Source organism: Mustela nivalis (genome assembly GCF_964662115.1).
Source record: "Mustela nivalis genome assembly, contig: HAP1_SCAFFOLD_1085, whole genome shotgun sequence".
NCBI classification, from domain to species: Eukaryota; Metazoa; Chordata; class Mammalia; order Carnivora; family Mustelidae; genus Mustela; species Mustela nivalis.
The window spans coordinates 54,171-125,563 of NW_028135579.1; the positions used below are offsets into that span (position 1 = coordinate 54,171).

Consider the following 71,393-nt stretch of genomic DNA (forward strand, 5'->3'; position numbering starts at 1 on the left):
CCCTCCTCATTCCACCTTCCATCCTCCTTCTGCCTTACAGCTAGCTCCCTCCGTCTCGGCCGGGCCTGCATCCTGCCCTGCGTCCTGGCCCTCTGGCCAGGGGGCCCGACCCGCCTCTGCTGCACTAACAAGCAAGCCCCATTCCAGAGCCTGTGGTACCATCACTGTCACCCGAGGCAACCACAGTACGGCCACTCTCCCACCACAGGGCCCAGCATTCAGGGAGGGGAAGTCCCGTCTGAGATACTGCGTTTTCACGGTAGAAAGAGAAGCCAAGCCAGGAGTGGAAAAACTCAGTGCCTCCGGGATGGTGCCATAGCTGGTCCCCAAGTGTCTGATGCCCCTCCCTCCATAAGACGGAGTTAAGGGCCCCACTCTAGATGAGTGGGACTGCGGGCCCGCTGCAGCCAGCAAATGTCTGCCCGGGTTTCCTGGGATCCCTAGGGTGTGGCTGCAGGGTCCCCAGGCAGCGTGCTGGCCTCCACCTGTGCCCACAGGGCTCTATCTCCACCGTCTGGGTGACCTGGACATCCACCACGGGAGGATGGGGTGCAGGGCATTGCCTGAACCCTACACCAGCAACGGGCGCAGAAATGTGTGCAGAGAGGCGGGACAGCAGGCCTGCGGCGAGGTTGGGAAATACGGCTCACCCCCCAGTAGACTGCCGCCTGGGAGTGGAAGACCGGGATCTAGGTGATGCCCGTGTCCCCAGCAGAGGGGGGCTCCCCAACGACCCCTTCAGTCTCCCCTCACAGCACCCCTTCCCCTGCCTCTCACCTCAGGACACACAGTCAACCTGCCAGATCAGGTACATAGACTTATCACAAACCCATGTCAAAGGCAGCACACCTTCCCTGTAAAACCTGCTGTGGCTCCCAGTTCCAGTCGCCCAATGCGGCTCCAGCATCTGGGGGCTAGAAACCAAAGGGTCAGGTCATCTCCCGTGAGTGTGGATTGATGGTGCAGGGACACATGCACAGCGGCCCTCTGCTGGCCGGCAGGGGTCGGGAGCTCTCCTACAGGCTGGGCAGACATCCAGCAGGCAGAGCCTGCTGTCTGTCCTCCCCGAGGGCCTCTCTTTGCAGGTGGCCCCTCCCCCCAGCAGCATGGGGGCAGGATTGCAGGGAAGTGGGAGCATGGGATGGACCCTCAGGGGTCAGCCCTGAACAACACAGTGTCACTTCTGGCACATTCTTCACATCCAAAAAGACCGCAGGGCAGTCAAGTGCTACAGGAGGGGATGAGATCTGTCCTCGGTCGGGCAGGAGGAACAGCGTGTGCCTTTGTGGAGGGGGGACTCCCTGGGATCCATGCTGGGATGCTGCATCTCATCACAAGCTGAGAACAGGGTGCTCGGTATCCACACACTACAGAGATGCCTTGGGTCATCTCAGGAGGGTCTACATAGGGTTGACCCCAAAGTCACACACTCCGGAGGTCTGCCCAGGGAGACTTGGGATGGTGAGACGAGGTCCCATAGGCACAGACCATGAGCAGGTGCAGGGAGAACTCCATGGGGAAGGAGGACCCCCACGTCTGGGTGGAAACTGACACCTGGCTGCACTGGCTGGTGCGGGCAGACAGACGGAGCAGAAGGAGGAACAACTGGTGAGTGATGCCTGGTGCCCACAGGAGGGGAGTCTCTAGAAAGAGCCATCAAGGGCCACAAAGAGCTCAAGGGCACTGAGAACAGATGACTCTACAGTGTCCGTGGGTTGGCACTCCCACATCCTCCCAGGGCAACACCTCCCAGGAGAATTTCGGAGCCATGGGGGCTGGAAGCACACTGCGGCGGGTCAAAGAGGGAGCTGGGATTGAGGAAAGAGACTCGGTTCTGTCCCGGGCTGGCCGAGGAGGACCGCTGTGGAGGAACCTGTCCTCACACCCCGTGACTCTTGCCATTCTGGGACGCCAGGAGCTTCATAAGCCTGAGAGCGGCACATCCATGGGCCAAGAAATGTGTGGGCCAAACCTCACAGCCCCTAAGGCCCGCCGCCATGACCCTCGCCCAGGGCACACCTGCCCCGGGCGATGGCCCACAAGCCTCCTGCACTAATCATGCTCCCTAAGGAGGACTCCATGGTCTCAACCGGGGCTGTGACATGCTTGTCTGCACCACAATATCATGCATCCCACAAGGAAGAAGGTACAAGAAGCCAGGCAGCCTATGCTGTCCATCGCTCCCCTTGCCATGACAGCCCAGTACTAGGAACTCCACCCTGCCTCTGCAATGGACAGCTCAGGCTCTAGAAACTTCTGGGAGCCTCCAAGGGGCCACTTCAGCCGACGGGGGAAAGCCACCCCTCATGGTATGGAGCCAGCCAGGGTGCTGGCTGGCTCCATGATCTGCATCACCCTTGCATTGGGGAAGAGGCAAGAAGGCACACGGGTGCAGAGAAGGCCTTCTGGAGGTGAGCACGGGACTGGGAAGCTTACTCCTTCAAACCCTCACTCACGCGCAGGCCTAACGATGGCCCTGCTCTCCCAGGAGGTGAGCCCTCCAGGGGCTCTAGCAGGAAGACCTCCCCACAGGAGGTACACAAGGCCGGCTGTGACCTACAGGTGCTCGGGGAGGGAGAGCACAAGTGAGGCAGGCCTACCTTGGGAGAGACTCCCCTGCAGGAGACTTGCTTAAATTTCCTGTCTCAGAAATGCAGAAGGACCCCAGACAAAGACGCGCAACCTCCTCCATCTGACTCCCGTGCGCAAGGCAGCCTTCTGATGGCCGCGCGTCGGTGCCTTCTGCTCTAGGAGAAGGAATGAAAGCAGCACTGATGGCAAAGATACCCGGGTTTGATGCACACAGTCCTCATCTCACAGCCAGCCACAATCCGGTAACTCGCAGAGATGCTTCTGTCAGTCTATACACCCAGGGGTGCGTACAAGAACCACAGCCGCACTGGGCCTGCCTGGCCCCCGTCACAGGGTCGTGTCACCCTCCCCAACCCCGGCTACCTCCGGAACCCGCCAAGCAGAGCCAGATGCCTGTCCGGTACTTGGCAGGCCATGGGCTCCGCCGCACTTAGCAAGCTGGATCGTGATTCAGCATCAGGCGCCGGCAGCCTCCACCGGAGCGAGGCAGACGCTTAAAAATAGCAGAGCTGTGGCTGCATCCACCAGTGGGGGGCTGCTAGCCCCCAGCCAAGACCAACCTCCCCAGCCCCCCAGAGCAGTGAGCGGGGTTCCCATCAATCCCCCCAAAAATCCAGGGAACCCTGGGCAGGGAGCGGGGTTCCCATCAAGCCCCCCAAGAATGCCAGGGTCCCCTGAGCAATGAGCTCACAGGTCATGAGCTGTGCAGCTGGGATTTGGAGATGGGCTCCAGGCTCTCCCTGAGTCCCACCTCGGCCCAGGGAGCCATTGGTGAATTCCCGGTCTTTAGTCTTCTCTCTGGGCCACAAACACTGATCACAATTACTGCTTCCCAGAAGAGGACTAGAAATCTGCCTTCACAGCACCAATGTGTCTCCCCACCTGTCCCTTTGTCCTCATTCTCATACACCTGCTGGGCTGTTCTACCTGTCAGAACACAGATGTCTTGGGACCAAATTCACCATCTTCCTAATAGGAACTCTTCTCCCCGACTTTCCATTCCACATACGGACGCTCGTCACGAGAACTCCGACTACCGCTCCTCCCTTGCTTCATGGCATCTTTTTGGCTTCCTGTCCCCTCCGCCCCAGCCACCGGTGTCCAACACAGCCAGACCATTTTCCAGAGCAGCTCTTCCCAGCCTCGGGCCCAGGGCTGAGCTGGGCTGCGCACCTCCGCGTGGTTCCACCCGGTGCATGGGCCGGGGTCAGCGGCACCCCTAGTGTCTGCCCTCGGGACGCCAATCCCAGTCACGGCAACCGCTGTGTCTCAGACAGCGTCCAACACCTGAGGACAGATATGCTACAAAGCATGGCTCAAACATGCTGCTCCTTCCAGGGTCCCGCAAGGGCTCGCCGAGGGCTTCCCGAGGAGTTCTTGGGAAGGAAACGGTGTTCAGGGTATTATGCTTCTGGTTCGTCATTTCCTTCCTCTGGGGTTTTGGGCTTAACCGCCCTCAGGCTGGCAAGTCCCTCAAAGGCTCTGGGGCTGAGTGCCCCAGCAGGGAGGCCGTGGGGCCACGGGCCAGGATGGGACCCCAGCCCCACCACCCTAGCCCGCCTGTATCCCAATACTGCAGTTTGAGGTCTGAAAATGGAGATGAACACAGTACCTGAGTCACAGGGTTAAACGAATTAATATGTGGAAAGCACGTAAACCATGCATAAAGCAGCCAACCACTACACGCTGGCCTATGGCCACCATGTCACCATCGTCATGCTCACCATCCTGGCAATGCTTCGTGTCTCTTACCTACATGTCTCCAAAACACACTCGCAGTTCAGGCCAGAGTGAGGCTCCCCCAAGCAGCACCAAGCCTCACACTTTGCCCAGGGACAGCGCTGCCTTTGTCCCCTGCCCTCCACCCGTGTTTCTACTCCTGGACCCCACGGTGCTGCCTGCACTCAACACAGAACTTCCCCATCACTGCGGCAGGAGACAGAATTACCTCCCGTCAAACTGCGTCCCAAACCCCGCGGGATGGAATCCCAGCTCGAGGTCCCAGGGAAAGCCGGTGACGGTGCCTGGTGCACAGTGAGTCCTTGGTGATTCTCATGGGAATGCTCTTCCCAATACTGTGATAACTCTTCGCAGAGGGGTATCCCAAGGCAGAGCTGGACACTTGTGCTAAGGTATTCTCCTAAAAGTACAGGGTGAGGACAGGTTTCAAACTCTCGGTTCTTATGTGCAAGGTCAGAAGCATGGCAAGACCACGGCTCTGCTGGTGTAGTGTGTGCAGAGTTCATTCATTTTCTCCCAGAAATCAGCAATTGCTTCATCACAGTTCAGCCTTGGTATTGGCTTTAATGACTTATCCATGGTCAGGAGAGTGAAACCCCATGGACTGTGCTCGGGACCGTGACTTTCCCAACATGACGGGTTCCCCACGACAACTGCTCCCTGGTCTCAGCGTGAACAGGTCTGGCTCAGGAACCGTGTTCACTGGGAGCTGTCATTTCTTCACTCAGGCCTCGGGACCCATCACCCCGTGTGTTGGGAAACCCTGGTAGCGCCACCAACCACATTCCCCACACCCTCAGAAAGGGACCTGCCACACCAGCTGTGGGCAGCTGACTGCCAATGCCCCACAACCCTTCCTCCGGGGGCTGGAACCTCAGGCCCCAGGGGACAGACCTAGCACAGGGACAGATGAGGACACATGGGGCAGACAGATCCTCCACGGGGTCAAGAACAGCTGCATAGTAAAGTCTGCAAGAAAGTACCAGCTTATCCGAGTACCCCCCAACCATGAATGTGTCCAAGGGAAATTTAAGAGAGGACAGAGTTGCTCGTGAATGCACAAAGTCTAAAACCCAAGATGTGAGGGAAAGCACCTGCCCAAGGCAGGCTGAAGTGGATTCGTGGAGAATGAGATGCACAGGAGGTACGGATGGCTCGCAGCCGCGGAGCTCGCATGCTGGCCCAGACACCGCTGTGAGTGCTTTTCCACATGTGACCTCGTCTAAGCCAGAGAACCCCTGGGAGGTGGCCACCGTTACAGCCCCCACCTATCTGCAGGAAGGCAAGTGACATCACAGGGAAGCCCTCAGGGAGAGGAAATCAGGCTCGCATTCCTGGCTCCACTGCCAGCCTGCTGGGAGACCCCCAGTCCACCTGCTCAGCGATGATTAATCCGCCCTCCGAGGTCCCTGCAGCATGGGTGCGTGTCCAGGGCCCACGCTGGGTAGGCCACGGGTCTGAACGACCAAGACATTTACTATGTTGCTAACAGCCATCATGGGAAACAAAAACAAAAACACGGTTTCTCCTATGCCACGAAGCTATCCGTTTATAACAATAGCAGATAATCACACTTAGAAAGCCCATAATACTTCAGTGTGTCCTAACGACGTGCTGAATTACAGAGATAACTAAGACAGAAGCATCATTTTTGCCATTTATTGGAGTATTTCTCACTCTACGCCCATTTTCACGGGGGGAGAAATAAATATGACTATTTCCCACATGTGACTTTCCAGACAACGCAGGCCTTGGGTCCTGCCTGTTGTTCATCTCTGACTCCCACCCTGGCTGGCCCAGAGCCTCGCACATCAGAACGATTCAGAATATTCTTGCTCAGCAAATGATCGCTGCCTCTTCGAGGCTTACTTATTGTTTTACTATTTAGAGTGAAACGGCTGGACAGCAGTCTTTCTAAATTGCGGCGCGTGCCACAGCCAGGGGAGCGAGCGGTTTAACCGCGGGGCGACTCCAAAGGCTCCTGCCCATCCCGGTGAGCCCGGCCTCTCCACCCAAAGGTCCCCAGCACATTCTGGTCCCAAGCCCAGGCATTTAAGTCCAAAACTTCAAAAACAAGGAAACCCTAAGTATGAGAAACAGTTTCCCAAGCCCCTGGCCACCGTGTCCTCCCTTGCCTGAGCAAGAGCCCTGAGAAGTTGGCCCTGAGCCTGGGATGTTCTGGACTCTTTTCGGGTAACGAATGCATGTGAGGCTCCTCACACCAGTCTGCACACACCCCTGCGAGGAGTGGGGCCACCCACATCTGGAAGCTAGAATGTGGGTGGAGACAGAGGGCTCCCAGGAGGCAGTGAGTAGACGGGTGACTGTGGGGAGCCCGACCTCAGCTGGCCTGGCCACCGCCCACCCCATCGGCCTGGAGGAGGCCCCTGAAGAGCTCAGGCCCAGCCACCACACCCGGACCCACAGGTCGGTCAGAAGCCCTGTGCGCTTCAACTGGGAATGTTGGAAGGAGGAGGGGAGGAACAAAGTAAAGGTCCGACTGGGAGAGGAGAAACCGCCCCGGGAGAGATAGATGCAAAGCGACTTAAAATGCAATCCGAGCCAACTTCCTACTACTGTAGGTATTAACCCATCACTACTCCGCAGGCCCACTCCAGCAGTAATTCAATGTTTACCTGACCTAAGCCAGACGTGGCCTACTTGGTGGCCCGGGGACCCACTTGCAATTGATTGTTTTAGGGGCCAGCAGCTGTAATCAAATACTGGGAGTGTCTAGCAGTTGGCTGATGAGGTTAGAGCAAACATTACGGCCTGTAATTTGGGAAACTGCACATGTGAGCTTCCGGATCATCCCCGGGCCCCACATCAGTGTCTCCAAGTTCTGTGTAGAGCAAACCGCGGGGAACGTTCAGGGAATGACTTAAGAAAACACACGAATTGGAAAACAGCAGATTGTTAACACCCCCCTTCTCTCTCACACACACACACACGCACATTTGCACACATGCCACTCTTCCTTCAGAGCTCAGCTCTGGATCACCTCCTCCTGGAAGCCTTCTCTGCTCTCCCCTGAGCTCTGAGGCCTCACAGTACCCCTTCATCAAAATTCACACTGGTCTGTCTCAGGTACCTGCCAAGGGCTGACTTCTGTCCCCCCTTACCCCCAGACTCATATGTTGAAACCCAAATCCCCCTGAGCGACTGGAGGAGGTGACTGAGCTTAACAGAGGTCATGAGGGTGGAGCCCTGAGCCACTATGGCTGGTGTCCTCGTAAGAAGGGACTCCGGGGAGCTCCCTCTCCCCACTCCCTCTACCCACCACACACGGCAGGAATGGCCACTTGGGGCCCCAGCAAGAAGGCGGCCATCTGCATGGACCTCGCTGGCCCCTGACCTCTGATGTCCAGCCTCCAGAACTGCAAGAACATGAAGTGCTGTCTTTTAAGCCACAGGTCTGTGGACTGCCCACACCTGACGCCAGGTCCTCTCCCCCATGTCTCGTCTGAGCTCCTAAAGCAGGACTTACACACAGTAAGCACTTACTAAGTTCCTTTGGTTAGGAGGAACCATGCAACGGGAGGCAGGCAGAGGCTGGCAAGACCACCTCAGTTCCTCACCCACAGCAGCTCAAAGCCATGCTTGAATCCGGCGGGCTACAGTGAGGAAAATCTCGGGCCCTTCAGGGCTGCATTGGCCGAGGGCAGGACAGGGTTGAAGACTAAACCAGTGTCCTTCTTGCCAGTGACACAGGCATCCAAAGCCAAAGGGAAGGAAGAGTCAGAAGTAAAAATTCTCGATTCAACAGTATCTCTTAATCCCATGGTCTCAGATCTTGGCTGCCAAACCACTAAGGAGCCTATTGACCCGCCGACCAGCCACGAGGCCAGAACAGACTCCGTCCCTCTGTGCTTCCAGAGCTCAGGAGAGCCAGCCCGCCTGGAGCCCACCCTGGAAAAGGAACCTAACATTCCCTGCAGAGGCCCAATGCCAGGGCTGCCCTTGGTCCCAGTGCACAACACTGCTCAGGAGAAACCGTTACAATGTTTCTAGAACACACAGAGTGCAGTTGGGTCAAGAGTCAGTGGGATCCTGGCATGGTAAGTGAAGATGCTAGGCGCAGCAACCACAGACTGGCACTGGACACGGACAAAGCCCTTGGTGACTCCTGGATCCAAACACAACCCCCTGCCCCCCGTGTCCCACTGGCCCAGTGCCTCCAGCAGCTGAGGTGGTGCCTGGGATAAAGGGAGACAGAGGGGGCATGTGGAGGAACCCCTCCCCTGCTGCAGACTCATTGGGGCTGTCCGGAGTTCTGTGGTGCCTTCCCTCTCCTCCCCCCAGGGAAAGAGAGGAAACCTCCCTGGTCATAAGCCCAAGGCAGCCTTCCAGACTGACATGGACTGAGCGAGCCTTGACCACGTCAGCTGCAGCACGTGCACCCCACTGACAGCACACAAGCCTCCCGGGACCACCAAAGGGTAAGCAGGAACGTCTGCTGGACAGAGGCCAGCTCTGGGATGGGTGGCGGTGGATCCCATCAGAGTCTGCAGAGTTCACAGCAAGAACCCAGGGCTGAGGGGCACCTTGGAAGGAAGGACCACCCACCCATGCCAGGGTGCTGCCACCAGAGTCCCCGAGAATCCCCGAAGCGTCCCAGAGAGAGAGGACCAGCTTGGACGCAGCCCACCCCGAGCCCCAGCCCCCGGGGGCTGCCCTCCCTCAGCTCCCCCAGTGGTGGAGAGGGGGCGTCCTTGGCCCCTGTTGCCCACGCAGCTGTCGCACCCCACGGGATACCGGGCTGAATGGGGGCTGGAGATGCAGCTGGACACCAGTGAGAGCAGTGGAAGGTCCGGCGCACACCCACCTTGGACGGCAGTTCCTCAGAATCAGGGAGCACCGCGCAGAGCCGTCAGCATACCGGGCGCACGCATTTCCCGTCTCTCGCGGCCTCGGGGGCGTGGGCTCTGCAGACTCTGGAGCAAGTCCGTCCCGCAGGCCGCAGGACCTAAGCCCAGCTCTGCCGCCTCAGCCACGCCAATGGAGGCGAAGTGCGCAGCCGCCCGTGACACCCACCAACGGGGGGCTCGAAAAAGAGTCACGGGGTGATTCAACGGGCTGAGCTGGAAGGCGTGGGGTGTCCTTAGCCGAGCTCTCTCAGCGCCTTGGCAGCCGGCCTGGGGGAGCAGGCGGCTGGGCGCAGGCCGGCCGGGCGCCTCAGGGACATCCTGCTCCGCAGCTTGCCACGCTCCCTGTGAGCGCCTGCGGACGTTGCCGGCGTATTTCCGGCACTTCCGGCGTCCTGCCCGCACATCCGGTTGCGCCCATCCCATGCACCTGCTGGCCTGGATACTTAAGGCACTTCCGGGCTGGCCCTCTGATGCCCCTAGCGGGTGTGGACACCCCTGCACTTCCAGCAGTGTGGGGAGGAAGGGCTGTTGCTGTGGTCCCGCCTCTTTGTGTCCATAGAAATTTTGTGTTCCATAGAAACACAAAATGTCTGGGACGCCTGAGTGGCTCAGAGGGTTAAGCCTCTGCCTTCAGATCAGGTCATGATCTCAGGGTCCTGGGATCAAGTCCTGCATCAGGCTCTCTGCTCGGAAGCAGGGAGCCTGCTTTCCCCTCTGTCTCTCTGCCTGCCTCTCTGCCTACTTGTCATCCCTCTCTCTCTCTCTGTCAAATAAATAAGTTAAAAAATGTTAAAAAAAAAAAAAAGAAGAAAAGAAACACAAAATGCCTTTGTGTTCCATAGAAGTTTTAGGACTGTTTCGAGCAGCTCTGTGAAAACTGCTGATGGAATTCTGTTAGGGATTGCATTAAATTTTTTAAGAAGATTTTATTTATTTCTTTAACAGAGAAAAATCACAAGTAGGCATAGAGACAGGCAAAGGGCGGGGGAGGGGGGAATCAGGCTCCCCACTGAGAGAGAGCCTGATGCAGGCCTCGAGAACCCTAAGATCCCGACCTGAGTTAAAGGCAGAGGCTTAACACTGAGCCACTCAGGCACCCTAGACATTTAATGGATCTAACTGACTTCCCTATCGAGCAGGTGCTAGGTTCTCGCTTAGTCCAACGTGCCTAATTTAATTAATTATATAACAAAACATCTTTTGAATCAATAAAGTAAATTCAAATGGTTTTCTGATTCTTGACATTCTGACACTTTGTGGTGTGTAAAGCAGTTAAGTTAAAGTCAGTTTTTCTATTTTTTCTGTCTAATAATGGAGTCACCTAACCTTTCATCCATAGAGTGAAAATTCAGGAAATCTGCCATGATCAGGGAAGGTCTTTGGCAGCCACAGTCTCCCACCTTTCCGTCTTTGCCTGGATGAGCAGCCAGCCAGAAGTTGTTTGGGTCTTTTTCATCTTCATAGGGATCTTGATGAGGATGCCCTTCAATTATCCCTGTGAAGGTTTCTAACCTTTGCCAAACTTCAGCACCTCCAACCACACCATGTAGTTATTTCTTATCCCTACAGCTAAATGAAGCCAACCATATCAATTTTATTCTCAGGGCATTTTTACAGCAATGCCAAGTGCTAGCAAACATAGGAGTCAGCTTTTGAGGCAAAAGAGGGGGAAAAGGTGAATGTCTTTCAGGGAAAAACATTTCCTTGTATAGCCTCATTGACACCAGAGACAAGGACAGAGAAACATGCTTCTGTCAACACGAGTTTAATTGGGTGATATTGATCCCGAGAAAAAGAATGCAAAGGACCCTGCAACAAATCACCCAAAAGGAGGCGGATGTTACTTTCCTGAGACATGTACTCTGTCCTCTTTACTTGCTCAAGCAGCTGCATAAACCAGGGAGAAGAGGTTGACACAAAAATCTTATTTGGAATTGACTGAATTTTGGCAGAAAACATGTCCCAAGATAACTATTTCATGATGGTCTTTGGTTGTCTTGGGGAAAATTTAGTTTCGCTGAGAGGGCCCAAGAATATGTTGATGGTGGAGTGCTTCTTCAGAACTTCAAATTGTGAGAAAGGTAGCTCTTCAAACTTCATTGATTTTATTCATGCTAATTTATTAATTAATGCTGATTTTAGTCAGTAACTTGAAATATCATTTTTCCTCACTGGCTATATGATGGTTAGTTTTATGTGTCAGCTTAGTTGGGGTCTAGGACCCACCTATTTATTCAGGCACAATCCAGGAGGTGCTGTGAAGTTGTTTGGTAGATGTGGTTAATAACAACAATAAGTTGACTTGAAATGAAAGAGATTGTTCTCAATAATGGAGATGGGCTTCATCCAATCAGCCAAAGGGACTTAAGAGCAAAAACTTAGGTTTCTCAAAGAGGAAAGAATTCTGTGGGTCATGACCACAGCATCAAACCCCACCTGAGTCTCCAGAATGATGGCCTATCCTATGGATTTTCATGTGCCAACCCCACATCCCATAAGCCAATCCCTTGACTCTTTTCATTTGGAGAATCCTGATACAGTTGCTATCCAGCATGTTTTTTTAAGAAGTTACCACTACTTACACATAAATGGAATGATAAACCATACACACAGATTGGAAGAATTAATATTAAAATGTGGATACTACCCAAAGCCATCTAGAGATTCAGTGCAATCCCTATCAAAATACCAATAGTACTTTTGACAGAACTAGATTGAAGTATCCTGAACTTTGTATGGAACCACAAAATACCCCAAATAGCTAAAGCAATATGACAAAGAAGAACAAAGCTGAAGGCATCACAGTCCCAGAGTTCAAGATAAATTGCAAAGCCATCATAATCAGGGCAGCATGACCTTGACACAGAAACACACACTCTTTTTTTTTTAATTTAATTTAATTCTTTCAGTGTTCCAAGATTCATTGTTTATGCACCACACCCAGTGCTCAATGCAATACATGCCATCCTTAATACCCACCACCAGGCTCACTCAACCCCCAACCTCCTCCCCTCCAAAACCTTTAGTTTGTTTCTCAGAGTCCACAGTCTCTCATGGTTTGCCTCCCTCTCCAATTTCCCCCAAATCCATTCTCCTCCCCTTCTCCCAATGTACTCTCTGTTATTCCTTATGCTCCACAAGTAAGTGAATCCATGATAACTGACTCTCTCTGCTTGACTAATTTATTCAGCATAATCTCCTCCAGTCCCATCCATGTTGATAAAAAGTTGGGTATTCATTCTTTCTGATGGAGGCATAATACTCCATAGTGTATGTGTGTGTGTGTGTGTGTGTGTGTGTGTGTGTGTGTGTGAGAGAAAGAGACAGAAAGGGATGAAGGCAGAATGGACGTTGCACAGGGATGACAACTCCCGAGGCCGCAGTGAGCCAGGCTGGCACACGGGGACGCATGGGGCTCTGGCCAAGTACATTTATACGCACACATCTATTTTTGAAGGATAGACCAACAACCTGGTTCAAGACCTCATGATTTCTGTTGCTTTATCCACTGCCCCCAGCTCAGCTGCAGGGAACACAGGCTCCAGAGGCGTCTACTCTCAGTACAAGCGCACAGACATCAGAAAACACAACCCGTACCTTTGAAGAAGCCGCCAGAGCTTTTCCTTCCAAAGCATAAACTCCGTCACAAAGCGAGGCATCCGTTCTGGGCTTGCTGACATGTGTGTGGGGCTGCCTGATGCCAGTGCCAGAGAGGCCTGATCTCAGAAGATGCCCCGCGGCCCATGGAGGACAGGAGGCCCCACATGGCAGAAAGAGCCGCCATAGCCAAAGAGATGGGGCGTCCGGACACGTCATGTCACCCTTGAGGTGTCCATCCGGGCCTGCGAGAGGAGACACAAGCCTGGCCAGGCTCTGCACCATTATGGGGACATGGGGTGCCAGGGGGGCAGTGAGCGGCTCTTGTCTGCCACACATCCCCTGAGGTGGAGAGCTCCACAGGGTCAGCAGCCAGTCTAGAAAGATGAACCCCTTCCTACGTGTTAGTGCTTCCAAATTGTTTGACTCTGCAAGAAAAGGTTATAAAAACATCACACTGCTTGCCCACGAGGCTGCAAAGTGATCAGAACAAGCTAGTTAGGTGACGTACCCTGACGATAACACGCGCGAGCTCTGACAGGACAGGGACCCATGTCGAGGTCCCAGTGCACCCGTTTCCCAGCTATGTCACTTGCTGAGTTTCTGGAACTTTACAAGCCCAGGCTGGCCCATCTGTGAAGTGCGTCAAAACCAGCGCCTGCCTCACAAGGCGCTAAGTGGCTTGCCACATCAACCCTCTGGCCACATGCTAAGCTCTCAGAACCAATGGCATCACTGGTGCTGCTGAGCACCTCCTCCTGACACGTGGGATTCACCTTCCACGCGAGCACCAGAACACCCTGGACGATCCCGAGTGTGCACAGAAGTGTGGGTACTGGGCTCACATGGCCACGCCCAGGTTCTCACTTATTTACTTAATGTGCATCTGCACAGAATTCCAAGAAGAACGATAACAGTGGCCCTGGAGGGAACACCCAGCATGTGCCACAAGCCTCCCTAAATGTGTGATGTCCATGCTGGATTCTCATGGTGTCAGGAGGAGCGATGACCATCTGCCCCATGTGACAGGTGAGGGAACAGGGCTGACAGAGCTAAGTGATGCACCCCATGGCAAAGCCATCGTGTGGGAACCTACGATGTGAGCCCAAACAGTCAGACGTCAGTCCACGCTCTTGCTAAACATTGCACGCTGCCTCCCGACCCACTTGGGGACCCCATCTCCTGGCTGTTGGTGGGTGTGGAGAAGGCTTGGGGTGGGGACCACAGCCGACGCACTGGTGTGTCCCGGGGAGCCCCAAAACGGGAGGGAACCACTTTCCTGGCACAGCCAACCAGACCCAGGCGCTCAGGGGGCAGATCACCCCTACATTTAAAAGCCCCTGAAGGCTCCATGCTTTCCAGCACCATGCAGTGGATTTCCCTGGGACATCAAGAAAAATCAGACTGTGTGCTAAGAAAGATGGGAAACTGAAGGGGGAACCAGATGACAGAGGGCAAGGGGCAGAGTCCCTGGGGATGACAACGGGTGCCCCGTGACAGCATGACTCCTCCTTTCAAAGACCGCATATGATTCCAGTAAGGCTGAGGAAACAGCAACATCTGATGCATCTGGATAATCTTCCATGAATCCTTGCCTGGTACCCCGAACCATCGTTCAACCTGGCCCCATTTCTATCAAGTCTCGAAACACAAAAATCCTTCAATCGGCGCTGTGCCTCTTGGTTCTGAATCACAGTTTTGGCATCTTTGCCCAGTTAGCAGTTCAAGATCCCACGAGTGCTTCCACCAGATACTTTACAGGGAGAGCAGACATGCGAGGATTATTAAACACATACACATGGTGTACATACATGTGTACATGTGCATGTGTACACACACACATGCACGCAGCCATGCATGCACACACTCGCACACCAAAACCTCAGAGGAAAGGCCACTGTGGCCTTTGTGGCAGCGGTCACTCTGGCCATAGCCCTTGCTGGCGGAGGACGAGGCTACACTCCAGTTCTATGTTCCAACCTTAGCTACCAGCTACTAACACTAGGGTCTGTTTCATTTGCTCCCTGCAGATCCTCCAGACTCCACAGAAACAGCTCTCAAAGCTTCAAAATGAAGCTTATCGGAAGGTAACCGATTGAAAAACATTTAAACAAAACTTGTCAAAATCTTGAAACAGGCATCTTGGACTGATAGAATCGTAATCATGACACCGTCCACCCAATCTAGTTCTGGCTTTCTGAGCAACGAGACACCCCCAGGCCCAGAGGAGCCTCTTTCCTTATGGCCCAGGCTCACCTCTACCTGCCTGCACTTCTGGACATGGGGGACACCGCATCCCTGCAGGTGAGGGTCCCCAGAGTTAACAGGTGAAAGTACTGGGTGCTCAGTTATATTTGAATTGAGAATTTAACAAATGAGTTAAGTCCCATGCAATATTGAGAGTACGCTCAAATTAAGAAATGATTTGTCATTTATCTGAAATTCAGCTTTTACCAGGCATACCGTGTCTTACCTGCCACATGCACTGGAGGCCCAACCCCAGGGACCTGGGACGGGTGGGGGCCGGACTCACGAGGGCATGCCTGCTGCTGTCCCAGGGGCCCCCACTTGCCCTTCCCCCAGCACTGCTTTAGGACGCCCCCCTGGCCTCTTTTGGCTGTCAGCACTCCACACAACCCATGGTCCAGCGGCGTCTTCCCTGCTGCATGCACACCCTTGAAAGAACGTCATGTGGTCGTGTCTTGTTTCCAGGAAAAGCTCCAGGGGCCTCCTAACTGGAGCCTGCTTTTGTTTTCCTCTTCCCCCTCGTAGACCCGTCCTGCACGCTGTGCTCAGAGGCCCACACGCAAATCAGTGTGTGTGCTTCAGTCATAATTTCAAGACCCGCATGAAACTGAGAGCTGAACCAGTATGCCCACCTTCGCTAGCAGGAAACCCCTCAGACCCCGACCTGCTGCTGTCCCTGGATGCCCTGTCCCCTCACTACTGCGAACCACTGCTCAGGGTAATGACACACATTCGAGGAGAACAGGAAGAAAGGAGCCCTCAGCTCCAGGCTTCCCAGCGTGTGCCAGCCACGGCTCAAGCCCAGCCATAAAATGCAAAGGAACAGGGAGAAGCACGGACAACACAATAAAGCAAGGAGAAAATGAATGACGCCATAATACTGTCTGTTTTCATTTCGTGCAGAGAAAATTAATTTTTTAGGACATTTCACTTAACTTGGCAATATTTTACGGTTTAACCTCTGATGCCTGAAGCGCCTCTCTTTCCTGCCCTTCAGCCTCAGACGGGGGAAGCCCGATTTACAACTAGCTGTAGGTCCTGCCTCTTGGGGGATGACCAGCCTCATGGCCCAGCTCAGGGCCGTGTGCACTCAAAGGAAGGGGAGTTGCGCTGACCAGGATTCCCAGCTCATTACCTCCTGCAGGAGCACCCGCTGTAACTGGGAGTCACCCTCCTGAAGAGTGGACACATTACTTTCCAGAGCAAGGAACCGGCGTGGGCTGGTCTACCAGATGAGGCTGTGTAGGCACTCGAGGTGCTTGGCCCCCTCCAACTTGTACCCAGGGCAGCAGTGGTAGGACATGACATCCCCACGGGGAAGGAGGTCTGCAACTCGGAGATGTTCGCGTAGCCATTGGAAGAGGCAAGAGGTCTCAGGCAGCCTGTGGCGAGGAAAAGAGGAGGGACGGTCACACTTGGTCCCCTCTGCACCAACGAGACCCGCAAAACCCTGGCCCCCTGCCCGCCTCCAAGGGCTCTTCAGCCAGACGCCCGTAACCACTTTCCTGTTCGATTCATGTCGCAGAATTTGGCGTTATGCTTGCAAACCACACAGAGAGGCCCAGGGGAAGAGGGAGGAATTGAGGGGGGTACAGCTGGGATCAGGGAGCCCCAGACACACCTCAGAATCATCCGGGAACCTTTAAGCATCACAATCCTGGCTGCGAGCCCTAGGTCTATGCACAGCCAGGGCACCCCAAATTTTTTAAATCTCCCCAGGTGATGCTAACATGCTCCTGGGGGTGAGAAGCACTGAGGTGCTGTGCAGCAAACATACACCCCAACTGTTTCAACAATGGGGACACCTGGGGGGGTCTGAGGAGGTGGCAGCAAAAACACCCTTCCCCTGCTTGGACTGTGAGGCAGGGGCCTGCGGACCCCGTGTGATGCTACGTGAAGATCAATTTGCATTTTAGGTGCACTTGACATGGTTCTCAGCCTTGAGAACTACCCAGAAAAAGGGTGTCTCAGAATACACCCCTCTCGGCCCCCTCCCAAGGAGCTCCTGGTCAGGGTCTGCGCAGAGCCCAAGGACATGCACGGCAGGCATGGGGCTGGGTGTCGCAAGCCCCCACAGCACACCCAGAATTCTCCATGCTGTCTGTGTTCCCACACTTCTGCTTCTGCCAAACGGAAGCTGCTTTTCCGTGTTGAAACCTGTGCCTGGGGAACATTCCCAGGGGCACAGAATCCCGTTCTGTGTGGCCCCCGCTGCGATCCTGGCATTTCCTGTCGGGGTCAGTGGTCTCACTAGAGGAAATAATGACTCTGCAGAGCTGGGGCTCTTCCCGCGGAGAACTAATTGTGTGTGAAGTAAATAACGTATAATGGAAATCCTGACTCTCCCTTCCAGTCGCCGAGCACGGATCACAGCATGCCCATGGCAGCAGGTGTCTGAGCTCTGCTCCCGAGCTGGCTTGCTTTGACATTCTGAGCCTCGAACGGCTTCATGCTCCGCCGACTGCCCTGGTCAGTGAGCTGGTACGTGGGATCGATGTTTCGGCGTGAGACCAGAGAGGCCAGGGCAGCCCTGGCATGCAGAACTTAGGGAAATGCTCCCTTTGGGGCCGACAGTGTCCCGTGCCACAGAGATCCACGGGCCTACTACCACCCAGGCCACATCTGAGACACGTGGCCACATCCTTTCTACACGGCCTGGAAGGATTTACCCGTTGAGCTGAACATGAACTGTGTTCACAGGAAAAGTGAAGTGTCGGGGAGGAGGGGGAGATTGGGACTCAGGAATAAACAGAATCCGTGACTGAGAAAAGTAAGACAAGCACGTCAACATGAACAACTGACCGTATCAGAGTCCCTAAGTGCTGTTCAAATGAGCTGGCACAAGGGACAGTGCCTGCGGCTCCTCCCAAGAAGGAGTGTCATTCCTGGCCACTCCCACAGAGAAGCTGGAGTCCCCTGAATATAAAACAGACAGACCCACAGTGAACAGCAGGTGCGTCTGGACACTGCTCTCCAAAACACAAAGTTCCCAAGGAAAACATGGCCTTGGAACATGCCCGCCTGCTTGCCTGCCCCAAAAGAAGCCAGAAGGGGTTGTAACTGCAGTAGTAAACCAGGGAAAGAGAGACATGCTCCTTGGCTGGGGACAGCCCAACCCAAGCATGGCAGCAGACACCAGGCTTTGACACAATAGCTTGGTGCAACCTGTATTTACACTTCCAGGCAATGGCGAGCCGGCTTGTCAGGCTCTCTCCCCCGGATCTGGGAGTGCAAAGAAAAGCCACAGGACGAGACGTCATGCTAAGGGCCAGTCATGCTCCCTGTGGCGCTCCGAGGTGTCAGGCCATCTAATGCCGCCAGACCCCTCACGCCCATGCCATGTTGGGCAGTCACTGCTTGGGCAGCCAGGCCCCTACCTGCCTCTGCATGGAGATGAGTTCAGGGCACAGAGCAGGGGACATGCCCTGAGGGAGGGTGGTGTGGGTGACGGTGCTATCCGGGGAAGGGCACCTTCCGAGAGCAGCCAGCCGGCTCTGGGCGACGCTCTGAGATGCAAGCGCAGGGTGGTGGACAGAGCAGAGCAGGAGGCCACACCTGAGCCCCTGATGAGGATGCCACCCTCGGGCATTTCTTAAGAAATAATAGGGACCAAAAGAACTCGTAAATAGGTGCACGGAATTTGCAAGACCTAAGAGGGAGAAACCTCTAGAAAGGGCAGGAGAACAGGGGACAGTGGGGGATGCAGGATTCATGAAGGCAGAGGGGGCTGGCGTCCGAGGGAGCGTTCTTGGCCCCGGGAAGGAAAGGGACCAGTCGTTGGTAATGTTCACGTGAATATTCAGCCCAACCTCAGATCACGATAACAACTCTCCACAGCCTCCCGAGAAGTGCCCCCAGAGCACATATATCCCTGGAAATGTCATCTGTGCAGGCTACGTGGCACAGGGAGTTTGAGCAGAGAAGCTCACAAAGGGGTGGCCTGGCCGCCCTTGGTCCTCCCGATCCAGAGCCTCTGTTTCTGCCAAGGGCCATGTAGGACTCTTAAGCCCTCACAGAAGGAAATAATTCATTTCCGACCCCGGGGCAAGCAGAGTAATATCAGAGCCTGCCAGCCATGACCTAGAGCCAAGCGCTAGCATTTGTCTCGACCGGAACACGCCAAAACACCGGCGCAAACAAGCCTCCTCCCCGAAGAATGAATTATGCACTGGCTTTCAAGTCACATGTCAAGAAAATAAAATCAGAATTAATGTGCACGGAAGGACTTATTTTCACAAACAGTGTCCTCCGTGTTGGCCCAGGCAAATGTTAAAAAGGCAAGAGGATTCTTATTTACTGGGTAGTTTGGATAAAATCTGAATTTGATTATTTTTCTGCTCCTCATGCATTATAAAAATGGATAACGTTAAGAAAAAATAGCCTCTGTAAAGATGCGTCTTTAATCTACCCTCACCACCACTGAAATAAGTATAAACATTCTGCTGTTTTCATTAAAAATGCCATAGTTCATCATCGTGCTCACAGCCTGGTGACAAAATGCCTATTTCTTAAAAGACTTTTGGTTCTCGGTGTGAAGGAGAAGTCAACATGCTCAAGAACAAGGGCTCTTCTGGTCTGGGCTCTCACGGTGGGCACGAGGGGCTGGTGGGGACCGCAGGGAGGGTGTGCGGATGCCAAGGCCAGAGCCGGTGGGCCCTGCTTCCCTCCACGTCCCAGTGGAGAGACGCGCACGTGTTCCCAGCCCGCGCCCCTACCTTGACAGAGCGGCAGGTTGTCCCACGTCCCGTCATCACGGCACAGAGAAACCATGTTGTACAGATCAGGGTAGCGGATCTTGAATCCCTCGTGACAGGTGACGATCAGCTTGTCTCCGTGTCTGTATGTCCTGTTATGAATCTCAGCATCGTCGATTTGAGGGATACGGCAAACTGCAAAGGTGTAAAATGGACACGTTATTTTTTTAAATTTCAGCCTGTTGTGCTTCCCAGCTTGGCACAAAGCTCTTCTTTTCGGACCTGGCTTCAGGCTTCCCTGTGATAAAAGGCCCTCGCACAGGGACTGCTAGCCCCTGGTCTGGAGGGGACTGAGGACAAGATGTCCCAATCCAGCCATGAAAGGAGCTTCACCTCCAGCCTGGAACCCTTCACACCTCGCAGTGGAGCCTCAGGCTATTTTGGAACTAAGAGAGGAAGGACAGAGCTGGGGGCTCACAATGACCTGCTAAGTGGTCCCACCCAGCCTACCGCCTCTGCCTTGGGGCAGAAGAAAAAAAAGGCCTTGCAGAACAGTGGGGGACAAGCTGGGGCCACACCGGCCGGCACCTCCCTTCTACCGGATCTGCTCCACGTGGGTAATAACATGGAAGCACATGCAACCACCAACACCACACAGCCCCCCACAGGTAGGTGACCTGCTTCCTGGAAGCAGGTGGGAGCAGAATACAGACTCGGAAAGGGTCTGTAGCCCAGCATCAGGGGCGCAGGAACAGGAAGTCCACACAGAACGTGATTGAGAGATAAAATACAGTGGATAAATTATAACCCTCCACTTCGAACACGGTCTCCTCCCAATTCCGCGTGTGTCCCCACATAACCTTGGGCAGCCATCCCCGGAGGCGTACAGAGGGGTTGCGCTCCAAGCTTCGCAAGTTTTAAAAATGAAGCAAAATCCAAGAACAGCATTTCGACAATCACAGAAACTTTCTCCAAGAGTATCTCAATGCTGTAAGACTTTGTTTCTCAGCCACTCCCGAAAGCCTTCTGAATCAGCCATATGGTTGGAATGGTGGGAGACTTGACCATGAACTATTGGCTCTGAGGCCTGAGCCCAGGAGTCCTGAGGCTGCGGAGGGAAGGGACCCAAGCAGCCCATGGCCGGGAACACAGGTGGGTTTAAAAAGCACATCCCAGGAGTTTTGATGTAGGGTTGGGGCTGGGTTTACAGGGACCAATGAAGAATCTGACAACAGACTCTAGAAAACAGGATGACCTCTTCCCGGGGTCATTCAAAGTCAAAGCTTGGGTGTGGCATCTGCCTTCATCTCCAGATTAGCTGGAGAGCAGGGACTGCACCCCTGCATTCTCCCACATGCCCTTGGCACTCCGGGACTCCACACGTGGCTGGCAAAGAAATGTCAAGGAAGTGCGGCCATGGAGCCCCGGGACAACCCCATCAAACCTCTGTCTGCAAATTTCAGCAGGAAGCGTCCTTGATGGAAAACTGTTGTGGTTCTAGTTCGACCTCTTATTTTTGAGTTTCAAACTGTGGAAAGGGGTTTCCAACCTCTCACGTTTAACCAAAAATTTTTCTACCAGAATAGACAAATTCCCCCAAAGTCAATGCCAAAATGATCCTGACTGGAGTCACAAGGCAAGTGACAACTTGGCACCACTGCTGCCTTCTTAATGGAAACGGGAAATCACGTTTCTCAGTAGTGCTAACGCAGGCATTACTCAGAGCAAATAAAAACACCTTTATCCAGGCGCCCCTCTGTAAAACCCCAGCTGCCAACTAACCCCATGGTGCTGATTTACGCGACAAAGCCACTGTTCCCCTGACTGGCTTCCGACTTCTCCGGGAGCTGACCCAGGTCCTTAGCAGGCAGCCAGCGTCAGTGAGTAAAGCCAGTGGACAGAAGGGACACTGCGGCCCGTGAGTGTGTGGTCACTGGCTGTGCAGAAGCAGCAGTCACTCACACAGAGTGCCCTGAACTCCTGACCAGATGCCTCTGTCCACAGCCAGGAGCTGGGGGCCACCACGGGGCACATGGCCCAAGGATCCCAGGGCACTATGGCCTCCCAAGTTCTGCTCATGATGGAGTCACCATGGGGACTGGCTGCTATGGAACAGAGACTCGCACTGACCAGGGAGCTGGGAGCAGGCACCGGAGCTATGGCCAGGAGGCCAGGAGGGCTGTGGCCCAGATAAAGGACAGAACAAAACAGACCAGCAGTAGCTTCACAGAAGTCGGCCCCCCAAAGCTGAGCTATGATCCTACCCTTGGCGTCTGGCGCCTGAGCCCCCCACCAGAGGAGGGGAGATAGGAAGACGAGCCTGGCCCAGCCAGGCCATCCTTAGCCGGACGTGACTATGCACTTCATGTCTATGGAAACAGAGAAGCCAGGATCTTTAGTGCCCCAAAACAAATACATATAATCTTCATCAGTTCTGAAGTTTCAAACAGAAATAAGAGAAATTTCCTACAGTATGAGTGCATCCCGTCAGCTGGAAGAATGTTTAAAAGCCGCTCCAAAAATGCCGTTACCAAGGATGACAGATAAAGCTCCATCGGTATCTGACTCTGGCAGGAGTGGGGATGTGATCAAACCCGACACAGACAGACACAAACGGGCACTTTGGGGATACAGCTGAGAGGGTGCAAAGCTTCCACTTTGAGACATCCTTTCTCCCCAGACCACTGCATCGCTGCATCTGAGTCCTGCTCGTGTAATAGGGGATTTAATAGAAACAAGTCAAAGAGGGGATATTAAGGTGATATTACACAGTTATACCTAAGAACAAATTATTCAATGACATTAGTTAGCATAGAGCAGAGTCCTAAGGAGCAGAAAAGGCAAAGTTCTAAGATACATACCACGACCAATATTTACTGGCCTTTTTAAATGCCAGTTATATGTGAACATGAACCTGATTCCTTCAAGTGCCAACTCTGACACCCATTCTCCCTAAAAAGTGTTTCCAGGAACATAACTACGTAATCGACCCTGGAGCATTCATATCCACACAGGAAAGGTGCTGGAAGCCTCGCTGTAAAGGATGGTGTTGGGTTTTGTTTACCCCTGCATTTATAACACCCGGTATTCATCCATCCAACCATCCATCTGTCCACTGGTGACTCGCTGAGCACCCAGCTGCAAGCGCTGGGCATGGAGAGTTAGGAATCCTACCCTCGCTGCATGGAGAAGGCCGCTAACAAGTTAGTAAATCTGCGAGGTAGAGACTAACATGCAGTGATTGCCGCTCGCATGAGGAGGAACAGGTGCTGAGGTCACAGGGACCTACCAGGGGCCCCTGGAATCCGGGTGCATGGGACAGGCACCCTGAGGAGATAATGTTTATGATGCAGGGCCACATGGCAAGGTGGCCTTATCGAGCAGATCTGGGAGAAGACAGCTTTAGGCAGAGGGAGAGTAAGTGCAAAAGCCAGGAGAACACGAGTGTCCTTAAAAACACACAGGAGGAGGGGACGCCTGGGTGGCTCAGTGGGTTAAGCCGCTGCCTTCGGCTCAGGTCATGATCTCAGGGTCCTAGGATGGATTACCGCATCGGGCTCTGCTCAGCGGGGAGCCTGCTTCCTTCTCTCTCTCTCTGCCTGCCTCTCCATCTACTTGTGATTTCTCTCTGTCAAATAAATAAATAAAAAATCTTAAAAAAAAAACACACACAGGAGGGGGACACCTGGCTGGCTCAGTCCCAGGGTCCTGGGATCAAGTCCCGCATCGGTCTCCTGGCTCAGTACAGTGTCTAATTCTCCCTCTGCTCCTGCACGCTCTCTCTCTGACATATAAATAATAAATAAAATCTTTTAAACACACACACACACACACACACACACACACACACACACAGGAGGGTCCATGTGTCTGAGACACAGTGAGCAAGGGGAAATGAAGGCCTTCTAAGTTGGGGCATACTTCATTAGGTAGTTAGGACAGGACTGGCAAGAGGTTGTCTTTTAGATAAGCTGTTTCCCAGGATGATAAAACAATAGAAGGCCTTTGTCTCCAGGCAATATTCGCGGAGCCTGCGTGTTTTACTATTGCTGATATGTTCCTGAGCCTGTCTGGGTTTTAAATGCTGAGTATCTTGGGCCAAAGGATTTATCACGGAAGTTGATCTACAAAACCAAATAAACTTTTCATTAACTGAAACCTTATGGAAACCACAGCCTGCATGGGCTGCGCATAGCAGAAAATATTCATTTATTCTAAAATCCTTTTCAAAATTTGTTTTGATTTTTCAAGAGAAAGCTTGTGTAACCTGCAAGGCTGCAAAGTTAAAGAGGAAAAACCACATGCCTGTCTCAATAAATATAGAGAAGCATCTGTATCAAGGGACACAGACTCCTACCTGCAACACAGGGAGCCACCTTCCCTACACAGCATCCACCCGAGGCCCATAGCACCCGTTCTGAATGGTGACGCTGACCATTGTTAATTGAAGGATACTTGACCAACCATGCCCTCTTGCTATTAGGCATAACCACGGTGATTCCATATTTCAGAACTTCCGACAGTGCCGCCAGGGGTGTCCCCGTCTGTCCCCACACACCGTGGTCACAGTACCACAGACAGTACTCCCGGGCGCATGTTCCTTCCTGCGACCCACCTCACAGCTGGAGCTCTCTCAGCCCTGCTCAGCCACCACTCCCATGTTCGTTCCAACGCTTCTCTTACTTGTTCATTTGTTTTGTTGTTGAGATTCCACCTGTCACACACACACCTGTCCTTCTCTGTGTGATATAGTTCACTTTACTTCTTTGTTTTAATTTTGACTCTTTTAGAAAAAGACCTCAAAAATAAAAGCAGAGACCATGCATGCTCTCAGCTTGGGGAAGCCTTTGCCTATGCTCAGTGACAGTCGAGTTCGGTGCTTCGAAGACTTCCATAAACACGGTCTATGCTAATTCCGAAAAACAGTGAGCTGTCAAGGTCAGGAAAGCTCCATACACACACGGTCAGGGGTGGTGGGGAGAGACGGAGCCCTTGCCCGCACCGGCACTGCCTCCCTTGCATCAGCCCAACCTGCCGCGGAGACAGTCAGCCCCCTGCCCGCCGCCAGGTAACCTCTGAGCAGTGTTCTAAACTCACACACACCCACGCAGCATGAAGCACACAGAGCAGACACGGCCACGCTTGCCAGAGGTAGGCAGATAACGCGCCATGACGAGAGACCATAGGGTAACTGCTGGAAACAAATGCCCACTGTGCCGCCCTGTCACCCTATCAAAACCCGCCTGGAACAGACGCGACAGTGACTGAGTGGATCTCCCGAGTACCACACGTTCCTGCCTCCACGGGCAAGTCTGCTTTCTCAGGTGCCGGGGCTGGGAGTGCGCGGCTGGCTAGGGACGCAGCAGTGAGCACCCCTGGTGTGACCTGAGCTGCTCTCCTGCCTCGACAGAAACCAGGACCTGGGTCGTCATTGAGGTTGAGGAGGGACACGGTGACTTGTGACACCGAGCCTCCTTTGCGCCCAACCTGGCCACAATGCTCTCCTGCCAGCATGTGGGGTGGGCCCCTGGGCTGGCGCGGCTGGTCCCCACAGCCCCACGAGCAGCCTCCACGGACGAGGGGGGCACTTTACTTTCTTGTTCACAGAAGGGCTTATCACTGGGGATCCAGCCGAGGGTTTCATTGAGATGTCTCACACACAGCCTCTTTGTAGGGCCCTGGAGCGTGAACCCGTCTTGGCAGTGAAACTGGGTAACAGACCTTTCAAGGAAAAGCCCTTCACCGGGTGTCCTGAAGCCATTCTCAGGGACACCGGAAGGTCATCGAACCCTACATTGACAGAGAGAAGAAAAGGAGCCTCTAAATATGTGCTTCCGAGGTTGGGGCCCTAGGATGAAGCAAGGATCCACTCACTAATCCTGAGACGTGCACGCCCCAAAAGCTCCCCCATGCTCCAGATGTCCAGATCTTTCCGCACAATGCCTGAGACCTGGATTCCTCTGCGGTCCCTCCCCACCCCCCTTTACTAGTTTTCCACTCATGTCTCTCCTTGTTCCCCTTCACTCTCTAAACAGCAATATTTTAAATGGGAAATGGTTTATCCATAGCAATCAATAGCTGCTTTTCCACCAATTATCACTTATTTATATATGAACAGTAGTTCAGCTGGGAAACATAGGAGTCTGCCCTTTCACAGGGGCACATGAGCAAGCTCTCTGAGAAAACCGGAAGGGACAGCAATCAGCTCCCAAATGCAGCCAGGACTCCCTCCCTCCCTCTCCTCCACCAAGGCAGACAGAGCTCCCTCCCCCAGATCCCAAAACACAGAGGGTCAGCCACGGATGGGGACCAAGGCTCTGCATTTTCTTTCAGCCAGCTCCCACTTCCCACGGATGCACTCGACTGCATTCCCCTGTAAATCAGACATGGAGATACAAAGCCATCCCCCAGAAGCACCCCTGACGGGACCCTCTGTGCCCCAGCCCGGCCCCCATACACCCGCACAGCAGTGCAGGAACTCAGCCCCTCCAGAGGTAAGAGAAAGTGAACTTCCCGACAGACCCGTCCCTCTGCCAGACTAGCCTGTTCCTCAGACATTTCACACTCACAAGGAGGATGGGTGGGGGGGGGCAACCTGCCCCGGCTTCTATCTGACAGCTGACACCTGGTCCCTGTCCACTGAGGGTTCCGACACCATGCACAGGCCCACAAACACGCGCTCAGCTCAGAAGTGCCCTCTCCCTCTCTCTGGCTCGCCCGCGGCCCAAGTGAGGGTAATGGGCCCGCTCATTTTGCCCCATTCCAAGGAGCCTGGCTGCGGGCCGCTGGGCAGCTCCAGGCACCATGGGGCTGTGCATGCCCCCTGGGCGCGCCGCGCGCAGGCATCGGAGAAACGCCGGGGGTCCCGGCGGAGGGTGGTCTCCTGTTGGCGCCCACCCCCGCGCCGTGGACCCTGAGGTCACTCACCGCCCGTAAGCTGTGCGGGGCCGAAGCACAGAGCCAGCTGGATCTACAGGACCACGGCCAGCAGCCTGCGAGGGGGCAGCGGCTGCTGCTGCATCTCCAGAAATCCGTCTCCCGGGCTCCGGTTCATTCCATGATGCATCTTTCGTCCAGGCACCGCACCCGGCTCACAGGCGCCTGCAATCAGGAGCGGACGCGGCGGTGCCTGAGCCGCGGGGCCGCGAGGCAGCGGGGCCTCCCCTCCTCCATCCCCCTCCCTGCGGGAACCCCCCTCCCGGCACCCACTGGCATCACCACCCACCCCCCTACCCGCCGCGCGCAACCCGCGGCAGCGCCCCGAGGCGCCGCGCGGGTGGACGGCGGGGGAGGGGCGGCCTGGCCGGGATTGCGCCGGAACCTTGGCCACTAAGTCCGAAGCATCCCCGCGTCTCCTGCTGGACCCGCACTTTTGCCGGGGCCTATGCGTTTTCACTCTCGGGCACCTCGCGGCGTGGCAGCGGGTCCCCGCGCGCGACCTACCCCACCTCCGGGCTCTCAGTCGTGCACCGAGGTCGCGGGGGTTCCCGGCGCGGCGGACCCTCCCTGGCCCGCGGGCTCCCGCGCTTACCTACGGGGCTTCTCTGGCAGCTTCCTTCCCGCCTCTGCCGCCTCCCTGCGCCGCTCTGACCCGCATCTGTGCGCGACCTCTGCGCCGCCACCATGCTAGCCAGAGGGAAGCCTGGGCAGCGCCAGACCCCCGCCCGCGCCCCCCCTCGGGTTCCCGCGGCACCGGGACCAATCAGAATCCCGCGCGCCTGCACCTGCCTGCCCCGCGGCCAGGCGGCCTCCAACCCACGCGGCGGGCCCGCGACATGTCAGCCCTCGGTCCCCGCGAAGGTTCCGCGCGTCCCTTTGGGGCCCGAGTGGCGACCGAAGCGGCTGAAACCCTCCCCATCCCAGGGCATCCCAGCGTTTGCCCTCAGGATCCGCGGGTACTCCGATCCGAGGCCTGTGCCTTGGAACTGCCCTGGCCTCTCCCAGCGTCTGCGCCGCTTGCGCGGGTGTCCCGCGGGGGGCCTGTGCGGGGTGGGGGTGCGGTCCTTGCAGCTGAAGAAGCCTGGGTACCCGGGAAAGGGAGGCCTCTGGAGGGGTGGGGCCTCAACCCGAGGGGTTCGGGTGTTGGCTCCCAGTCCTCAGGGGGTAGCCTGAGCCTCCACGTGGTTCTTGGAGCAGAACCCCACACCCGCATAGGGGTGGCCCACTCCCCCGACCCCTTTCTCCTCCGCCCACCGTTCCGCCCGAGGCTGGTCTCCCTCTAGTTGAAGGGTGAACTAAGGAGGTGGTGCAGGCAGGCGGCAATTCACTTCCGGGGCTCCCCGTTTTGCCGCTGCAGTTTGCGCCCTGAAAACCATTTTCCTGATACCAACAGCAAATCATCCCGATTCTATCGGGTTTGGATTTATTTCTTTGTTTAGGCTTTATCAAATTGAGATGGCCGCTTTGCACACCGTAGGTTTGACACTTTGGCACAAGTTAATTCCTGCTAATACGGTCTCACTTTGGGGGTTCTGGAATCTGAGTTGGGCACCATTCCACATTTCGGAGGTCCTATAACTGACCTCTGCCGTTTGAATATTTACTCCCATTTTTTTCCCCCTCAGTAAGCCATCCAATCAGCAAAGCTGAGAAATAGTTGACCATGCACGTTTTTACCGTAGTAAGAGGTCTACATGTATGTATATTCTACTGAACTCTGTTCTTCAACCAATGCGCAACCCATTTGTACAGACACCATCAGGATCAAAAGGAACACACACGTTTTTCTGTCCAAACACGGCATCTAGGCTGGAGTCCCCTGACATTTCTAATAAGCGGTCATTCCGCCTCATGGAATACTTCCTGAGGGAGCCTGGTCCATTCGCCAACACCTCTCTTAGAAAAGCCTCTCCAGCAAATATAGTTTCTGACCCACACATGATGCAACAGAGAAGTTATTCTGAATAATTTGCTTCCGTTCATGCAACATGAGAAAAACAAACATTAGGGTGGCCACCGCAACACCCCAGCTGTGAGTTTTCTATAGGACCTTTTGTGTTGGTCTGCTAAAACAGCCCTAACCACGTAGCCCTTGTGGGGTCATGAACAAGACAGGTCTATCTTCTCAGTTTTGGAGGCCAGCCACTCAAGATCAAGGTGTCAGCACGTTTGGTTTCTCCTGAGGCCTGTCTCCCCAGCATGAGGGGAGTGGCTTTGTGCCCATGTCACTGACTGACCACAGTGCAGTGGCCCGACTTCAACTCTGCGGTCCCTGTGCTATTTTCCCTCACTTTTCCCTTCCATCCCCCAGCCTCTCCCTGCCCACTATGAGACATTTTTCAAAACGTAGTGAATCTCTTTTGGGGGGAAAAATTATGATTTCACTTTCAGTGGCCAGCAGTATTTCCCTCAGGATGTGTTAGTTGAGCACCAGCTGTGAACAGGATGAGAAAGTGATCACAGAACACAAAACTTCTGTGACCTTTGAGAACTTACGTTCCGGTGAAGGAAGACACAAGAAGCCAACAAAGGAAAGCACTGGGTCTGTCTGGAGCTGTTAAGTGCTGGGCAGAATAATAAATATGTAATATGATAGATATATAATAAATATAAACCATAAATTGGGGAATGGGTGGAGGATGGATGGAGGTGAAGTCCAGGCTAAGTCAGTGTAATGAAGCGATCCAGTACACAGTCACTTGGACTGGTTACTCTTCTCTCTCAGCATCTCTGCTCCACAGTCACTCAGGTGCCCCGGTACCTTCTGCATCGTTGCTCTGCCCTCCCCCTAAGATAACGTCTTCGTGCGTATAGCTGTAGCCGGATCCCTGGCATGTCCAGGTTCCAGCCTGAGGAAAGTGGTCAAGAAGGGAAGCCTAAGGCCAACGATCCGTCACCTATGCGGAAGAAATGGATGGAGGAGATGGAAGGATGGCATGGACCTGGTTGGAGGGGTCGAGGCTAGAACCGGGAGGAAGCGATGAAGGAAGGAGGAGGCCCAGCCCCATTTGTGCCCTCCTGCCCATGCTCCCACACACCCCAGAAGCAGAGCTAACTCTGGAGCAGCACAGAGGGGCCAACCAGATCCCCTCAGACGGCACAGTGGCTGCCCTGACCTCCCATTTGACCATGTCCTCTGTGAAAAGGACACCTACCTCAGACACATTTCTATAGAACTAAGAGCACCCAAAAGTCACCCCCTGTTAGAAAACCAAAGAAAGCCAAAATGGGTCCCTAGGATGAAGCAAGTATCCGCTCACTAATCCTGAGACGTGCACGCCCCAAAAGCTCCCCCATGCTCCAGATGTCCAGATCTTTCCGCACAATGCCTGAGACCTGGATTCCTCTGCGGTCCCTCCCCACCCCCCTTTACTAGTTTTCCACTCATGTCTCTCCTTGTTGCCCTTCACTCTCTGAACAGCAATATTTTAAATGGGAAATGGTTTATCCATAGCAATCAATACCTGCTTTTCCACCAATTATCACTTATTTATATATGAACAGTAGTTCAGCTGGGAAACATAGGAGTCTGCCCTTTCACAGGGGCACATGAGCAAGCTCTCTCAGAAATCCGGAAGGGACAGCAATCAGCTCCCAAATGCAGCCAGGACTCCCTCCCTCCCTCTCCTCCACCAAGGCAGACAGAGCTCCCTCCCCCAGATCCCAAAACACAGAGGGTCAGCCACGGATGGGGACCAAGGCTCTGCATTTTCTTTCAGCCAGCTCCCACTTCCCACGGATGCACTCGACTGCATTCCCCTGTAAATCAGACATGGAGATACAAAGCCATCCCACAGAAGCACCACTGACGGGACCCTCTGTGCCCCAGCCCGGCCCCCATACACCCGCACAGCAGTGCAGGAACTCAGCACCTCCAGAGGTAAGAGAAAGTGAACTTCCCGACAGACCCGTCCCTCTGCCAGACTAGCCAGTTCCTCACACATTTCACACTCACAAGGACGATGGGTGGGGGGGGGCAACCTGCGCCGGCTTCTATCTGACAGCTGACACCTGGTCCCTGTCCACTGAGGGTTCTGACACCATGCACAGGCCCACAAACACGCGCTCAGCTCAGAAGTGCCCTCTCCGTCTCACTGGCTCGCCAGCGGCCCAAGTGAGGGTAATGGGCCCGCTCATTTTGCCCCATTCGGAGGAGCCTGGCTGCGGGCCGCTGGGCAGCTCCAGGCACCATGGGGCTGTGCATGCACCCTGGGCGCGCCGCGCGCAGGCATGGGAGAAACGACGGGGGTCCCGGCGGAGGGTGGTCTCCTGTTGGCGCCCACCCCCGCGCCGTGGACCCTGAGGTCACTCACCGCCCGTAAGCTGTGCGGGGCCGAAGCACAGAGCCAGCTGGATCTACAGGACCACGGCCAGCAGCGTGCGAGGGGGCAGCGGCTGCTGCTGCTGCTGCTTCTCCAGAAATCCGTCTCCCGGGCTCCGGTTCATTCCATGATGCATCTTTCGTCCAGGCACCGCACCCGGCTCACAGGCGCCTGCAATCAGGAGCGGACGCGGCGGTGCCTGAGCCGCGGGGCCGCGGGGCAGCGGGGCCTCCCCTCCTCCATCCCCCTCCCTGCGGGAACCCCCCTCCCGGCCCCCACTGGCATCACCACCCACCCCCCTACCCGCCGCGCGCAACCCGCGGCAGCGCCCCGAGGCGCGCCGCGCGGGTGGACGGCGGGGGAGGGGCGGCCTGGCCGGGATTGCGCCGGAACCTTGGCCACTAAGTCCGAAGCATCCCCGCGTCTCCTGCTGGACCCGCACTTTTGCCGGGGCCTATGCGTTTTCACTCTCGGGCACCTCGCGGCGTGGCAGCGGGTCCCCTCGCGACCTACCCCACCTCCGGGCTCTCGGTCGTGCCCCGAAATCGCGGGGGTTCCCGGCGCGGCGGACCCTCCCTGGCCCGCGGGCTCCCGCGCATACCTACGGGGCTTCTCTGGCAGCTTCCTTCCCGCCTCTGCCGCCTCCCTGCGCCGCTCTGACCCGCATCTGTGCGCGACCTCTGCGCCGCCACCGCGCTAGCCAGAGGGAAGCCTCGGCAGCGCCAGACCCCCGTCCGCGCCCCGCCTCAGGCTCCCGCGGCACAGGGACCAATCAGAATCCCGCGCGCCTGCACCTGCCTGCCCCGCGGCCAGGCGGCCTCCAACCCATGCGGCGGGCCCGCGACATGTCAGCCCTCGGTCCCCGCGAAGGTTCCGCGCGTCCCTTTGGGGCCCGAGTGGCGACCGAAGCGGCTGAGACCCTCCCCATCCCAGGGCATCCCAGCGTTTGCCCTTCAGGATCCGCGGGTACTCCGATCCGAGGCCTGTGCCTTGGAACTGCCCTGGCCTCTCCCAGCGTCTGCGCCGCTTGCGCGGGTGTCCCGCGGGGGGCCTGTGCGGGGTGGGGGTGCGATCCTTGCAGCTGAAGAAGCCTGGGTACCCGGGAAAGGGAGGCCTCTGGAGGGGTGGGGCCTCAACCCGAGGGGTTCGGGTGTTGGCTCCCAGTCCTCAGGGGGTAGCCTGAGCCTCCACGTGGTTCTTGGAGCACAACCCGGCACCCGCATAGGGGTGGCCCACTCCCCCGACCCCTTTCTCCTCCGCCCACCGTTCCGCCCGAGGCTGGTCTCCCTCTAGTTGAAGGGTGAACTAAGGAGGTGGTGCAGGCAGGCGGCAATTCACTTCCGGGGCTCCCCGTTTTGCTGCTGCAGTTTGCGCCCTGAAAACCATTTTCCTGATACCAACAGCAAATCATCCCGATTCTATCGGGTTTGGATTTATTTCTTTGTTTAGGCTTTATCAAATTGAGATGGCCGCTTTGCACACCGTAGGTTTGACACTTTGGCACAAGTTAATTCCTGCTAATACGGTCTCACTTTGGGGGTTCTGGAATCTGAGTTGGGCACCATTCCACCTTTGAATATTTACTCCCATTTTTTTCCCCCTCAGTAAGCCATCAAATCAGCAAAGCTGAGAAATAGTTGATCATGCACGTTTTTACCGTAGTAAGAGGTCTACATGTATGTATATTCTACTGAACTCTGTTCTTCAACCAATGCGCAACCCATTTGTACAGACACCATCAGGATCAAAAGGAACACACACGTTTTTCTGTCCAAACACGGGATCTAGGCTGGAGTCCCCTGACATTTCTAATAAGCGGTCATTCCGCCTCATGGAATACTTCCTGAGGGAGCCTGGTCCATTCGCCAACACCTCTCTTAGAAAAGCCTCTCCAGCAAATATAGTTTCTGACCCACACATGATGCAACAGAGAAGTTATTCTGAATAATTTGCTTCCGTTCATGCAACATAAGAAAAGCCAACATGAGGGTGGCCACCGCAACACCCCAGCTGTGAGTTTTCTATAGGACCTTTTGTGTTGGTCTGCTAAAACAGCCCTAACCACGTAGCCCTTGCGGGGTCATGACCAAGACAGGTCTATCTTCTCAGTTTTGGAGGCCAGCCACTCAAGATCAAGGTGTCAGCACGTTTGGTTTCTCCTGAGGCCTGTCTCCCCAGCATGAGGGGAGTGGCTTTGTGCCCATGTCACTGACTGACCACAGTGCAGTGGCCCGACTTCAACTCTGCGGTCCCTGTGCTATTTTCCCTCACTTTTCCCTTCCATCCCCCAGCCTCTCCCTGCCCACTATGAGACATTTTTCAAAACGTAGTGAATCTCTTTTGGGGGGAAAAATTATGATTTCACTTTCAGTGGCCAGCAGTATTTCCCTCAGGATGTGTTAGTTGAGCACCAGCTGTGAACAGGATGAGAAAGTGATCACAGAACACAAAACTTCTGTGACCTTTGAGAACTTACGTTCCGGTGAAGGAAGACACAAGAAGCCAACAAAGGAAAGCACTGGGTCTGTCTGGAGCTGTTAAGTGCTGGGCAGAATAATAAATATGTAATATGATAGATATATAATAAATATAAATCATAAATTGGGGAATGGGTGGAGGATGGATGGAGGTGAAGTCCAGGCTAAGTCAGTGTAATGAAGCGATCCAGTACACAGTCACTTGGACTGGTTACTCTTCTCTCTCAGCATCTCTGCTCCACAGTCACTCAGGTGCCCCGATACCTTCTGCATCGTTGCTCTGCCCTCCCCCTAAGATAACGTCTTCGTGCATATAGCTGTAGCCGGATCCCTGGCATGTCCAGGTTCCAGCCTGAGGAAAGTGGTCAAGAAGGGAAGCCTAAGGCCAACGATCCGTCACCTATGCGGAAGAAATGGATGGAGGAGATGGAAGGATGGCATGGACCTGGTTGGAGGGGTCGAAGCTAGAACCGGGAGGAAGCGATGAAGGAAGGAGGAGGCCCAGCCCCATTTGTGCCCTCCTGCCCATGCTCCCACACACCCCAGAAGAAGAGCTAACTCTGGAGCAGCACAGAGGGGCCAACCAGATCCCCTCAGACGGCACAGTGGCTGCCCTGACCTCCCATTTGACCATGTCCTCTGTGAAAAGGACACCTACCTCAGACACATTTCTATAGAACTAAGAGCACCCAAAAGTCACCCCCTGTTAGAAAACCAAAGAAAGCCAAAATGGGTCCCTAGGATGAAGCAAGTATCCGCTCACTAATCCTGAGACGTGCACGCCCCAAAAGCTCCCCCATGCTCCAGATGTCCAGATCTTTCCGCACAATGCCTGAGACCTGGATTCCTCTGCGGTCCCTCCCCACCCCCCTTTACTAGTTTTCCACTCATGTCTCTCCTTGTTCCCCTTCACTCTCTGAACAGCAATATTTTAAATGGGAAATGGTTTATCCATAGCAATCAATAGCTGCTTTTCCACCAATTATCACTTATTTATATATGAACAGTAGTTCAGCTGGGAAACATAGGAGTCTGCCCTTTCACAGGGGCACATGAGCAAGCTCTCTCAGAAATCCGGAAGGGACAGCAATCAGCTCCCAAATGCAGCCAGGACTCCCTCCCTCCCTCTCCTCCACCAAGGCAGACAGAGCTCCCTCCCCCAGATCCCAAAACACAGAGGGTCAGCCACGGATGGGGACCAAGGCTCTGCATTTTCTTTCAGCCAGCTCCCACTTCCCACGGATGCACTCGACTGCATTCCCCTGGAAATCAGACATGGAGATACAAAGCCATCCCCCAGAAGCACCCCTGACGGGACCCTCTGTGCCCCAGCCCGGCCCCCATACACCCGCACAGCAGTGCAGGAACTCAGCACCTCCAGAGGTAAGAGAAAGTGAACTTCCCGACAGACCCGTCCCTCTGCCAGACTAGCCTGTTCCTCAGACATTTCACACTCACAAGGAGGATGGGTGGGGGGTGGGGCAACCTGCGCCGGCTTCTATCTGACAGCTGACACCTGGTCCCTGTCCACTGAGGGTTCCGACACCATGCACAGGCCCACAAACACGCGCTCAGCTCAGAAGTGCCCTCTCCCTCTCTCTGGCTCGCCCGCGGCCCAAGTGAGGGTAATGGGCCCGCTCATTTTGCCCCATTCGGAGGAGCCTGGCTGCGGGCCGCTGGGCAGCTCCAGGCACCATGGGGCTGTGCATGCACCCTGGGCGCGCCGCGCGCAGGCATCGGAGAAACGCCGGGGGTCCCGGCGGAGGGTGGTCTCCTGTTGGCGCCCACCCCCGCGCCGTGGACCCTGAGGTCACTCACCGCCTGTAAGCTGTGCGGGGCCGAAGCACAGAGCCAGCTGGATCTACAGGACCACGGCCAGCAGCCTGCGAGGGGGCAGCGGCTGCTGCTGCTGCTGCTTCTCCAGAAATCCGTCTCCCGGGCTCCGGTTCATTCCATGATGCATCTTTCGTCCAGGCACCGCACCCGGCTCACAGGCGCCTGCAATCAGGAGCGGACGCGGCGGTGCCTGAGCCGCGGGGCCGCGGGGCAGCGGGGCCTCCCCTCCTCCATCCCCCTCCCTGCGGGAACCCCCCTCCCGGCCCCCACTGGCATCCCCACCCACCCCCCTACCCGCCGCGCGCAACCCGCGGCAGCGCCCCGAGGCGCGCCGCGCGGGTGGACGGCGGGGGAGGGGCGGCCTGGCCGGGATTGCGCCGGAACCTTGGCCACTAAGTCCGAAGCATCCCCGCGTCTCCTGCTGGACCCGCACTTTTGCCGGGGCCTATGCGTTTTCACTCTCGGGCACCTCGCGGCGTGGCAGCGGGTCCCCTCGCGACCTACCCCACCTCCGGGCTCTCGGTCGTGCCCCGAAATCGCGGGGGTTCCCGGCGCGGCGGACCCTCCCTGGCCCGCGGGCTCCCGCGCTTACCTACGGGGCTTCTCTGGCAGCTTCCTTCCCGCCTCTGCCGCCTCCCTGCGCCGCTCTGACCCGCATCTGTGCGCGACCTCTGCGCCGCCACCGCGCTAGCCAGAGGGAAGCCTCGGCAGCGCCAGACCCCCGTCCGCGCCCCGCCTCAGGCTCCCGCGGCACAGGGACCAATCAGAATCCCGCGCGCCTGCACCTGCCTGCCCCGCGGCCAGGCGGCCTCCAACCCATGCGGCGGGCCCGCGACATGTCAGCCCTCGGTCCCCGCGAAGGTTCCGCGCGTCCCTTTGGGGCCCGAGTGGCGACCGAAGCGGCTGAGACCCTCCCCATCCCAGGGCATCCCAGCGTTTGCCCTTCAGGATCCGCGGGTACTCCGATCCGAGGCCTGTGCCTTGGAACTGCCCTGGCCTCTCCCAGCGTCTGCGCCGCTTGCGCGGGTGTCCCGCGGGGGGCCTGTGCGGGGTGGGGGTGCGATCCTTGCAGCTGAAGAAGCCTGGGTACCCGGGAAAGGGAGGCCTCTGGAGGGGTGGGGCCTCAACCCGAGGGGTTCGGGTGTTGGCTCCCAGTCCTCAGGGGGTAGCCTGAGCCTCCACGTGGTTCTTGGAGCACAACCCGGCACCCGCATAGGGGTGGCCCACTCCCCCGACCCCTTTCTCCTCCGCCCACCGTTCCGCCCGAGGCTGGTCTCCCTCTAGTTGAAGGGTGAACTAAGGAGGTGGTGCAGGCAGGCGGCAATTCACTTCCGGGGCTCCCCGTTTTGCTGCTGCAGTTTGCGCCCTGAAAACCATTTTCCTGATACCAACAGCAAATCATCCCGATTCTATCGGGTTTGGATTTATTTCTTTGTTTAGGCTTTATCAAATTGAGATGGCCGCTTTGCACACCGTAGGTTTGACACTTTGGCACAAGTTAATTCCTGCTAATACGGTCTCACTTTGGGGGTTCTGGAATCTGAGTTGGGCACCATTCCACCTTTGAATATTTACTCCCATTTTTTTCCCCCTCAGTAAGCCATCAAATCAGCAAAGCTGAGAAATAGTTGATCATGCACGTTTTTACCGTAGTAAGAGGTCTAGATGTATGTATATTCTACTGAACTCTGTTCTTCAACCAATGGGCAACCCATTTGTACAGACACCATCAGGATCAAAAGGAACACACACGTTTTTCTGTCCAAACACGGGATCTAGGCTGGAGTCCCCTGACATTTCTAATAAGCGGTCATTCCGCCTCATGGAATACTTCCTGAGGGAGCCTGGTCCATTCGCCAACACCTCTCTTAGAAAAGCCTCTCCAGCAAATATAGTTTCTGACCCACACATGATGCAACAGAGAAGTTATTCTGAATAATTTGCTTCCGTTCATGCAACATAAGAAAAGCCAACATGAGGGTGGCCACCGCAACACCCCAGCTGTGAGTTTTCTATAGGACCTTTTGTGTTGGTCTGCTAAAACAGCCCTAACCACGTAGCCCTTGCGGGGTCATGACCAAGACAGGTCTATCTTCTCAGTTTTGGAGGCCAGCCACTCAAGATCAAGGTGTCAGCACGTTTGGTTTCTCCTGAGGCCTGTCTCCCCAGCATGAGGGGAGTGGCTTTGTGCCCATGTCACTGACTGACCACAGTGCAGTGGCCCGACTTCAACTCTGCGGTCCCTGTGCTATTTTCCCTCACTTTTCCCTTCCATCCCCCAGCCTCTCCCTGCCCACTATGAGACATTTTTCAAAACGTAGTGAATCTCTTTTGGGGGGAAAAATTATGATTTCACTTTCAGTGGCCAGCAGTATTTCCCTCAGGATGTGTTAGTTGAGCACCAGCTGTGAACAGGATGAGAAAGTGATCACAGAACACAAAACTTCTGTGCCCTTTGAGAACTTACGTTCCAGTGAAGGAAGACACAAGAAGCCAACAAAGGAAAGCACTGGGTCTGTCTGGAGCTGTTAAGTGCTGGGCAGAATAATAAATATGTAATATGATAGATATATAATAAATATAAACCATAAATTGGGGAATGGGTGGAGGATGGATGGAGGTGAACTCCAGGCTAAGTCAGTGTAATGAAGCGATCCAGTACACAGTCACTTGGACTGGTTACTCTTCTCTCTCAGCATATCTGCTCCACAGTCACTCAGGTGCCCCGATACCTTCTGCATCGTTGCTCTGCCCTCCCCCTAAGATAACGTCTTCGTGCATATAGCTGTAGCCGGATCCCTGGCATGTCCAGGTTCCACCCTGAGGAAAGTGGTCAAGAAGGGAAGCCTAAGGCCAACGATCCGTCACCTATGCGGAAGAAATGGATGGAGGAGATGGAAGGATGGCATGGACCTGGTTGGAGGGGTCGAGGCTAGAACCGGGAGGAAGCGATGAAGGAAGGAGGAGGCCCAGCCCCATTTGTGCCCTCCTGCCCATGCTCCCACACACCCCAGAAGCAGAGCTAACTCTGGAGCAGCACACAGGGGCCAACCAGATCCCCTCAGACGGCACAGTGGCTGCCCTGACCTCCCATTTGACCATGTCCTCTGTGAAAAGGACACCTACCTCAGACACATTTCTATAGAACTAAGAGCACCCAAAAGTCACCCCCTGTTAGAAAACCAAAGAAAGCCAAAATGGGTCCCTAGGATGAAGCAAGTATCCGCTCACTAATCCTGAGACGTGCACGCCCCAAAAGCTCCCCCATGCTCCAGATGTCCAGATCTTTCCGCACAATGCCTGAGACCTGGATTCCTCTGCGGTCCCTCCCCACCCCCCTTTACTAGTTTTCCACTCATGTCTCTCCTTGTTGCCCTTCACTCTCCGAACAGCAATATTTTAAATGGGAAATGGTTTATCCATAGCAATCAATACCTGCTTTTCCACCAATTATCACTTATTTATATATGAACAGTAGTTCAGCTGGGAAACATAGGAGTCTGCCCTTTCACAGGGGCACATGAGCAAGCTCTCTCAGAAATCCGGAAGGGACAGCAATCAGCTCCCAAATGCAGCCAGGACTCCCTCCCTCCCTCTCCTCCACCAAGGCAGACAGAGCTCCCTCCCCCAGATCCCAAAACACAGAGGGTCAGCCACGGATGGGGACCAAGGCTCTGCATTTTCTTTCAGCCAGCTCCCACTTCCCACGGATGCACTCGACTGCATTCCCCTGTAAATCAGACATGGAGATACAAAGCCATCCCCCAGAAGCACCCTGACGGGACCCTCTGTGCCCCAGCCCGGCCCCCATACACCCGCACAGCAGTGCAGGAACTCAGCACCTCCAGAGGTAAGAGAAAGTGAACTTCCCGACAGACCCGTCCCTCTGCCAGACTAGCCTGTTCCTCAGACATTTCACACTCACAAGGAGGATGGGTGGGTGGGGGGGGGCAACCTGCCCCGGCTTCTATCTGACAGCTGACACCTGGTTCCTGTCCACTGAGGGTTCCGACACCATGCACAGGCCCACAAACACGCGCTCAGCTCAGAAGTTCCCTCTCCCTCTCTCTGGCTCGCCAGCGGCCCAAGTGAGGGTAATGGGCCCGCTCATTTTGCCCCATTCGGATGAGCCTGGCTGCGGGCCGCTGGGCAGCTCCAGGCACCATGGGGCTGTGCATGCACCCTGGGCGCGCCGCGCGCAGGCATGGGAGAAACGCCGGGGGTCCCGGCGGAGGGTGGTCTCCTGTTGGCGCCCACCCCCGCGCCGTGGACCCTGAGGTCACTCACCGCCCGTAAGCTGTGCGCGGCCGAAGCACAGAGCCAGCTGGATCTACAGGACCACGGCCAGCAGCCTGCGAGGGGGCAGCGGCTGCTGCTGCTGCTGCTTCTCCAGAAATCCGTCTCCCGGGCTCCGGTTCATTCCATGATGCATCTTTCGTCCAGGCACCGCACCCGGCTCACAGGCGCCTGCAATCAGGAGCGGACGCGGCGGTGCCTGAGCCGCGGGGCCGCGGGGCAGCGGGGCCTCCCCTCCTCCATCCCCCTCCCTGCGGGAACCCCCCTCCCGGCCCCCACTGGCATCCCCACCCACCCCCCTACCCGCCGCGCGCAACCCGGGGCAGCGCCCCGAGGCGCGCCGCCCGGGTGGACGGCGGGGGAGGGGCGGCCTGGCCGGGATTGCGCCGGAACCTTGGCCACTAAGTCCGAAGCATCCCCGCGTCTCCTGCTGGACCCGCACTTTTGCCGTGGCCTATGCGTTTTCACTCTCGGGCACCTCGCGGCGTGGCAGCGGGTCCCCGCGCGACCTACCCCACCTCTGGGCTCTGGGTCCTGCCCCGAGGTCGCGGGGGTTCCGGGCGCGGCGACCCTCCCTGGCCCGCGGGCTCCCGCGCTTACCTACGGGGCTTCTCTGGCAGCTTCCTTCCCGCCTCTGCCGCCTCCCTGCCCCGTCTGACCCGCATCTGTGCGTGACCTCTGCGCCGCCACCGCGCTAGCCAGAGGGAAGCCTCGGCAGCGCCAGACCCCCGGCCGCGCCCCCCCCTCCGGCTCCCACGGCACCGGGACCAATCTGAATCCCGCGCGCCTGCACCTGCCTGCCCGCGGCCAGGCGGCCTCCAACCCACGCGGCGGGCCCGCGACATGTCAGCCCTCGGTCCCCGCGAAGGTTCCGCGCGTCCCTTTGGGGCCCGAGTGGCGACCGAAGCGGCTGAGACCCTCCCCATCCCAGGGCATCCCAGCGTTTGCCCTTCAGGATCCGCGGGTACTCCGATCCGAGGCCTGTGCCTTGGAACTGCCCTGGCCTCTCCCAGCGTCCGCGCCGCTTGCGCGGGTGTCCCGCGGGGGGCCTGTGCGGGGTGGGGGTGTGATCCTTGCAGCTGAAGAAGCCTGGGTACCCGGGAAAGGGAGGCCTCTGGAGGGGTGGGGCCTCAACCCGAGGGGTTCGGGTGTTGGCTCCCAGTCCTCAGGGGGTAGCCTGAGCCTCCACGTGGTTCTTGGAGCACAACCCGGCACCCGCATAGGGGTGGCCCACTCCCCCGACCCCTTTCTCCTCCACCCACCGTTCCGCCCGAGGCTGGTCTCCCTCTAGTTGAAGGGTGAACTAAGGAGGTGGTGCAGGCAGGCGGCAATTCACTTCCGGGGCTCCCCGTTGTGCCGCTGCAGTTTGCGCCCTGAAAACCATTTTCCTGATACCAACAGCAAATCATCCCGATTCTATCGGGTTTGGATTTATTTCTTTGTTTAGGCTTTATCAAATTGAGATGGCCGCTTTGCACACCGTAGGTTTGACACTTTGGCACAAGTTAATTCCTGCTAATACGGTCTCACTTTGGGAGTTCTGGAATCTGAGTTGTGCACCATTCCACATTTCGGAGGTCCTATAACTGACCTCTGCCGTTTGAATATTTACTCCCATTTTTTTCCCCCTCAGTAAGCCATCAAATCAGCAAAGCTGAGAAATAGTTGACCATGCACGTTTTTACCATAGTAAGAGGTCTACATGTATGTATATTCTACTGAACTCTGTTCTTCAACCAATGCGCAACCCATTTGTACAGACACCATCAGGATCAAAAGGAACACACACGTTTTTCAGTCCAAACACGGGATCTAGGCTGGAGTCCCCTGACATTTCTAATATGCGGTCATTCCGCCTCATGGAATACTTCCTGAGGGAGCCTGGTACATTCGCCAACACCTCTCTTAGAAAAGCCTCTCCAGCAAATATAGTTTCTGACCCACACATGATGCAACAGAGAAGTTATTCTGAATAATTTGCTTCCGTTCATGCAACATAAGAAAAACCAACATGAGGGTGGCCACCGCAACACCCCAGCTGTGAGTTTTCTATAGGACCTTTTGTGTTGGTCTGCTAAAACAGCCCTAACCACGTAGCCCTTGCGGGGTCATGACCAAGACAGGTCTATCTTCTCAGTTTTGGAGGCCAGCCACTCAAGATCAAGGTGTCAGCACGTTTGGTTTCTCCTGAGGCCTGTCTCCCCAGCATGAGGGGAGTGGCTTTGTGCCCATGTCACTGACTGACCACAGTGCAGTGGCCCTACTTCAACTCTGCGGTCCCTGTGCTATTTTCCCTCACTTTTCCCTTCCATCCCCCAGCCTCTCCCTGCCCACTATGAGACATTTTTCAAAACGTAGTGAATCTCTTTTGGGGGGAAAAATTATGATTTCACTTTCAGTGGCCAGCAGTATTTCCCTCAGGATGTGTTAGTTGAGCACCAGCTGTGAACAGGATGAGAAAGTGATCACAGAACACAAAACTTCTGTGCCCTTTGAGAACTTACGTTCCGGTGAAGGAAGACACAAGAAGCCAACAAAGGAAAGCACTGGGTCTGTCTGGAGCTGTTAAGTGCTGGGCAGAATAATAAATATGTAATATGATAGATATATAATAAATATAAATCATAAATTGGGGAATGGGTGGAGGATGGATGGAGGTGAAGTCCAGGCTAAGTCAGTGTAATGAAGCGACCCAGTACACAGTCACTTGGACTGGTTACACTTCTCTCTCAGCATCTCTGCTCCACAGTCACTCAGGTGCCCCGATACCTTCTGCATCATTGCTCTGCCCTCCCCCTAAGATAACGTCTTCGTGCATATAGCTGTAGCCGGATGCCTGGCATGTCCAGGTTCCAGCCTGAGGAAAGTGGTCAAGAAGGGAAGCCTAAGGCCAACGATCCATCACCTATGCGGAAGAAATGGATGGAGGAGATGGAAGGATGGCATGGACCTGGTTGGAGGGGTCGAGGCTAGAACTGGGAGGAAGCGATGAAGGAAGGAGGAGGCCCAACCCCATTTGTGCCCTCCTGCCCATGCTCCCACACACCCCAGAAGCAGAGCTAACTCTGGAGCAGCACAGAGGGGCCAACCAGATCCCCTCAGACGGCACAGTGGCTGCCCTGACCTCCCATTTGACCATGTCCTCTGTGAAAAGGACACCTACCTCAGACACATTTCTATAGAACTAAGAGCACCCAAAAGTCACCCCCTGTTAGAAAACCAAAGAAAGCCAAAATGTGTCCCTAGGATGAAGCAAGTATCCGCTCACTAATCCTGAGACGTGCACGCCCCAAAAGCTCCCCCATGCTCCAGATGTCCAGATCTTTCCGGTGAAGGAAGACACATGAAGCCAACAAAGGAATGCACTGGGTCTGTCTGGAGCTGTTAAGTGCTGGGCAGAATAATAAATATGTAATATGATAGATATATAATAAATATAAATCATAAATTGGGGAATGGGTGGAGGATGGATGGAGGTGAAGTCCAGGCTAAGTCAGTGTAATGAAGCGATCCAGTACACAGTCACTTGGACTGGTTACTCTTCTCTCTCAGCATCTCTGCTCCACAGTCACTCAGGTGCCCCGATACCTTCTGCATCGTTGCTCTGCCCTCCCCCTAAGATAACGTCTTCGTGCATATAGCTGTAGCCGGATCTCTGGCATGTCCAGGTTTCAGCCTGAGGAAAGTGGTCAAGAAGGGAAGCCTAAGGCCAACATTTCCTTCCAGGGGAGTGGGTTACACCAGTCACTCACGGGAACCTGCTCACGAGGCTGTACCTGCTTGCAAGTGAATTGGAGAAGGTCGTCTTCATCAGGCAACCAGGTGACCAGAAAGAAGAGAGGGGCCTGGTGTGGTCAGGGGGAGCTTCCAGTCCAGCCCATGTTCTTTGTGAGGAAAGAGGTGGGATTTTTTTTTAAATAAACAGGGGAGCTGGGGGTACTTTCAAGGGAAGACCTGGAAGAAGTAAAGGAGGGAGCCATACAGTTTTCTGACAGGAAAGAGACACATGCAGGAAACAGGAGGGACATGGGGGGCGGTGGCAGGGAGACCAGAGACGAAGGTCAGAGAAGTCACCTGACCAAGGAGGCCTCTAAGGCCTTGGCCGTGGTCCATCTTTTTTTTTTTTTTTTTAAGATTTTATTTATTTATTTGACTGAGAGAGATCACAAGTAGGCAGAGACGCAGGCAGAGAGAGAGAGGAGGAAGCAGGCTCCCTGCTGAGCAGAGAGCCCGATGCGGGACTCGATCCCAGGACCCTGAGATCATGACCTGAGCCGAAGGCAGCGGCTTAACCCACTGAGCCACCCAGGCGCCCCTTGGCCGTGGTCCATCTTTCACTCAGAGTGGCAAGAGAAGCCACGGGAGATCTGCGAGCAGGAGTCTTGAACAAGAAGGGGCCATAAGACCTAATGTCCAGCATCAGGCTGACCGACGCTCCCCACCACTCCACGCCCTGTGGTCCCTTCTGCCTCCCTCCTGCATCATCTCAGAGCCCCAAGGCTCAACCCTCACCACAAGACACCACCTCCAAGAGATAGAACACCGGTTTTCCAACACCCACCTTCCAACCCTTCATGACTGCACGTGGCACAGACTGTGACAGGGGCTTGCCTGCCCATGCCTCTGACTAGATCATGAGTTCTCAGTGCAAGAACTTTGCTCACCTTCTCACAAAACAAACTGAGGGTTGCTGGGGGGAGAGGGTTTGGGAGAAGGGGGTTGGGATTATGGACATTGGGGAGGGTATGTGCTTCGGTGAGTGCTGTAAAGTGTGTAAACCTGGCGATTCACAGACCTGTACCCCTGGGGATAAAAATATATGTTTATAAAAATTATAAAAAATTAAAAATTAAAAAAAGTAAATAAAGAGACTGTCTTTTTCCATTGGAAAAAAAAAAAAAAAAAGAACTGTGCTCACCTGTTTGGTCCACCTGTGGCTGAGTACACAGCTGTGACCCCAGTAGAGAAATCAGAACTTGTTTTCCCGAATTATTTAATTACTATTAGAAGGAAAAAGGACTGTGCCCACCAAGCTCTCCCTGACATTGAAAACCAGAGCCTGGAGCCCATTGACCTGCCTTCTCTCTGAGTTTCCTGAATCCTGCACCTCCAGAGAAACGTACATCCAACCACAACCCATGAAAAAGCTCAGAACATGCCAGAACATTAACCTAGCTCTGCATGGAAGCCGTGCTTGAATGGAGATCTAGAATTTTCAAAGAACCTGATGCGCCCTCTGAGAGGAGCTACAGCCTGGGGTGGGGAACAGGAGGAGTGCACTCACTTGGCTGCCATGCCAAGTGTCCTGTTGGGTACTGATGCATTCCACCAGTGCACTAGGAATGGAGGCTACAGGTAGGGAGAAGATACAGTCTTTGTCTTCAAAAGTCTATAGTCCATGGAGATGCTGACAAATAAATATGCAGTTAGTGTCATGGGACAGATGTAAGACTGGAGGGCACATAGGACCTGTGTGAATAACTTGGTGTGGAGTCAGGAAGGGACTGTTCCCCACTGGCCCGCAGGTACATGGAAAGCACCCAGCATCATGAATCTATCACAGTACGCCAACGATGACAACAGAGATGGCTTCACCCATATCATCACACAGGCTTCAAATATAAGTGTGACCACACTGGGTGTTTGGGGACAACACAGCAAAAAGGGAATTCCCATGTTGCTGCTGTAGCAGCGTACGTTGCTGTGTATTAACCACGTCTTTGTTTTCCGTGTTCCGGCATGTTGACACGGGGCCTTGCTGACCATGGAGAGACAGCCCCTCCCCAAGATTAGTAAACCAGAGCCCACACACCCCACCACCTCCTCTACATGCTCTCACACTCTGGCCACTCCTGGCCTCCCCGCCTCCCAGCCACCTGGGGCTGCCCTGTGTGTCTCTTGAGACTTCCATGACTCCTGTTTCTAGAAAACCATGAGTGGGACAAGCTTCTTCTGCCTGATGGTCATTTCCTCCATCTGTGCATCCAACCACAGTGCACAGCCACAAAGCCTGGGCTCCCTTAAAGCATGCATGCCCCTTGGAGGGCGGCAGGCCAAGCCTCAGCTCCCAGAAGCAGCTCTGGTAGCTAAACAATGAGGCTCACACCTGGGAAGCAGCTGGGATGGGTCCCATTCTTAACTGGTCACATTCATGGCAGGTATTCTATGATGGTGGGAAATTTGGAGCAGCCTGGTGCAGGGGAAGGCACTCGGGGGAGCCCTGCAGCCCCCATCTAAGCATATCTCCCTAATGGACGAGCTGAGACACGACGGGGCCAAGGCCACAGGAGTGGTTTCCTCTCTCCCCGCCAGCCTGGGGCAGTGATGAGCAGCAAGGGAACCTCGGAGGTAAGGTCCACCTCCTCCATGGTGGTCATTCAGGGACATAGGCACAAAGCCACTTAACTGTCTGAAGTTCGTGGCTTTCAGGAGCCTCTGGTAGTGCTTTCAGAAAGACCTTCAGGGGTTAATTACATTAAAAGTGTTATCTTCCTGACCTTTTTTTCATCTCATCACCTTGCCTTTTCTCCTGTTTTAAGATTCTTCCCTTTAAAGCCACCCTCAGCGCAGCACAAACCAGTTACTCAACGTTCACCCAGCATTCATTCAGCTTCCTTACAAACCTAGCCCTGTAGCACTTTCACGTGGCTTCTGCTTATTCGTTCAGCAAATATGTTTTCCGTCCCAGTGCGGAAGATGCTCTCCGGGCCATGGAGAACTAGGACGGAACAAACCAATGATGCTGGTCTTCCTGGAGCGCACATTCCACAGAGGGACACTGCCGTGACTCATCCCCACTCCCCATGCTTCCAGCCCGGAAAGGATGTCCTTCACCTGGGACGTTCCTGATGTTTCAGGACTTTTCTTCTGGAAATGGTTGCCATCTACTGGGAATCTCTAAATTGACAGAGAGCAGGAACAAGGTCTTAATCTTCACATTCATCATGACGCCAAGGGCAACGATTATCCGCTGAATGAAGGAAGGGCGTGTCTTTCCACAGAAACACAACCAGTGTGGCCAAAGCAGGCACTGGACGTGCTTCAGTGAGTGATGGGGACATTTTCTCAGGGGACTTCCTGGCAGAGGACTTTGTAAATATTCACAAAGCCCCCATGTGTAACCCTGCAGTGGACCTGGGACCACCAAGGACAGGGGTGGGTGCGGTCATGGGGCTGTCCTCAGTGGGAATGAGAGTTCTCAGTGGGGATGTCCATCTGGTCAGGGAGGTAAGAGAAGACTTCAAGAAGAAGTCTTGGGACCAAGACTTCAAGAAGAAGCCCCGTTCCTTTGGGGGGGGGGGAAACAGTTACTGATGTTGCCCAGAACAGTGGCCATGTAGAGACCCAGATGGATAGACCAAGGTGCCTCTAGCCACCTCCTACTGATAGTAGCCTGGCCGAGACCCTGCCCCAGCTCTCCATGTGGGTGCCCGGGCTGGAACTAGGGGCTAGGGGAGGGCCGAGGGTGCGCACCCAGCTGCTAACTCCAGCAAAGGGCTCACGTACACGGGCATTATGCTACACGCAGACCCAGTGGACCACCCCGGCCAGATCCCCATGGCACAGCAATCCCCCTTGTTCAGAGCTTCCTGAAAAACACTTTTCCTTTGAAGTTAAAAACCCCAGGCTCAACTGTAACCAACCAGGGGAGGGAAAGACAGACTTTAAAAACTCCATGCTTTTTTTAAAAGTTTTAACAAACTTAAACTTCAGAAAAACTTCAACAAAATGCCTGTTCTCTTGAGGATGAAAAAGTGACCCCTTACCGGGTACATGATGACATGCAACTCTTCCCCCCACGTTTCTACCAGAAAAACCTCTCCGGATGTTTAGCATTGCAAACTCTTTCCAATAAGATTCCAAAGTAAGTAACTGTGCCGTTTTGTGTGTCTGGGTCACCATTAGCTGGGAAAGTGCTATTTTGACTCTTTCTTTTCTTCACAAGAATTGGCTAATTACCATCTGCTTTTAATTGCACAAAGGTGACAAATGGGAAAACCATCCTGAAGTGCCGCTCCACCGCCAATGCCTAAAATCCTCTCCTGCCCCCCTTGACCACACTGGATTCCACAGCTCTGGTTTGGGTCCTCACTCCATCACCACGGGATGCCCCATCTGTGCCCCCTGTGTAGTACATCCCGTGTGTGCCCGCCGGAGGCCAGCCCCACCTGCACGGCAGCCGCATGGGGTTGGCAGGGACCACGCTCACGGGGATGCTTCCGCATCCACTCCACCTGCTTACGTGCGGAAGCTCCCACGTGGAAGGTTCGAACCGTGCCTAAATGCTGGTCTCCATGGAAACCCGACTTTCATGGTGCCAGGCTCCTATCCCACTATTTTCTTTTTTTAAAGAAGTTTACAGACTACAGCTTTCATTCTTCGTAGGGCATGAGCCTAAGGTTTCCGCTGACCGCCCGGGGTGCTCACATGAGATTGGTTTTCCTTCACTGTTTGGTGGCTCTTGGATTGTTAATGCGTCCGTGTCTTGTGTGCGCGCTTGGAGAGTGGCGCTGTGCTGTATTTGTAGATACTGTTACTCTGGGGCATCTGTGTTCTTGGGCGAGGTGAAGAAAACATGGGGAGGGCATGAAATACTGAATTTCTGTGAAACTATTCCAAAGCTGCATTTGGAAAATTCATAATTTACCCTCATATCCAGCCAGTGAGAAAAACACCTTGGACCCAGAAATTATCTTCTTAAAAAAGGTGATCTCAAAGGAATGCAATAGAAATATACCATGATATATATTATATATGGGGCAATTTTAAATTTACTAGTAGCCACATTAAAACAAGCAATATGTGAAATTAACTTTGACAATGTATTTTCTTTAAGAGAGAGAGAAAGAGAGAACAGGCAGGGGAAGTAGCAGGCAGGGAAAGAACCAGATTCCCCACTGAGCAGGGAGACGGATCTGGGGCTCGATCCCAGGACCCTGGGATCATGACTTGAGCCGAAGGCAGAGGCTTAACCATCTGAGCCACCCAGACACCCCAATAATGTATCTTCTTTAGTTCCTTTTTGTGTTTGAAATAGCATCTCGGGGCGCTTGAGGGGCTCCATTTGTGAAGCGTCTGCCTTCAGCTCAGGTTGATCCCAGGATCCTGGGTGGGAGCCTGGCATTGGGCTCCCGGCTCAGCGGGGAGTCTGCTTCCCCCTCTCCCTCTGCCTGCTCATGCTCTCTCTCACTCTTTCTCTCAAATAAATAAATAAAATATTAAAAAAAAATAGCATCTCGGGGTGCCTGGGTGACTCAGTGGGTTAAAGCCTCTGCCTTCGGCTCAGGTCATGATCCCAGGGTCCTAGAATCGAGCCCCGAATAGGGCTCTCTGCTCAGCGGGGAGCCTGCTTTCCCTCTCTCTCTCTCTGCCTGCCTCTCTGCCTACTCATGATCTCTGTCAAATAGATAAATAAAATATTAAAAAAAAAAAGCATCTCAAGTATCCAGTATACAAAAGTGTTGACATATTTGGTCTACTCTCTCACAGTCAGTTTTTGAACTCCAGCATGCATTCTAGAACACTTGACAGTTGAACCAGCCACAAAGTAGCTCTAAGAGCCAGGAGCGGTGCTGAGAGAGAACTTGAAGTGGCCAGAGCCAGCTTCCCAGGAAGCACGTAGAGCATACTCCCATTTCTGAGAGTAATCTGAATTGTGTGGTCTGAGCACGTTTGCCATATTTTCCAAAACTCCAACAAATGAAAAACAGGGGTCCCAGATCTTTATTTGGCAGAAGGCCCAAATTCTGGGGCATCAGGGAAATGCATTAGGGATTTTCCTGCCAAATAAAAAGAAAGTTGATTGTTTGCAGTATGGAGGAATGCTTGGCAGCTTAGCATTAGGAAAATATCTCTTTCATCTTCCCTGGGGGGCGGGGTGGGCATCAACTCCCCAGGGCTCCATCCAATGCCTGCCCCCTTCTGCTATGCTCCAAGCTCTCTAGCCTCCTTGGCAGCCCTCAGAGGAAATGTGTCTCCTCCCCCACCTCAGTCCAGTCCCTTCCAGGTATTTTATCTGTTGTTCCTCATCTCCAAGACTGTTGCTCCATGGAGCTGGTCACTACCATTCACTCCTGTCCAGGCTTCTCCAGGAGGAATCCACCCTCAGGTCCTGGTCCCTCGACCTCTGACCTGACCCCTCCTGGCCCCCAGCCTCTGTCCAGGTTCACCTTCCTTTTTGCTCACCTGGATCACCGAACCGATCTCCTTGCTCGTCCCTCTCCAATCCTCACTTCTCCCCAGTTTGCCCCCCACATTGCTGCCAGGCTGAGTTGCAAAACATAGACCCACTCAGGTCACTTCTTTCAGTTTCCAGACACTTCTGGGCCCCTCCCTGTTGTCTACACAGTAGATTTTCAGCTCTCTCTATAAGTAGAACTCCAGTTCTCCTCAATGAGGTGTTACCAAGAGCCCCAGGCTGTAGAGCAGGTAAAGCGTGAGCTGCTCCGGGGGGGCAGAGAGGCAGAGGAGGGGCTGGGACAGAGGCCTCTGGGCTGCAAAGCTGCCCACCGGGCCTGGGGCTCACGGTAGCTGCCGCAATCCTGGAGTGGGAAGCTCTGCTCCCAGCCAGACATGGAGGTCCTCATGGAAGCCAGGCGTGGCCACAGTCCTGATGTCTTCACGTGGGGTCCCGGCTGCCCCTAACTTTCATGCCAACAGCACCTTGCGTGGAACCCTCCTGACTGACAACCCAGATGAACTCATCTTCTGAACTGGGCCTCTCTCTTCTAGGGATTCTGTTAAAGTCACTAACCACTTGTCACGTCTGTGCCCCAGATGTGTTTTTCCTGGCAACGAGGTGGTCAAGGGCTCCAGATGACCTTCTAACCCTGTGCCACGATCAAGTTAAGACTGTGAGCACCAGGAATGCCCACTTGGACCTTCACCCTGTTGCTGGATTAATCAAAATGGGTAAAGAACCCTAAAGGTCTTCAGAGCATCTCCTAGAGGCCAGAGTCGCACCACATGTGAGCCCACCGTCCAAGATGTCACCCAGAACCAAAGGGCCTGACACCCAGAGAAGGAGGCAATGCAGGCACTTGCCCAGGGAAGAGAAAATGCATGTAGCCCTGCCATGCCCGGCTGATGGGTCTGCAGGGGCGCGGCTATGGGACCAACTCTTGTCCCTTAGTGCTTCAGGCCCAGCCAGGGGAGAATGCTGGCACCCACTGCACTCCCGTTCCCCTTCCTCAGTTCAGCCTCCAAGCCCAAGAGATCTGTGAATCCCCCAAGGGTTGGGAACGAGGGAGTTGACCCCCCCATGGCGCCTCTGCAGGCCTGATTCTTGCACTGGCTGGTGACCCAACAGAAGCTATGCGCGTGCACAGGGGTTCCTGCACGCGCGCTTACTCCTCAGGTTCCAGGTTCTAAAGCTGTGTCCTGGCAACAGGCCCCGCATTGTGCTCTAGGCCTTCAGCCGTGACTTGGCAGCTGAAGGAGAGCGCTGCGAGCCTAGTTCGCTATCCTCAGCGTCTGACCTTACCGGACTGCTCTATGGGCACCTCCTGGAGCAGGCCATGCCCCTCCACCCATCCCCGGGCTCTGCGGGGTCCGCACCTGCCAGGAGGGCTGGTCAACCCCCACCGGGCTCACTGTGGCCGCAGACAACTCTTGGAGGCCAGGGCTCGCCCGGCGGTCCACGCCCCGGGGTCCACTCACAGGCGGTCTTCCAAGTACCCCGCAAGTTGGCATCCGCGCTCCGTCCTAGCAGCTTGGAGAAGGTACTCAGGGACCCTGGCGACCCCGCGCTTTCTTCTGGGGCTTCTTACCTCCTCCTGTAGGTGGGGCTGCCGGCTGAAATCAGTGCTGTCAGATGCCAGATCACAGATGTCCTGCCGCTGCTGCTCCGAGTCCATCGAGGACACGGTCACCCCCTGTCTGCTGCAGAAGCGGGTCATCACTGGGCTGCGGCCCTCAACACCCAGAAATGACCATGGTGACTCCACAGCGGAACAGGTGTGCAGAAATCCCAGACAGAGCGGCAAAGGGACAGCCCAGATAGAGACTCACAGAAAGGACCCTAAAGGCACTGAGGCCCCACAGGGGGCATTTAGGCGCCTGGGGGTCCACGGAGGCCTCTCTCCCTTTGTGCCCAGGCCTGGGCCTCTGCCGAGAGCCGTCCCCCGGAAAGAGAGCTCAGAAGACCCATACAGTAAGAAGTCCCCCAGCTCCCACAGGAGCTCCTGCCCCACTCGAAATGCCATCACCAGTTCTTACAGTTCCACCAGGGGCTGCCACCCGGTCCAGAAAAAGAGGCGTCTGGCCACAAGTCAGGCCTCGCAGCCCCCGAGGTCCCCCAAAAAAGTCAGCCAAGAGAGCCTCTTGTGTCCAGCCAGAGTGCCTGCACTCTGCCAAAAGAACCAGCCGGAAAAGGCTGCCGATACCACCACGGGGCAGAAGGCAGCGAAGAGGAACTATTCATCCCCAGCTGACTGTTCCAGGCCCCGAAAACGCAAGTTTCCTCTGCTGCCACACAGGCGAGGGGAGCCTCTGAGGCTGCCATCACCCCCTGAGCCGGGGTTTCGAGTGACGGTTGAGGACCTGGACCGGGAAAGAAAAGCTGCTCTCCAGCGCATCCAAGATGCTCTTCGAGGGGACACAGAGGCCACCTGCAGCTGTGGCCCAGCTAGCCCATCCAGTGCCTTGGCCCTGCCTGCTGCAGTGGCTGCTCCGCTGCCAGCCTCTGACTCCCAGGTCACCTCCAGGGACTGCTCCAGTTCTTCCCAGCCTCTCCCTTTGGGGTCTCACCCTGGCTGCAGTGGGAGCAACGTTGCATCTACCCAGGCCCCCTCGATGCCATCCGGGGACATCACAGCCTCAGTCACAGTCCCCCCAGGGCTGCCTGCACTGCCTGGAGGTAGGGGCAACCCGGGATCCACTGCCCAGGCCCCACTCGGGGCTGTTGGTGGGCAGTGGCCCGGAGCCAGCACCCTTCAAATCTCTCCCGCGCATGGACAGCCGGCAGCTCAGGCTCCAGACCCACTCCAGGCCCTGAGCACGGCAGTAGTCCAGCTGTCCTTGGGCAGTGGCACCCAGGTAGGTTATGTGGTTCCCTTACCCGCATCTGCCTCCCGGGGGACCCGTGCCAGTGCCCAGCCAGGCTCGGTAACCTCCTCTGCTGTCCTCGCCCCTGGCGCAGCTGCTGCCCCTGGCTTGACAGCGGCCCCCCAGTTGCCCAGCGCTGTGCCCCATGCTGGGCCCAACAACCAGCACCACGGCCCCCCAACTGGCACCACAATGCCGGCCCCCATCAGCATGGGGCTTTCGGCAGCACCCACAGTTTTGGGGAGAGGAGATTATGTTGCAGGCCTGTGCACCAGATTAGGGGCTCTCTGCATCACAGCAGCAACAAGCAGGGCCCCAAATGGCCCACAGGGCTCCAGGGCAAGCCTGGGCCCAAACACAGGGGGCCGCCCACGCCAGAGCACCTTGTCGGGGACCGCTAGAGCCAGCACGACGAACCAGCCTGTGTCGGGAGCCCCGAGTTTCCCTCCCTTCAGTCACATCCCCAGGAACCTGAGCCGGAAGAGGTCCAGATCGGACGGCTACAGCACTTCCAGCAAGGCCGCCTGCAGGGATGGGAGCATCCTGGCCTTTCCTCCTAGTGGCTCCACGTCTCTGGTCAGCAAGGCCCAGAGCAGCCTTGCCACCAAGACCCCCTCATCCCCTGCCCTGCGACTGATTAAGTGCAAAAGAGCTGCAACATGTAATAATCCATCTTCGGCCACTTCACAGTCCACTGCAGCTGCCCCTGGCTTGGCAGTTGCCGCCCAGGTACTTGGCACCGTGTCCCATGCTGGGCCCAAAAGCCAGCACCCTGGCCCCCCAATTGGGACCGCAATGCAGGCCACCATCAGCATGGGGCTTTCGGCAGCACCCCCAGTTTGGGGGAGAGGGGATGATGTTGCCGATCTGTGCTCCAGATTTGGAGCACTCTGCATCTCAGCATCAACGAGCAGGGCCCCAGGTGGCCCGCAGGGCTCCAGGGCAAGCCTGGGCCCGAACACAGGGGGCCGCCCACGCCAGAGCACCCTGTCGGGGACCACGGGAGCCAGCACAACGAACCAGCCTGTGTCAGGAGCCCCGAGTGCTCCTCCTCCTAGTCACATCCCCAGGCACAAGACCAAGGGGAGGTCCAGATCGGAGGGCGGCACTTCCAGCAAGGCTGCCCACGGGGACGGGGGGGTCCTGGCCACTCCTCCAAGCACCATCGCCTTTGTGGTCAGCACGGCCCACACCAGCCTTGCCACCAAGACCCCCTCATCCTCTGCCCAGAGATTGACTAGGTGCAGAAGAGCTTCAGCGGGCAACAAGATATCTTCCTGCACATCCCAGCCGACTGCCGCTGCCCCTGCCTTGACAGCGGCCCCCCAAATGCCCAGCACTGTGTCCCATGCTGGGCCAAAAAGCCAGCACCCCGGCCCCCAAACTGACACCACAATGCCGGCCACCATCAGCATGAGGCTTTCGGCAGCACCCCCAGTTTTGGGGAGAGGGGATGATGTTGCCGATCTGTGCTCCAGATTTGGGGCACTCTGCATCTCAGCATCAACGAGCAGGGCCCCAGGTGGCCCGCAGGGCTCCAGGGCATGCCTGGGCCCGAACACAGGGGGCCGCCCACGCCAGAGCACCCTGTCGGGGACCACGGGAGCCAGCACAACGAACCAGCCTGTGTCGGGAGCCCCGAGTGCTCCTCCTCCTAGTCACATCCCCATGCACAAGACCAAGGGGAGATCCAGATCGGAGGGCGGCACTTCCAGCAAGGCTGCCCACGGGGACGGGGGGGTCCTGGCCACTCCTCCTAGCACCACCGCCTTTGTGGTCAGCACGGCCCACACCAGCCTTGCCACCAAGACCCCCTCATCCCCTGCCCAGAGATTGACTAGGTGCAGAAGAGCTTCAGCGGGCAACAAGCCATCTTCCTGCACATCCCAGCCCACTGTCGCTGCCCCTGCCTTGACAGCGGCCCCCCAAATGCCCAGCACTGTGTCCCATGCTGGGCCCAACAGCCAGCACCCCGGCCCCCAAACTGACACCTCAATGCCGGCCACCATCAGCTTGTGGCTTTCGGCAGCACCCACAGTTTTGGGGAGAGGGGATGATGTTGCCGATCTGTGCTCCAGATTTGGGACACTCTGCATCTCAGCATCAACGAGCAGGGCCCCAGGTGGCCCGCAGAGCTCCAGGGCAAGCCTGGGCCCGAACACAGGGGGCCGCCCACGCCAGAGCACCCTGTCGGGGACCACGGGAGCCAGCACAACGAACCAGCCTGTGTCGGGAGCCCCGAGTGCTCCTCCTCCTAGTCACATCCCCATGCACAAGACCAAGGGGAGATCCAGATCGGAGGGCGGCACTTCCAGCAAGGCTGCCCACGGGGACGGGGGCGTCCTGGCCACTCCTCCTAGCACCACCGCCTTTGTGGTCAGCACGGCCCACACCAGCCTTGCCACCAAGACCCCCTCATCCCCTGCCCAGAGATTGACTAGGTGCAGAAGAGCTTCAGCGGGCAACAAGATATCTTCCTGCACATCCCAGCCCACTGCCGCTGCCCCTGCCTTGACAGCGGCCCCCCAAATGCCCAGCACTGTGTCCCATGCTGGGCCCAACAGCCAGCACACCGGCCCCCAAACTGACACCACAATGCCGGCCACCATCAGCATGAGGCTTTCGGCAGCACCCCCAGTTTTGGGGAGAGGGGATGATGTTGCCGATCTGTGCTCCAGATTTGGGGCACTCTGCATCTCAGCATCAACGAGCAGGGCCCCAGGTGGCCCGCAGGGCTCCAGGGCAAGCCTGGGCCCGAACACAGGGGGCCGCGCACGCCAGAGCACCCTGTCGGGGACCACGGGAGCAAGCACAACGAACCAGCCTGTGTCAGGAGCCCCGAGTGCTCCTCCTCCTAGTCACATCCCCAGGCACAAGACCAAGGGGAGGTCCAGATCGGAGGGCGGCACTTCCAGCAAGGCTGCCCACGGGGACGGGGGGGTCCTGGCCACTCCTCCTAGCACCACCGCCTTTGTGGTCAGCATGGCCCACACCAGCCTTGCCACCAAGAACCCGTCATCCCGTGGCCAGCACATAAGAGGACCTAAAAGAGCTGCACCGTGCAAGAAACCATCTTCTCCCCCATCATAGCCCACCTCTTAAGGGCCCAAAGGGAGAGGCTTGGCTGAGCCAATAACTACCTGGAGACATATCTAGTGGTGTACTTCCACCTTCCAACATTGGGAAAACTTCCCAATCCCTGACCTACCATTTTTAAGGAAGGTGGGGGCCTGAAGCCTCGTCTGTGATCCCAGGGGCCATGGGCCTTCGGACAGTACACGGTAATCGGGTCCCTTGGGCCTCCAGTCCCACAGCTCCTGGGACTCCTGCCGCTGCCCACAGATTTCCCCTCCCCTCTCCCCACGTTCCTCTCAGAACCTTTAGGTAGTGTTCATTTCATTAATAAAAGCCTGTTCTAGTTTCTCTGTATAGCTCTCTTGAGTCTCCTCTGTGGGTCATGTGGGCAAAAGTTGGGGGCCGAATGGAGGCTGGCATGGGAAGCCAGACGCCACCGTTTCCAGGTTCCCGTGGCCCAGTGGAGCGGGTAGGGCTGGAAGGACAGACCCTTGAAGAGTGAGAGTAGGTTTTCCGTTTCGGGGATGGGCCTGGGAGAACACTGGCCTGGGGAGGGCAAACTGGGGAGACTCACCCTTGCCTATTGGAAGCGCTGCTCCTCTCTCACTGGGGACCCCACGGAATCTTCTTGCTTCACAGCCCTAGGGCGATGTAAAGACACTCCTGGCCTAGAGTATGGGTCTGGCATCCACGACTGTGGCTCAGGGCAAAGGAGGACAGCTTTGCCTTGAGGGTCTGACAGCTCCCTGAGCGGTGAGTGACATCCCACTTCATACAAGCACCAGGCCTCCCTCCGTGCATCTCTTCCCTCTGCCAGGCATTTGGGGGCCCCTTCCGGATGGCACTCAGGAGAAGAATGAGGAAGAAACAAGTCACCTGGGAGAGGGAGGGAGCAAGGACGACGCTGAAAGGACTGTCACCCCCAAAACTCCTCAGTCCCATATTGATTAGATACAAGATCACAGCCAACGAACGAGGAGGTTATACATTAGTCTTGGGTCTTGTAGGTCAACCAGAAGGAATGGGAGTCCTACATCGACCATAGTCTTGCCGGTAAACAGAGTAGGCTGTGCCTGGCCCAGCAGCATGGAATTTTTGGCGGAGAAAAACTCATATGTTTTTAGCTAAGTTTTATCAAGGCCTGAGACAAAATTAAGGAGAAATTATGCCATAAACTAGAGATTCCCAATCTATCAGGGTAGCACACCCATCAAGGACAACACAATTATTAGTAGATCAGAACATTCTGCGGGTACCGCCCATTATCTGTGTTGAATAAATGGAAGATAACAAGAGTCAGGTGGAGCTCTCTACTACTTTGTTGAATCCTTAAAAGGGACACTTGAAAACAGGTGCCAGAAGCAGTAGGAAGCCTGATACCTTCGAAATTCACCAGCGGATAAGAAAGGCAAGCATCCTAACTGCACCCCTCCTCTGTTTCAGTGCATTGCTGCAAGAAAAACTTTAGAAATTTCCTTTGCTTTTTTTGGATAGCCCAGATATCCATTACACACTCCTTGTAAAACCCCTCATCCAAGATCCAGTCCACTAAGGAGCACACTCCCAAAGCAAGAGTTAGCTACACTCCCAGTCTAAAATTATTTACTCCCCTAATTGAAATATTTACTGAATCTGAACAACAGTGTAACCACTTTATAGTTGTCATATCCTTTTATGAGGTCAAGAAGAACACAGAATTGCCTAACTAGACGAGAGCCTAGAACAGTATCATCAAAACCAAGTATTCAAGGAAAACACCCACCAACTGTTCAAAAGTACAAGGTCACGAGTATAAAATAAAGGGCAGCTGTCCTAAGACCATATGCTAATGAAGCCATGTCCTGTATTTATTGTACATGGAGTTTGGGGCTTGTCAAAACAAAGCCCTCCTGCCCACCAACCCAGGTTCTTCCTTGTGGATGATGGCATCTTGTTAGAAAACATCTTAAATTTTTAAAATGCCCATCACCTGCTGCCAAACAAGCCTGATAGTTTCAAGTGAACTGAGCTACACCACATAGTTCTGAGCGTGGAACAGGAAAAGGACAATTTTAAGAAATAAAGTGGAATCCTCAAAAAATTCCACAGGGAGTGAGCAGTCAATCTAGATAACTTTCCATCTGCCCAAGCTCAGACATAATCTTTAAAAAAAATTAGTTTTACATGGCTTTCTGGTTTGTTGACACAAGTAACTTAATAAAATTGTTCTGCTAAAACCCTGATTTTTTTCCCCTTTGAACTCACACAGTATCTACATATTCCATTAGTTGCTTTTAATACTTCACTTGTCCTTTAAAAAAATATTTTAAAAGGAAGAGAGGGGTGTAAAGATATGCAGGTAAATACAATAAGTGCTTTTCTCTAAATAAGCTGCCAGCATGTTCATTGCTGTATTGCTTTTATTAGTAAAATATTGGAAGCACCTTAAAGAGTTTTCATGAGGGAACTAGCTAAATAGTTATTGATATATAAAGGACTGCAATACAACTATTTTTTTTAAGTAGCTCTATCTGTACTATCATGAAAGATTTCCATTACAGTATTCAGTGAAAAAATTAAGTGACAGAACAACATGTATAAATGCGAAACCATGAATGTAAAAAACAAAAATATATTTGTGTGCTTGAAAGTTTGAAAGGATTTTACCAATATCTGAGAAAGAGATGGATAGAAGGGAATTACTTTTTGCTGTATACCTGTCTATGATATTTGTTTTTACTACAACTAAGAATCAGATTGTAAAATAAAGAAAAATGTAAACCTAGAAAAAATCTCTAAGTGCACAAAAGATATACATAGGAAAATGGATATTTATATTTTCCAGTATGCTTTTTAAAATCTACTATCTAGAATTTTATATCATGGGACATATTATATATATGTAATTTCAATAAAGGAAATTTTCTAAAAAAAAAAAAAAGAGTGCATGCAGAGGGGGCAGAGGGAGAGAAGGAATCTCAAGCAGACTCCATTGAGCGTGGAGCCCAATGCAGAGCTCAATCCAACGACCCCGAGATCATGACCTGAGCCAAAATCAAGAGCTGGACACTGAACAGACTGAGACACCCAGGCACCCCCCAGAGGCAACTTTAGATCCTTATCAGTGACCCTGAGCCAGCATGTCTCACCCTCAAAGTCACCCCACCCTGGACTCTGCAAACTGCTTCTCTGTTCACTAGGTGGCTGGGAGCTGAACTCTGTTGCATGAGCTATGGACACGTATACACTCATTCACATGCAGAGACGATCACACTCACAGGCAGACACACATGATCACATACGTACACACACGACCCACATGCTCACTTGGAGATACACGTGTACATGTACACACATGTCCCCATGCACTAACACACAGACACAAACACACGGGTATGTGCATGTTCACGCTCACACACACATGATCAAAGTCACACACACCGGCACCTACTCAGAGGTCTGTCCAGCTCCACAATACAGACAGGAGGGTGGGTCTTGTGGGCATCCTGAAGGCTGCGGAGGCCCCTCCCTCCAGAGCCCAGGCTTTGTTCCCCCATCTGTGCTGCCTTTAATGCTCTCAGGTTTAAACCCCCTTGGCTGGAGGACAGCTGGACAGTCAGTGCTCACTCTCAGGTGAGTCCTTCTGTCCCAGGTGACCCGTTTGGCCGGGTCAATGCCCTCCAGGAGACCCACGCCTGCTGCCTTGGGAAGTTGTTCATTTGGGCTTTACGATGGGAGGAAGCTGAACAATCATAAGAATGCGTTTCTGCAAATTTTGGATTTACCTAAAGACACAAGCATGTGCCTATTAGGCATGGGGGAAATTATCAGCGAATGTTTTAAAAGAACCAATAAAAAGGAAAATATCATTGCTCGTTGTTTTTTATGGATCCTAATGTTTCTTTCTTTTTTTTTTTTTTTTCTAATGGAAACATCAACAAACTCCCCTCCTAGATGCCGGCCACTAAATGACACAGCCAGCACACGGTAATGCAGGCACGCGGGTACCCGCCTGTCATAATTCATCTTCAAAACTGTAATTGGCCCAACAAAGAGCACAAAATCACTGCAAAGAGCAGATTCAATAAAAAACCGATTTCACTCTCTTTTCCAAAGCAACAAGCCGGGGACGGGAGCTCTTAAATACATATCAGGTCGCTTCTCCGATTGCCACTCCCACCCCAATTTGATGAATTCTCAGCTATTTACTGAGGACCTACTCCACTGGAATCATTAGTTAGGTACTGGAGGAAAGCAAAGTTTGAGGCAAATTCCCCATGGCCAGGAAGCACAGTCAGGTGGGGAAGGAGATAAGTTACACTGTTATGAAAGCCCCAGAAGAGAGGCAGTGTGGGTGACTCCTGCCAGGGAATCAGGGAGGGCTTTATGGAGGAGGTGGCATTTACACGTGATGGAGAGGCAGGAAGAGGGTGGGCAGGAGCTCAGACTAGCACGGGGGCAGTTTTAGCGGAGTGCAGGGGGTAGTGCGGGAGCGTGCAGAAAGACAGGTGGAAGGTCCCTGATTGTGGAAGAAGCAGGTGTTGAAATTTGTAGGTGAAACCTGAGCCCCCTTCCCCTCCTACGGTGTGGTAGGACAGCAACCTGCCCCCTGCCAGGCCCTGGGTGGTCCAGCTCCCTTGGCTGCAGGCCTGCCCCCAGGAGCCCAGAAGGGCAATGCAAAGGACTCAGCCAATGCTGCTAATCAGAGGAGGCGGGGGTGGGGGGGGGCCTGGGGGGGCTGTCACTGGGGTCACTGCTCACATGGGGCACAGGCCCCACAGTCAACCCCACAGCAGATGGCTCCCGGCGCTTCCAAGGCAAAAGATTTTGGAGCATTTACTGTTCAGTGATTCTCTCCACCTCTGCTGCTGACATTCCCCTCCTTGAATGTTCGAATGTGCCAGGAAGAGACACTGAAGAGAAATGTTCAGGGGCACAGGAGGGAAATGCTAATGAGAGCCACAAAGCAGAATCCCAGGGAAGGGGAAGTCTCCTGAAGGAGTGGCAACCTGGTTGCTCCCTAACAGGGAAGTCAATTTGGTGACTGGGCAAGAGACTGTCAGAAAAGCGGGGCCCGGGGAACAGAGGCCGGGTGGCAGCCAAGGGTGGTGGGAAGGAGACCCACGCTGGTGCAGGTCTGCTCGCCCGCCGGCCATCCAGACCTCCCAGGGGTATTTGCTAACAGACCGACTGACTGTGGGGAAACTAGGGGTCACAGCTTCTCTGCAGGGGAAGGCAGGTGCTGCTGGGACCTTTCCGTCTCGGAGGATCTTGGCAACATGTGGAATGTGTCCCTCAGGAACGCCCCACCTACACCTGTGGCTCTCACCTTTCTGGGGCAGAAACCCGGACTTGGGGGATCTGGGAGATATTTGCCCTTTCCCTCCCCATGCACATTCCACCTGTTGCCCACTCCGTGTGTCCCCTCTGCTTCTCCTGCGTTTCTCTGCTCCCCCTACCCCACCCAACGACCCCATGGTTTCCTCTGGGACAGACTGAATCTCCAGTTTGGAGGATTCACTGCCTCATTCTAGATCTTACTTCTCAGCCTTCCCCCAGCCCCATGCCCCTCCCAAGACCCCCAGCCCCATCCCCCCACCCCACAGCCCCTCCCCCCAGCCCTTGCCCAGGCACCACAGCCCCTCCCCCCCACCCCACAGCCCTTTTCCCAGGCACCACAGCCCCTCCCCCATCCCCAGAGCCCTTCCCAGGCACCAAAGCCCCACCCCTGGCCCCATGCCCTTCCCAGGCCCTCAGCCCCTCCCCCCACCCCACAGCCCTTCCCCCCAGCCCTTGCCCAGGCACCACAGCCCCTCCACCCCACCCTAAAGCCCTTTCCCAGGCACCACAGCCCCTCCCCCATCCCCAGAGCCCCAAGGCCAGGCCCTGCTCCCTCCCTGCCCTTGGGAGGGAGGTGCACCATGGTGGTCCACATGGGTGGACCATGTGACCTGTCTGGGCCAATGAGCTATTCTTGATGCAATGCCTCCAGAGGCTTGCCACGTCCTTGTGCCCTGGAGTTGGGCAAGCTTTCATTCCTGGGATCCCCCAAGAAGGTTATGCACCAGGCAGAGGCGTCACTTCAGATATGGCCTCTGCAGAAAGCTGAGGAAAAGACCCAAGTCTATTCAGGAGCCTAAAGAATGCCCCGCTCGCCCGCCCCAGAATGAGGGTAGCCCAGATCAGCTGTAGCGAGGTGAACCCGCAGAGCCCTGGTCATGAGAGGAAATAGCCTTTGTCTCAAGTCACGGAGGGTCAGATGCTTTGTTCCATGGCGTGGCTGCTCTGTTTGCGGGCTGGTGCAACCCTGGTCATCCAAGCTCCCCCCCTTCCTCCTTAAGCCCAACTGTCATAGGGATGCTCGCTGTAGCAGGAAAGACTTCCCCATGAGAGAGATTCTGACTTTCTTCCAGAGGCTTATTGCTTAGTTCACGTGCCAACATACGGAGATCCATGCTCAGCCTTAGCAGGGGCGACAAGAGGCAAGAGCGGGGTGGTTCTGCAGGAGGCTGAGACATACGCCCTTTCTTCGAGAGTGAGAGAGCAGGGCCAGAAGCCAGCAATCACATGGCAGGGTACCGGCCAAGTTTCTGACCCAAGAGCAGACCACGGGGAGACAAAGTCATCATTCTGCAGATGCCCGTGTTTCTTCTTAAAGACAAATTATCTCTATTTTTTAAAAAATCCCCAGTAATTACGAGTATCCCTTCTTCTGCACACACCGCATGAGCCAGTGAGGAACTGGAATGCAACACAGCCTTCCCATATGTCAGTACCAGTTACGCCTTCTTTTAAAGCGTGTTCTGTGCATCCTTCTGGAAGGAGGTGAATGAAATGTTCTTGTAAATGGACAAATGATTCACGGGATCATGACTACTTCTCACCAGCTGCATCAATTCTAGGCAGCGATGGGACTTGGTGAGATATTATTTACAACTTGTTAAAAACACTCCTTGAGACACTTCGGGCCTTGTTTGGTCCTGGTGAGCTCAGCTGCACGTGGCTGGGATGGCAGTCTGCCGAAACTGGTCCTCCCGGCACACCCACGCTGCCTGGGCCCAGAGGAACTGCATGCCGGCGTGGGGAGGCTTCTGGAACTCTTTCCTCTGAGAGGGAGGACGGGGAAGCCTGAGACATGCACGGGACTTTACTGGGCCATCAACGAGGCATTCGATCAGGCATCGATCCAAGTGACATTCTGTCTGGTGATGGGGTCACAGCTACACAGGGCAAAGGACAAACACACAGTCCTGCTCTCAGGTTGCCTATGGTCTCACAGAGATACGGTTCCCCGTCTATTAGGTAGTCTTCAGGAAAGAAATGACCTGGCTTGCCTGTCCCTTAATCTCCTCCTCCGTCAAATTATGAAAATGAAAATGGTCATCACATCCCAGGACGGTGGGGACAGCCATGTCAGCCAACACATGTCCACCATACCCCCTTGTTCCCTGAGAGGACCCTGAGCTTGTTGGGGCGGTCATGCTTCCTGATGACGGCTCACCTTCTCAGGCTCCCTGCGGCCACGTGGGCCACGCGCCCCGGTTCCTGTCCGTGAGCACAGATAGAAATTTTGGTGAGCGCATTCCTTTCTGAGTAAAAGGACAAAGTTTCGCGAGAGACGCTGCTCATTTGCCTTCTCTCCAGAAACACCTGAATGGAACCTCTGACCACGTGGGACCAAGGGGACAGTGACGGGCTGGAGGGGCCTTGGGCTCCGGACGTGCTCCTGGGCACCTGTCAGCCGTGTTCTACTTAGTTCCAGACAGCTCTTGCTTCAGCAGCTGTCTCACGGGCGAACGTGCTCTGGACAGTGTGAGCCCACAGACTGCAAGGTGTGCAGGAAGTATTCCTTGGGGCCGCACTGTGTGGTTACAGATGCCGTGAGCACCCAGGACGGTGGCGTGGTGAGCGGGTGCGGACGCCAGATGTTTCACAGGGTCTGTAGTCCCAGCCAGTGCCACGGGCTCTGAGCCTCAGAGGTCTTTCCAGGCGGACCCCTCTGCTCCTCCCAGCTGTCCTGCCCTCCACGGGGCTTCTACATTGGCCGTTCCAGGAGGATCCAAGCCGGAGCCCTGGCTTCCGTCCTGCACGAATCGTCCGCCTCACTTATTTCCAATGGGGGTCTGCTCCCAGCTCACTCCCAGATGAGAACCTCCCGGAGGGACCCCTCACCATCAGTAGCCCCTTGACGTTCCCGTCCTTCGGGCCCGAGTGCCGACACTGCCACGGACATTTCAGCAAGGCCTGGGGAGACACAAAACATACCTCACTTTCAAAAATTCAATCCTAAGAAAAAAAAAAGAACCATGCAATGTTTGCTTTTTTACTGTGATATATTCTTGTTAACTTCAATATAAAAATGTTTTAACTTCCCTGCTGATGGAAAGAATTAATTGTATTCGAGGAAGATGCTGGGTGTTCAGCCGCAGTTTTGCGCGCCCCCTCAGAGGGCGTTCGGGAGCTCCCTGTCCTGTCGTCCATGGGACGTGGGTGCCCTCCTGTGACCCCTTGTTCCACACACCGTCCCGTCCTCATGGAGCGTCGTACCTCCCTGGCCACTGGCAAACTCCCGGGTGTGCTCCCGTCTGAGAGAGCCCAGCAGGCCGGCTGTGCTAACCGCTTAGGCCTCTGGTCCCACCACACACCTGTCAAGCACAGGGAACATTCTGTTCATCGTGGAAGGCTTCCAGTTACTCGTGTGTGACCAACGATCCCCACACCTAGAGACCCCTCCTCCCGAGGGGGACAGGTGCCCCAGGAGCAAGCGGGCACCAGCTGCCTGGACGCGCCTCGGTACCACAAGCGGGGAGGCGTGAGGACAAAGAGAGCGTCTGAGAACGGATGTGCCGGCCGGTGACGTCCCCACGCACCCTCGCAAGCCGTCTCTGCCCCGCACCCGAGTGTGGAGGTTGAGGCTGGGGCAGGAGGGCAGGGAGGGACCTGCTTGCTGCTGGGAGGGACCCGGCACGGAGGGACCCGTCTCCCGCTCCCCGTCCCTGGTATTTCTTATCCCCAACCCCACACGGGAAACAGAGTGCTTGGTGTTCATTCTGAGCGCAGGTCAGTGGTCTGTACAGGAATCCGGGATGGGCTCTGGTGTTGGCCACATCCCCCCAGAGCCACTTCTGTGTCTCCCACTCTCAGGGGCCCAGCAGAACAAGGGGGGCTCTAGGTGTCTCCCCCAAGCCCCTCCCCTCGGCCCTCTGGAGGGGCAGGCTGCCCTCCGGGATCTGTCCATGGCTGTGGGCTAAGTGTCCGAGGTCTAACAGCCCCTCGTCTGCCATTAAGAGCTCCGTTATGGGAGCCTTCATAGCAGGTGTCATTGAACAGACATTAAGACCCAACTGGCCATGGTTAAGGGGACCATTAGCACATGCCTGATGTTTGCCCTGACAAAGGGTGACCCAGCCAAGCACTCATGTGATAATGGGCTGGGAAACACTCCCTGGGGCGAAGAAACAGGATGGGGGTGCGGGGTGGGCACGCCCTGCCTGGGGCCCTCAGAGCATCTGAGGACTCTAAGTCAGCCTCGCCCTGGCCTCCCTGGGTCTCTGGCGCTCGACCAAGGAGGTGGGGACCGCTGCCTGCCCCACCAGCCAGAGCATGCTCCGGGGAAGCCTGCCTTGTGACGGCAGGACAAAGGGTCACGCTGCCTCAGTTTCCCCTGAGCTGACGGGTCTTTGGGAGCCGAGACCAGCGTCAAAGCGAGCTGAGCTCATTTATGCTTCTGTGGGTCTGAAGGGGGCAGGCCCGTCAGGGCACCGACACCCCACCTCCAGCAGAACTGTGCATCCGCACAGGTGGCCGGCCCCACCAACCCACTCTCCCACCTGCAGCCTTCCATGACCAGGAGGCGGCGCAGTGTGGGGTGCAGATGGGCGCTTTGGGTTCAGGTCTCCCTGGGTTCGACGCCCAGCTCTGCCCCCTGCGAGTCAGGCTCCTCTTTTCTGTTCCCTTGGGGCGCTGCGCATACCATCCCTCTGGCCGCCCAGTTCCCTCTGCTCTGTGTTCATGCCTGCACCTGCTGGAGAGTGGAGAGCCCAGGGTCTCCTGGACCCTGCCACTCCCCAAGGGAGCAGACACCCCCTAAATCACGTTCCATCCATGAAGGTCCTTCCCCTGGGCCACGCCCGATGGCAAGCACAGCCGGAGACTATCCGCAAAGCCACCAACCTGCCCGCTGACCAGACCTTGCGCCCCCACCTGCATACCCAGCCCCGGCCATGCGCTCAGCTCATTCCTGCCATGCTTTCTGCTCCCAGCGCCCCAGGTACCACTTTCTCCTACCTGCTCCTCCTCCTCCCCTTTCTGAGCCCTTCCCTGCCCCCACCCTGCCTCCTCCCAGGCGGTCCCTCCCCCTGAACCTATGGCTCCCCATAGCCTCTATGTCCCTCAGCCTGTAGGCCCCTTCTGCGGGGCATGTGCCTTCAGGAACCTGCCTCGGGCAGCCAGGTCCTCCTCCTCCTCTCTCTCTGCCATGTGCTGTGGTGACCAGCAGTGTATGTGAACGTGCTCTTGCCAGACTCATCCCAGCCCTAACTGAACGTCAGGTGCACTCTACCCGCCCGCTGAGCCAGTCCCAGGGCTGCGCCCTGCCAAAGGGGTGGGAAGGTCAGCACACCTCGTGCCGGGCCTGTAACCTTGCACACTTAGCCCCCAGCCACGGACAGCCTATACTCCCCCGTGCCTGGAGTGCAGGGTACTCCCACGGGCCGCGGCCAGCCAAGCCCGCAGTGTTTCCCGTGGGTCATCCAGCCCCTCTCACGTGCACAAGTGCCTCCTCTAAGATTTCTCGTTCCCCGTGAGTGGTGGCGCTTTTACTCTTAGGACCGCGCTCACTGCGTCAGACATCGCGGTCCGGAAGGGGCTGAACAGTGGCTGCTAGAGAGGCACGTCTGCGTTCGCGACTCTGCAACCTGTGGCGGATACCTTTAACGGGTCTTGCCTAATGTAAATAAACGAAGGATCTCAACATGAGACGGTCCTGGATCATCCCCCAACCCAGACACAAGCGTCCTTTCCAGATACACACACACAGGACAGGACACACGGACACAGAGACAGATGGAGGGACGCAGCCATAACCACGGACCCTGGGGCCACAGCGGCTGTGCAGGGCCAGACAGACCCTGCCTCAGAGCCTGGCCTGAGTGGCTGCTGTGGCCTCGCCTCGCGCATGGACATACGGCCCCCCCGGACACTGATTCCGGATGCCCCACGGACACTTAAGGGGCAGCGGGCAGCTTGTTAGAGTCTCGTGGGTACTGAGGGGCTGAGTCCCAGCCTCCCCGTGAAATGGGGGGGGTAGTTGGTAAAAACAACCGTTTGCCCCTTGGGTTGCTGTGGACTTAAGGGTGTAGAAGAATGGACCCATGGACAGCAGGGAGGGCCCACGTGGGACACAGCATGTGCGTGGAAGGCACCTGCTGTAAAAGTCCGTCTGCGGGGTCCCCAGCTCAAGCGCTCTGGTCTCCGGGGTCTCCGGGCTCACACGCTCTGGTCTGAGGGATTCCCCTTCTCATGCACTGTGGTCTGCAGGTTCACCCAGTCTCGTGCTCTTGTCTGTGAGGTCTCCCGCTCATGCACTCTGGTGTGCGGGGTATCCTGGGCTCCCGGTCTCTGGTCTGTAGGGACCCTGGCTCACCCGTACTGATCTGCAGAGTCCTCTGCTCATGAGCCCTGGTCTAGTGGGTCCACTGCTCACATGATCGAGTCTGTAAGGTCTCCGGCTCGTAAGCTCTGGTCCGCGAGGTCTCCCCGACTCTGCACTCTGGTCTGCGGAATTTCCGTGGCTCATGCGCACTGGTCTGTGGGGTCTCCCCCTCACGCACCCTGGTCTGCAGCACCTCCCTGCCTTGGGCGCTCTGGACTGTGGGGTCCCCTGCTCACGAACCCTGGTCTGTGGGGGTCTCCTGCTAACGCACTCTCATCTGTGGGGTCTCCCCAGCTCTCGTGCTCTAGTCTGGGGGGTCTCCCCAGCTCTACACTCTGGTCGATGGGGTCTCCCCAGCTCATAAGCTCTAGTCGGCAGGGTCTCCCCAGCTCACTCACTCTGGTCTGCGGGGTCTCCCCCTCATGCACTCTGTGTCGACCCCGCCACACAGCATGTGTTTCCCAGCCACCACACTGCTGACACTCCCTGCTGAGAGGCTGTCCTGGGCTCTGTAAGATTTGAGTGGTGTCCTTCCACTGCATTCGCCCCGGCTTGGCTCCCTGTCATGCGGAACGACCCTGGCTGACTCTGGCCCAGGTTGGGAGACACCGCTGCCCTGGTGGAGAACAGCCTACTAGGTGGAGGGTGCTCCTGAGTGCAGTGGGCTTGGGATGCAGGCAGGGGTGCCGGGTGGAGCACTGGAGCCGGCAGAGGGTTAGCAAAGGCCCCGGGGTGGGCAGGCCATGCAGGCGGTACACAGACAGGGACCCGGATCGCCCTGGACAGTGGCACCAGCTGCACGGTGACTGCAGGTGCTTCGTGAAGCTGCGATGTGACGGGAGCCATCTGCCCGTCACGGGGTTGGCTGCCCCGTGGCTGTTCCTGCTGTTCCAGCCAGCTGAGTAAACCCTTAATGGGATGCGGGACAAAACATCTCTTCACGGGGCTGCAAAGCCTCCCAATCAACTTTTCAAATAAGAGTCACACGCCCAGGATGGGGGTGGGAGTGTGCAGTGTGATTTGGAGCAGTGTCTCTGCCAGGGCTGAGATTTCTGTCGTGGTGATAGAGGTTCCTAAAGACCAGGGTCCCCCCGGCCTGGGATGACGATACTGGCTGTTGACAGACAAAGCTGAATTGGAAAAAGAGAGACCACGCTTGGGGAATGTCACTTCATTTTCCTTTCCTGTGACTGCGGTCCAATCCACGACGGTGCCAGCCCCTCCCCGCGGAGCTCCAGGGTGGCCCTTTCCCCCTCACCTGTCCTCTGCCTAGAAACTTGAGGGGAAGAAGCACGAAGTCCCTCAGACTCTGGAGGTCTGAGCCCATGCGACTCTGCCCTTTGCTGCTGTGTGACTTCAGGCCAGGCGAGCCTGGCCCACCTTTCTGAACAGGACAAGGGTGGCCACGATGATACCACGCCTGCTTACTAGTGGCTTATTCCAGAGCCCACAGGAGTCACGATAGCACTCTGAGGGCGTGTTCTTACTACTCCCATCTTACAAAAGAGAGAGAGGCTTCGAGAGGTCAGACAGTTTGCCAAGGCCAAGCACCTCATCAGGGCCACCCTGTGTGGTTGTTCCGGTTGTGTACTGCAAAAAGGAGCTCCACCTAGGGCGACAGTTACACTGCCGATGAATGCTGACGTCCAAGACAGCATGAAGAGGGCACAGGGCTCCCAGCGTGGCACTGGGCATGTCCGAGAACGATTTCCTTCACGACCCACCCACACGCCCATGCCCGGATCCCCATGCAGGAGCACAGGAGCTCACGCTCCCTCTTGGCCTGACACCTGCTGTGGAGCAGACCCTGAGTCGGCTCTGGCTGCCTGGCTGGAGGATGGAGCAGGTGCATGCTGGTGTCCATGAGACTGGGAGCCCAAGGGAACAGCAGGTGGACGTGGGGCACCAAGCAGGACCCTGCCCAAGGACCAGGACCACAAACACTGCTCTCTAGCAGTCGGGAGGGTAGACATCCCAAGGCAACCTTGCTGGCTGGACCCAGGAATCACAGGGCTAGCCTCCCTGGCCTGACCTGTTTCATGCCTTTTCCAACCTGCCCTTCTGCGCCCCAGGATCTCAGGATGGCCCAAAGACAGAAGGGAGCCTCACATGAGGCCTGTCCTCCAGGGCCCGGGTGGGTCCCACCTGCTTGCTCAGTGAGGAGCATGGGAGGGGCGTCAGCTCTCACCAGGCCTCGAGATTTCTGTAGGTGGATGTGTCCCTAAATGTTCCCTGACTCCTGCCCAACATGTTCCTCTGGTGCTTCAGCAACCCCTCCGAACCGCCCTCCAGCAAGCATGTCGGGCTCCAACTGCAGCACGATGTGCGAGTTCTCCACACACCATGCTGCACCACACGGGACGGGGACTTCATGCCAGCGGCCTCTGTCAGTACTGTGCACGACCCACTCTTCCCTTTGCACGACTGCCACTGATGATGAAGTCCTTGAGACTGTGCTAGGGTCACCTCCACCAGGAAGCCCTCTCTGATTACTCAGGAGTCGCCCTGAAGATTCTCACCCTCTCTATGTCCAATGACAGTCCTCAGCTCCGTGGCCTGTGCCCAGGGGCCTGCACTCCCCTCTGTCATGACGTGTACCACTCTTGGTGCTCACCTTCTCCACCAGAATTTGATCTTTTCCACGCTGTGGACTCTATCAGCAGAGACTTGACCAACTGAGAAAAGCTTTCTCAAGGTCTGGTGTGGACCAGAGCCAGGGACTCACAAGTCCTTGTGACTCTGCTAAGTCGGGAGCTCCTCACCAGGCCACCGCCAGCAATGTCCGAGGCTCCCCATCCCCCGCACCTCTGGCCCCCATTCTGGTCCTGAGCTTATCTGGGACAGGGCAGCTCCTCACAGACGTGCTCTCAAACCCTCCAGCAGGCGCCGAGTGCTACCCATTCTTCCCAGGGATACCGTGAGCGTTCCTGTGCCAGGACGGAGCATGCGAGAATCTGATGTGACACGCTCGCCATCCTCAGAGAAGGTTCTGACCAGTGAGGAATGGGCCGCAAGGCAAACCACTGGAACAAGACGTGTTTGCATTGGGTCGAGCAAAGCGCTGTGCAACGCGGTCCTGAGATGGGCTGGCCCTACATGGAGGAGAAGGGGTTGGCTCTGGCCGAGAACAGCGCACGCGAGTTTGGTCCCAAACTGCACAGCACCAGAGCGCCTGACCAGCCCTCCATGCGTCACGCAGGATGCAGGGAAGAGGGATATCCAGAAGAGCCCAGCCCTGGAAGAAAGGCATCTTCACCGCCTGGACAAGGGACCTAGAATTTGCCCTGCATGCGACAGGTGCCAGGACAGTCCCGTACTTCATAGAGACACCACCTTCTTGGGACCTGAGCCAGCGCCCCAGCAGCTGATGCCTTGCTGGCTCTGAGCTCCTCCGGCAGCAGAAAGGACAGACAACCAGGAAGGCCCAGGAGGTGGGAGACCGGGGGCAGCTGTCCTTCTGATGGGGATGTCCTCTTCTTGGCCAGAACCTTCTGCAGCCCTCAAAGCAGGAGCTCATCAAGGAACAGACAGAGTGACCAGGCCATGGACACCTCCTGGATCCTGGGAGCATGCTCAGGTCCGGGCGAGATGGCGCAGAGGTCAGAGAGAACATGGCCTCACTGGGTCGAGGATGTGGCCCTTCCTTCCAAGGAAGCCTCAGTCTCCACATCCAAACCATCTGAACAGCTTCCCAGGCTTGTGGTCGGGATGCAGCCCTCGAGCACGGAGGGAGGGACGAAGGAATCAGATGCTGCCAGGCCTCTCCCCCAGCACCATGCACGCCATCCCCAGGACCGACCGGGGAGCCCCAGGCCAGGGCAAGCTCCTGCCCTGGACATGAGGACCTGGGCCCAGCCCTGGGGAAGCAGGACGGAGAGGAAGACTACGTTCTTGGTGCTGGTCCTGCCGGCCTGCTGGTCATCCCCTCAGGACCAAGGGGCAAGAAAGAGCAAAAGACAGAGTTCTCATCCCCAGGGATTCTCAGTCCACACAGCAAGAAAGACCCAAAGGAGCACCCCAGCTCATGGCCCCAA

At 55.6% G+C, this 71,393-nt stretch overlaps 1 pseudogene across 1 annotated transcript; it reads right to left on the minus strand.

The window, feature by feature from the left end:
- Positions 1-13,012: 13,012 nt before the first annotated feature.
- LOC309857684 (sushi domain-containing protein 4-like) lies at positions 13,013-35,439 on the minus strand (annotated as a pseudogene). The gene is made up of 5 exons: positions 35,295-35,439; positions 25,332-25,528; positions 19,760-19,933; positions 16,180-16,426; positions 13,013-13,042 (listed from the first exon to the last, which is right to left on the minus strand). The product of its transcript is annotated as a sushi domain-containing protein 4-like (transcript).
- Positions 35,440-71,393: the final 35,954 nt, after the last annotated feature.